Genomic DNA, 70,443 nt, shown 5'->3' with positions numbered 1-70,443 from the left:
GGTACATTCCTTCAGCCTTTTATTCCCATGACTAATTATTCATGTATATTTTAATGTTATCATATGGTATATATGATTTTGTAGCTTTTAAATTTTTTTACTTAACAACGTATCGTTAATATTCTTCACGTACTGAAGTCGGTCCAGGGAGATACAGTCCCAGATCTTGCTGTAAGGCTGGACCTCAAGCTGGGAGAATATGACTCTGGGCACGCCAGGGCTACCGTGTGCAGAGGCAGTGAGAGAGGAGGATGGTGCTATCATCATTCGCAACCCATTTAGTCCAACAGCTTTCAGCACCGCACAGCCAGTAAATACTTTGCACTGAGACTGATACAGGCCAGTTGTGCTGGGTTTCTGCTACGCCTGCTTGAAAGGCGGAACCTACAGAGGTTTCCAATCTACAGAGCTTGTCACAAACCCAGAGCAAACTTCTCTCTTTTTTTTTTTTTTGAGACAGAATCTGGCTGTGTTGCCCAGGCTGGAGTGCAATGGTGCAATCTCGGCTCCCTGAAACCTCTGCCTCCTGGATTCAAGTGATTCTCCTGCCTCAGCCTCCTGAGTAGCTGGGATTACAGGCGCCCGCCACCACGCCCGGCTAATTTTTGTATTTTTGGTAGAGACGGGGTTTCATCATTTTGGCCAGGCTGGTCTCGAACTCCTGACCTCAAGTTATCCACCTACCTCGGCCTCCAGAAGTGCAGACGTGAGCCACCGTGCCCTGCCCCAGAGCAAACTTCTCTTGAACCAGCTGGGGCATAAATATCTCAAGCATTGGGGAGGCACTTTTTTTTTGGATGGCCAAAGGTGCAGTTGTAGCTGCATTGTCATTTCTGTCTATCTTTGAGGGTTTAAAAATATTGCATTTTCCTCCCCTACTTGTTTTATTCTAATGTGCCCGGCACAGGGTCAGACGTGCGGGTTAAACGGAGCGGGTCAGGTCAGTAGGACCGGAGTAAAGAAACGTCGTGTCCATGTGCCATCCTCCCAGCATTGCAGGGGCGGGGAGATCCTTTCCCAGTCCCAGCCCCAGCCCACCACACCCTCAGCTCCAGTCCACCCCCAAACGCAGACTTGACCCCAGACCCAGACTCAATGTCACCCTGACGTGCCTCCTCAAGGTTACCCAGATCCACAAGGCCATTTGCAGGAGTCTGGCTTCCCGGTCGTCGCGGCTTCTGCAGGATGTGCTCGGGGGGATGGTAGGGGGTGTAAATCTGTCCAGCACCTGGACCTTGACCAGTGTCTTTCTGCTCAGGTCTTTGCCACTTCTCACCGTGGCCACTAGAGAGCGACAGTGCTCCATCTTCTAGAAAGAAACCGTCCAATCCCCACGCCTTCTGCCGAGGAGCCTGGAGAGCCACCTCCCTGAACTTCAGGACTTTCAGTTTCACTCCCTTATGGTGAGGGCGCGGAAAGGGAAGCCCGAGGGGACGGGGCCCTTACCCAGGATCACTCCCAGCCCAGGCCGTTTCATTGCCCTTTGCCTGTCCGTCCATCCTTTCCTGGGACGCCAAGGGGAGCTTGCCCCGTGGGAGGAAGCCTGCTCAGGAGCGCCAGCCAGCAGGGTCGTGTGAACCTCTTGGAGAAAGGCTGGTTTGTTGCAGAAGGCAAATGTCTCTTGGGACCTTTGCCCCCACCCTGGAGGGCTCCTCCAGCACGGGGCCCATCAGCTTCTGCGTTTGGGCAGCTCCTTTCTGCAGGGAGTGCTCAGGAGGAGCTTCTGCCGGCCAAGGGCTGTCCAGCATCTAAGGTCCAGCTCGGGTAGTACCTTGCGGGAGGCTCCCCCAAGCCGGGTCTGTATTCATAACACCTCCAGATGAAATAACTCCAGGGTGGAGAGATAGCAAGGTCAGCCGGGAGGGATGGCCCTGGAGTAGGTTCTAGACAGCCCTGGGACCACCTGTCAGAGGGACAGAGGCAGAAGGGAGTCTGCCATTGCTCAGAGTCATGTAGGGAACTCTTTTTGTGCTGATCAGGGGTGGGGTGGCACCAGAAAAAGGAGACGGAGTCAGCATGGGAAACTGCGGGCAGATGGGGAAGCCAGAGAGGGTTCCCTGGGAACATCCTGGTGTTTCTTTCCTGGGGTGGCCGTGGCAATCTCTCAGAGCCCCATCTCCATCCCTCTGAGGTGGGGTGGTTGTCCCTGGGGAACCCAAAGTGGGCTTGGGCCAGCGTTGAGGCTGGTGGGGCCAGCATGGCTGCAGGCAGCTCCCCGCTCAGCTCAGTTGGGGAAGGCTTGGCGCTTCCCACGCCCCTCCTGGAATGTGGGGCTGCTCCTGGGAGTTGAGCAAAAGTGTGGCTTTCCCCTTGGAGTCTGAGGTCGGTCAGCCTCCCAGGCCTGGGGCCAGCGCTCTTGACTGGGAACCAAGACAAGCAAGGGGCGGGGGCCTGGGCCAGCCCCGAGGCCTGGCACGACCCCACCAGCAGATCACCACTCCGGTTCATTCTTTGTGGAAGGGAGGTGTGCTAATGCCAGAAATTCCACACTGGGTGTGGGTGAGGGGTGTATACACTAAGACTCTCCTGTTTGGTAGACCCTGTGTTGGGAGCCGGGGATGCGCCGCGTCACCTGCAGATGCTGCTGACAGTGTCGCAGGGCAGGCTCACTGAGGTGGCACGGGAGGCCCAGGAGGTTGTAGGAGGATGGAGGCAGCCCCTGGCCCAGATGGGACAGGGGAGGGCATGGGCGAGGGGTAGCTGGTGTAGCAGGGTCTAGAATACTCCTAAAAAACATTTAGCACCTGCTATATGCCAGCCACTTTCTGACACAATTTGACACCGCTCTTCCTTCGAAGCTGCAGAAACTGAGGTTCAGAGAGGGTATGTAACTTGCCCAAGATCCCACAGCACAGGCAGGCCTGTCCCCTCAGCTGGAGGGAACTCACCCACCACACTAGACCCCATCACACTGGAAACCCCAGCTCAGAGCTAAGATGCCAGGATGCAGCCTCCTAAGGGCTGAGGGAGGGTGTGGTCTTACAGGGCCCACGTAGGGGCCACGAGGGGGAGGCTCAGAAGGGGGCATCCCCATCGTGCAGCTCCAGGGGGCACATTCACGTAAAGTTTGGTATGTGAGAGGCACCCTCAGGAGGCCCAGTGGGGAGGGCAGGTCCTCTGCTGGCTGGGGCAGAGCATGGATGTGAACTCAGTCAGGCTGGCCCAGCCCTCCTAAGCAGGCCCACATGCTCCTGAAAGGATGGCCAAGGTCTTCGCTGGCCAGTCGGAGAGGCAGGAGAGTCAGGCCGTCTGTCTGGGGAGAAGGGTTTAGACCTGGGAAGGCCCAAGCTGAGAGGGGAGGAGGCTGAGGAAAGGGGATCAGGCTGCCTGAGGCATTTCGTTTTGATGCATCTCCTCCCCAAAACACCCCACTGCTGGGCTTCTGGAAGCTTCTCCATAGGTGTATTTAACAGCCAAGGTTGGGGTTCTGTTCCCATAGCTCGATGCCTGGAATAATCGTGTTTTCCACATCCCTGTGTGGGAGCTTCCAAGAGCCGGGAGATCAGAGCCTGAAGGGAAAAGCAAATATTCCCTGTCCCTGGAATTGAACGGATAGGCATTGTGTGAGTCAGGACACAGCTGATGTTCTTCTAGAAAAAGCCCTTCGAGGTGCTGAATCTGGCTGTTTTTTTCTTGTCCTTTTCTTCTTACTCTCCTTCCTCCTTTCCCTCCCCCTCCTCCTGACAATGTACCCACAGACATGCTGTGATGTGGTGGAAAGAGCCAGGCCTGGTTCAAATCCTGGCCCCACAGCTCCTAAGCCGTGTGATTTGGGGCAGCCCCTTCCCTTCCCTGTAAAATGGGACCGTAATACAATGGGTGGCTGGTGGGAGTCTGTGAAATCACAGCTGCAAATGTTCTAGGCCCATTTGCACTTGGGAACCAGGGGGTCTAGGTCCAAGGACATAATTACAAACAGAAAGCGAAGAAACTTTTTGTCTTTGAGAGGCCATATAAAGTAGGAGAAAGTTACTGATTCCTTCTCAGTCTTGGCTTCTTGCCTGTAAAATGAAGGTAATGATGGAGCCACTTCAGAGAACTGTTGTGAGGATTTACTGATGTCATGGATGTCCTTTGCACACACTAAGTGCTTATTAAATGATCCGGTATTATTATCTTTCTGGAGGATTGCTTGTCCTGCAGGAACTCAGGGAATGAGAAAAAGGGATTTGCATGCACAATAGTGAACCCCCACCGCCCCAGGCTAGGTGCACCGCAGGCGGCAGGGGCTGGTGAGGGTTAGCGCACGGGCTGTGTGCACTGCAGCGTGGGAGGAGGAATTGGATGTGCCAGGGAACATGGCTCAGGTGTCGGTAAGAACACACAGGGCCAGGAGAAAGAAGGATGCCTAACTGCATCGTTAAATGACCCCGAGCCCTCGTGGCCTGAATTGGATCGTTCCCACAGCTTCAGAAGTGCACTGGTCTAAACACGTCTGTTTAGGGGTCTGCCTTCCCCTCCAGATTGGTTGGTTCTTGAGGGTAAGGGCCATGCCATACCTAGCTTTGTATCAGGTGTGGGCATGTGACAGGTTCACGGATTGAGCTTTTGATCCAAGGAGTCAAAGGAGAGACAGCACTGGGACTTTTCCTGAAACTTTTTTAAAGGGTCACTAAACTGGCATGATATGAGTCACTGGAGGTTGTTCTGGTTGCTGCAAAGGGAGAGCCTGCCTGAGAGTGCCATCAGCTCAGAGGAAGGCAGAACTGAGAGACAGAGGCAGAGGCCTGACAACATCATGTGAATACCCGGATCTAGCTGTTCCTGAAGCTAGACTGATCTGTTCTGGGCGTGAGTCAGTACATTCTGCCCACTCTTTTTTTTTTTTTTTCTTAAATTGGGTTTCAGTCTCTTACAATGCAGTGGGCCTAGATTAATATGACCTTTTTTTCTTTTCTTTCTTTTCTTTTTTGAGATAGAGTTTCGCTCTTGTTGCCCAGGCTGGAGTACAGTGGCACGATCTCAGCTTACTGCAACCTCCGCCTCCTGGGTTCAAGCCATTCTCCTGCCTCAGCCTCCTGAGTAGCTGGGATTACAGGTGCACACCACCACACCCGGCTAATTTTTTGTATTTTTAGTAGAGACGAGGTTTCACCATGTGGTCCAGGCTGGTCTCGAACTCCTGACCTCAGGTGATCCACCCGCTTTGGCCTCCAAAGTGCTGGGATTACAGGCTTGAGCCACCACGCCTGACCCTACCTTTTTTTCTTTATTCAAAAAAGTCTTGATTATCAGATAGCGTCTGTGAAAATGTTGCCTGGTCCAGTAGAAGGACATAGCGTTGTGGGAAGGAAATCTGGAAGGGGAGAAAGGATCCTGGGTTTTGGACAGACTCGGCCCCTCACTAAGACTTTGGTAAAGGGGTGTGAAATGTGTCTCTGAAAGATTTTGCCTTGACTCTGGAGCAGGCCCACCTGGGGGCCAATCCTACTTTGACTTTGGCCTCCTTGCCTGTAAAATGAGAACACTATTGTGAAGATCCATTGTGAGAATGTGTGAGAACCATGGTTTGTGCTGCTTGATAAATGCTGGTTTCTCTTATCCCACTGCTTCCTAAAACTCAGTGTCACCAAGCCAGGCTCTTCTAACCATCCAGAAGGAGCAGGCCTGGGCAGCTCCCTCTCCTTGTTCACCCCATTCCCCTACTCCCCGCTCCCACTCCTGCTACCACTGCCACATTCCACCCCAGAAATTTGGGCCCCAAAACCTAGCCTGGAGGAAGCCCAGCCAAACTGGTCAGCCTGGCCTGGCCTCTGCTAGAAACTTACAGGTCCTTATCTCCACCAGACTAAATTTGGATCTTAAACTCACAATCAGCCTGGGAATTCCTGACAAATTCCAGCAAGGGCCAGCTGTTCTCTTTGGCTTTTGCAGAGTAGGGAGATCATTTTTTCCAAGTAACAAGTTTAAATGAAAAGTCATACTTGCTCATTATAGAAAATTTGGGAAATTTGGGAAATTTTCTATAATGAGCAAGTATGAGAAAAAGGCACCAATAAGGCCATCACTCAGACACAGCCCTCATGGACATTTCACTCCTTTCTTTCTGGTCTTTCCAATGCATGGGTAGGTTTTTGGGCTGTTGGTGTTTTTGTTTTTTTTTTCATCTGTGAGATCATGATGTATGTGCAATTTTATATCTTGATTTTTTTTTTAACCACACTTTAACATAAACCCATTCCTGTGTTACAAACTAACAATTGTTGCTTGGTGCTGGGTGCCAGATGCTGTGCCTGGCACATCACTGGTATGATCTCAATAACATTTACACCCATCCTAAAATCAGGAACTATTATTGTTCTTGCTTTGAAGATGAGGAAGCTGAAGCACAAGGACGTTAAGCATCTTCCCCAATGTCTTGGTGAGGCCTTGGCAGTCTGGCTTCATGCTCATGCCATTAGCCCCATATGTGTCGGTATCATGGTTTCCCGTTCCCTACACAGAGGCCTGTTGTTTTTGCCCACGCTGCATTCTTCTTCTTTTTTTTTTTTTTTTTTAGACAGAGTCTCGCCCTGTCACCCAGGCTAGAGTACAATGGTGCGATCTCGGCTCACTGCAACCTCCACCTCTCAGGTTCAAGTGACTCTCCTGCCTCAGCCTCCTGAGTAGCTGGGATTACAGGTGCACGCCACCACGCCCAGCTAATTTTTTGTATCTTGAGTAGACGGGGTTTCATGATGTTGGCCAGGATGGTCTTGAACTCTTGACCTCATGATCTGCCCACCTTGGGCATGCATTCTTTAGGACTCATTTTCTCTGGAGATTGCGATTCCCCACTTTCAGCCCAGAGTTCAGACAGGGCAGCTATTGGGTGCAGGTGAGCACCCATCCTGGGTCTGACCAATCAGAGCCCCGTATCTCCCTGTCCTGTGACTAGTTCAGGAGCGGACACGTGATCTGAGCTGGTCCGTGCAGGGAATGCTCAAAGGCAGGATGCTGGTGGCCCTGCAAGAGGCATCTTGAGAACCTGCCTGGGAATGGGGCCAGATCACAGGGCTGAGTGAGAGGGGAGAGGCTAGTCCTGATGCAGCATTTCAGACCCTGGTTCTACCTGCACGTAGAGTGAGTTCTGCTACTGGACTTTTCAGTTGCCTAGTTCTTTATCCCCCTAAAACCTATCCGAGTTGGGTTTCTGTCACTTGTAACCAAGTCTTGGTGAATACACCCTGGTTTTTGGACATGAGGGTTGCTCACAGCTTTTTACCACTCTAGAAAATGCTGCAGTGAATATCTTTACACATAGATCTCATCCTTGATTAGAATGATTTTCTTGTGATTTTCACAGAAGTGAGTTATTTGGCAAAGGCATCAAACATTGTCGGGGTTCTATAGCCATTTTGCAACTTATTTCCTCAAGACTGGCAATGATTTGGATCCTCACCTTCACTCCCCATCAGTGTATGTAAGTGGGATTTTAAAAATTCAGTTCTGAAGACTTTTTTTTTTTTTTTTTTTAACAAGCCAAAGTTGTATTTTTTTTAAACAGGAAAATTATGTCAATATAAAACAGATAAAAACAGACAAAAATCAAAACACACAACACAGAAAAGCACAACACGCAAGACCAGTGCAAACCCTTCCCAACCCACTTCCCAGGTTTTAAAACCTTGATTACAGATCCCCAAGGATTAGACTGTATTGGAGAGGTCACAGTATTGAATCAGAAAAAGAAGACATGTTTTAAAAGGTCTGTACACAGGTAGTGGTGTGTGGGGTGGGGGATGTACACTTCATCACTCCAACATCAAAAAACATGATGCAAAAAGGATTTCAGCGATGACCACAGATTTCTAGGACCCTACCACGTATGCTAGCCCCCCTCCCCATCCACTTTTAAAAGTTGCTTTTAAAAAGGATAAAAAGTGCACAGACACTTTCGTAAGGCACAGACAGATTGTCACACAAGTCGTTTCATTAGGGACTCGGATAAGACAGCGAGACAGTTAAATACCGAGAAATGCCAGGAGGCCGCGTGTTCCTGAGCCGGTGCCCCCTGCCAGGACTGGGGCAGGCGCAGGGCCGAGCAATGGGAGGTTATTGCCTCTCTGCCTCAACTGGACGGACTCACCGGGGTTCTCCTGGGCCTTGGCGACTGATTTCCAGGGCCTGAAAGCAGCAATTAGTCAACCTCCTCACTGTGTCTCCCTGGCAGGACCTGAGGGTGATCACCAACCGGCGGGGCCTCTGGGGGTTCTACTTAACGCCGTTTTGGCAGCAGCTCACTGACTGCAATGTGCCCAGCATTTCCAATGAAGAGGAGGTTCTGTGAAGCGCACAGCAGGTTCTGGTCAAGAAGGCAGCCTTTGGGCACCCACCTCAACGGACCCAAGGCAGCGGATGGCCAAGAGAGCCCAGTGGATTCTGCCCCAAATATCTCATTTCCCTCTTAGTGTCACCTCTGCCGGCATCACAGCTGGGGCACAGTCCTCTCTGCTGTATCCTCACAGCACCTCACACATACTAGGTACTCAGCAAATGTTTCTGGAGTATCTTTGTGTGCGTTATGTGGTGCTGTTTTATCAAACCCCTGAACACTCATAATCTGATTTCTGGTTCACTCAGCAAACCTCTACTGAGTAACTACTACGTGCTGGCACAGGCCCAGCACCGGGGGTCAGAGAAAAGTTCACCCTGTGTCCTGAACACAGTCCATGCTGATTAGTGGCATCGAGGGACTGGAAACGTGGTGCTGCCGTGAGGGGAGCAGCTCCATCCCAGGGGACTCCCCGTTCTGAGAACCTGCTAGGACAAGGAGCCAGATTTGCTTTGCAAACAGCCCAGTTTTTCAGGAGGCTCTGAATGAACGGGCACAAGACCATGAACAACGGGGTGTTTTCAGGTCTCCCCTGTCCTCGCCCTGGAGCCCTGGCTGCTGTGGCCCAGAAGAGCACACCATGGGCAGTGAGCCTGGAACAGCCGAGGGCTGGGTCACGTGAGGGGGTGCTCAGGGGGCTGGGGCCCCGCTTGAGGGGGTGGTGATCACGGGGCCTAGGAAGGTGGTGGGACAAGGCCCCAGGTCCCTCCCTAACTGTGGACACCCCTGAATAACAAGAGAGGGCCCTTGGGTTGGAGTCCAGATCTCTCAGACCTCAGCTCTGCCAGGAGAATGCGGGCAGTGAGCAGATGAGCCTGGAAGGGAGGCCGCTTCTCCTCCCAGGGTGTGGGCAGCGGAGGGGCCTGGCTGGGGCTGGAACCCTCCACATAGGCACAGGTGCCCGGACTCTCTCCAGGTGAGTTTCAAGGGAGAAAACTCACAGTCTTGAGCTTCCTGGGACTTGGAGCCAGGCAGTGGGAGTGTGGGATGTGGCAGCAGACACTCCCGGGTTTGAATCCCAGCCCTGCCATCTCCTGTTGTGTGATCATGAGGTCACTTCACTCACAGGACCTCAGTTTCCTTACCTGCCAAGTGGGATAATACCAGCTTTCATAGATTGTAAGTAGCACAGTTTTTTTTTCACACGTGAACATCTCTGATTGGAAGGAACTGTACAGTTGTAGCATCTTAGTTAAGATTGGCAGCGTTTTTCCCTGTGGTATGTAAAACAGTGTTTTATGACCAGCAGTGTCTTTGATGTGACTTATTATGGCAATAAGACCTGCCGCACAGGATTCACGCAGGAAGGTGCCTCTCTAGCCCAGTGCCAAGGCACGCTGTAGGTGCAAAATAAAGGACAGTGGCTCCTTTTCCTCTTTCTCTTGTCCCCTTCTCAAGACAGAACATAGTGGGGACGTGTGCATCTCCTCTGTAGCACTGAGTAACGCTCAGAGCATCAGGAAACGTCTGGTTTTTAGAAGATAAACACCTCCTTACCTCCTCTTGGAAACAGGGAGGCTATTTATAGCAGCTGCAGAGCAGGTTGAACGGGCCACTGACTCGCTTCTTCCCAGGTCACAGGTGGCCAGGAGATGCCTGGTCCACCTCTGGGTCCAGGCCTCAGTCACTGGTTTCCCAGTGGAGGCTGGACGTGACCCCAGCTGGAACCCAAAGGGGCAGCCAGGAAGGGCAGGAGAGTGGAGCTGCTTTCCCCCAGGCCACTGAGACCCCACAGCTTGTGGCTGGGTCGCAGTGTAGACAGGAGACGGTTGTCTGCAGCACCACAGGCCTGGGGTGAGGAGTCCTCCCATGCAGGGCCTGTGCGTGGCCCCGCCCACACCCAGCACATGCAGGAAACCAAATTCAGCCAGGCACCCAGGGCTGCTGGATTCTCAAACTCTTATCTTGGCAAACACTGTGGTTCCAAAAGCTGCTCAAAAGATTCTGCTGCAAAATTAAAATGTGGGAATTTCCCCAGATTTTCTAGGGAAAAGTAAATAATCAGGGATTCTTGATGGGGCAAGAGAGTGGGGACCTTAAGTTGGAATCAGGTCAGACAACCGTGATTACTCCCAGCTAGAGGAGGAACAGGAGGCCCCAAACCGCCAGCATCGCACGGGCACCAGCTGGTCTATGGGGCTTGATCTGGTGAGGGCCTGGCCCAGCTTTGCTCTGGGCACCCAGACACCCAGCAAGTGTCTGTTATATGAATGCATCAACTCCCCTGCCTTCCTCTCCCTCCTTCCCTCCTTCAGCAGGACATGAACAGATTAGGAATTGTACTACAAATGATACTTGCTTTTTGTAAGGCGTCTCAGGCTTTTTAGAACGTTGTACTTGTCCTCCCAAGAACTCCTGGAGTTGTCAGGTTCTAGACTTCTAATTGGGAACTGAAAAATAGACAGGCCAAGGGACTTCCCTAATGGGACAGCACAGAAGAGGGCAGAGGTGGAACCCAGAACTGGGGGCAAGAAGGGAGGGACAGGCCTGGGCCAGCCCATCAGCCCAGATGTGATCTGGGAGTCTGCAGAGATGGGCACAGCTGAGGGGGTGGGGCAGGGTCAGGGTCCCAGGAAATACCAGCAGGTAGGTCTGGGAAGGGAGAGAATCCCAGTGCCAGCATTTTTAGTTATTGTCTCGATCATTAGTTAACATACTTATCAGTGAACACTTTAGTAACCAGCAGAGGAAGATACACTGAGAATCAGAACAAAGACCAAAAGTTATAACCAAAGTTATAAAGCCCTCGTTCCTCCTCCTGCCAGCAGGTCCCCTGGGAATGCCAGGCCCAGGGGCCACCACAGGAAGGTAGAGAGCTGTCTGCATCGTGGAGTGGGCTTTCCAGCTCCAGGTGGGTCACCTGCCTCTAGGATTCTTTCTCTCCCACAGAAAAACAGAACTTACTGCTGGTCTTCTCCTTGGAGATGGGGAAGGGCATTACAGAGACTTGCCTCCAGAGACGGAGACAAGCTATGATGTGTGTATTATTAGACAGTCTGGGGGTGAAGGGGTGAAAAGATGACACAACCCAGAGGGGTTGGCCTCGGTGCCCATCACACCCAGCTCTAAGACCCAGTAAGAAATGAAGAAGTGAATTGTTCTTCACCCACCTTCCCCTCAAGGAGTTCATGCTTTGGAGCTGTAAACAACGAGTTATTTTTGCCTCCCCTTAGAAAATCTGAGCATCTCTTTTCTACACCACCCCAGGGAGTTCTGTTAGGGTCAGCTTCATACATTCAAAACCAGCTCATGTCCCATCCCCAGAAAGTGAACAACTTCTAGTCATGCCAATGTCGGGGCTCCAGATTGCACGTCTCCTCCCGGAGCCGGGACCCCTGGTAAAATCGCTACACGTTCATTCTCTCTCTCTCTCTCTCTCACACACACATTCTCTCTGTTCTCCCTCCCTCCCCTCCCCTTCTCTCACACTCAACCCAACCCCAGCAAGAAGCATTGCACAGACAGAGGACGCTGTTTCCCAGTTGAAAGGTCACCAAGGGACAGGGTGATCTGCCAGGCAGTTCCTGAGCTTGCTCTTGGGACGGCCTTTTGGGGGCAAAGCACTTTGGAGCCAGAAGCAACCCCTGCCTGGGCTGAGGCCCTGTGGGCCTCGCTCCACGACTGTCACACCTTGCCCACCACTGGAGAGATGGCCGCTGCCCGTGGACTCCCCGGCAGCCATGTGGTTGCCCAGCCCAGGGGGGCTTCAGAAAGGTGACCTTGCACCGGCCAAGGCCCGTGGGCAGGCTAGGCTATGGCCTGTAGATCTTAATGACGTCCTTGATGGGCCGCCGGCAGATGGGGCAGCAGGCCCGGGCCTGCCGCTTGAGCCGCAGGCCGCAGCTGTGGCACAGGCACATGTGTCCACACGTGTAGATGACCGTGTCCACCTCGCCATCGAAGCACACCGTGCACTCGCCATTCTTGATGCCTGCCGGCTCCGGTGGGGAGAACACGGGGGACACCGGGGGGCTCAGCGGGGAGCTGGGGGCCGTCACTGCCGAAAGGGAGAAGAGGACATATGTCAACAATGTCTCTCTCAGGTGGGCTCTGTTGGGGCAACCCCGAGAATGCAGGGCTTCTTGGTGGGACCGGTGGGAGAATACTTTTGGGAGATACTAATTTGAGTTTACCTTGCAGGTTTTGCACCTTTCTCTACTCTTCTACTCCCAAACACCAAGATAAAATGCCGCCATCGTCACCCTTTGGAATGCCCTATCTAGACACTTCTCCTCCCTCCAGCTGAGCATACAGCTGAGGGAAGGAGAGGATGCGGGGGAAAGGCGGCCACCCTGCTCAGCCCCTGGAAGGCCACTGGCACAGCCGGAGGAGCCAGGCCAGCCGCCAGCCCCTGCCCCTGCCAGGGTTTGCATTTCCTTACCCAGGGATGACTCAGATGCCGAGGAGGACTGGTTGACACTGAAGGTCATATCTGAATCACTATCGTCCTGGGAGCCGCTGAGGGACCCTGATGGAGTCGTGGTCGCAGGGCTGGACTGCAGGGTACCTGAGGCCCAAAGAGATTCCATCAGGGGCAGTGGAAGGTTGGACCTGCCCTGCTAGTCCATGGTTCTTCACTGCTTTGCACCTTAGCTTTCCCGTCTAACGAGAGGAGCAGAGGTATCTCCCAGGGTTCTGCTGAGGAGTGAAGAGTGCATCCAAGTGTGGTGCCTCTGTTCTTTGTCTACCAGGCCTCTATTCTCTTCTCTTTCAGAAACAGCCCTGGGATGTTCTTTTGGGATACTAATGTGCCCTCCCTCATAGGATAAGGGCCAGGCCAACAGGCACTTCCACTCTCTGGTCTCAATAGTGGTGGTTCAGGAAAGGGCACATAACCAACCCCCGTAAGGCCCGAGACCCAATTCTGCAACTTTTACTGGAACTACTAGGAAAGAAGGAACTCATTCCATTCATTGGGAAGGAAGCCTGGAGCTGGAAGAGCCAACCCGTGGCAAAGGCCTGCCTGAGAGTGATGCCAACACAGAGGCAAGCAGAGCTTTGAGTTGGAAAGAGAGGTAGGATCCTGCTGATATCCTTCCAGTACCTAGATCCAGCTATTCCTGAACTCACCCAATATACTCCCAGACATTTCCTTTTTTGCTTAGGGCACTTTGAGTGGGGTTTTGCCCCTTGCGAGAAGATCCCTGACTACTAGTGCCCAACGTGGATGAGTTTTCTTCCCCAAGCTTGCTGTTGGTTCAGACAATAACAGCTTGTTTCTTAGGATGAAGAGATGCCCCTTCCCTTGCCCTACGTGAGGATGAATGGACAGATAATGGGCACTTCGTCTCGGGCTGAAATGATGACTATGTCTGATGGTTCCTCAAAAACACAAAACAACACAACTTCCCCCTCCCCAAAAAACACTCTGACCAAATAACCACACTGCCACCCGGCTCCTCCTCTGCCCTCATGAAGACAGCAACAGCTGCTGTTGTGACTGTTACCACTGATTAAACCAGTGTCAGGCCCCGCTCAAGGCATTACATGCACATGATTTCATCCTCATGACAACCCCATGAAGCAGGTATCACTCTCTTTCTACAGAAGGAAACAGGCTCAGGAGAATCTGTGATTTGTCCAGCATCTTCAAAGCTGACCAGCGATGTGACCCTGGGATAGTCATTTAATCTCTCTGTGCTCATTGTCTTATCTGTAGGTGGGGATAATGATACTGATTTCAATTGGGTCAAAGGGAGGATAAAATTCAATGAGGGAGCATATGAGCTGTTGACTGCTTCTTATTGCTTGGACTCTACTTTTTGAGCCATGAAGTTGGAGCCAGGCTCTCTGGGAAGCCTTCTCTGAACATCTCCTTCACTCCACCAAGCTGGGAGAGGAGCCCCCGGCTGTAGCAAATGTCACACCGTGCAACTCCCCTTTAGGGTGTCTGTGAGCTCCTAACCGGCATGGAGTGTGTCCTGTCCTCTGCTGGCCCTATCCTGGTGCCCAGGGCCCGGCCCACAGCTGGTGGCTGCTCCTGCCTATTTGTGGCATGAATGAAGGCAAAAATTATCTCAAAATAGGATGGTTCAGGCCTCCATTGCACTTTCTGTGGACGATACTATTCTTATTTCCTCTTTCATGCGCAGTCGAATTTATTTTTTCCCTACACTTACTGTGCATTACATGTTAAAAACACCCTAATGTAACAAATCGTAACAACGGAACTAAGAATCGCACCGAGGGGATTTACCGAGGGGATATAGCCTGCCAAGCTCGGAGATCAGCCGGTTACCTATCTAGGTCGGTGGTTTACAGAACGTGGTCCAGAGAGCCGCAACGTCAGCATCTCCGGGCACTTGTCGGAAATGCACGTTCTCGGGGCGCACCGTGGACCCACTGAATCCGGAACTCTGGGGTGGAGTCCGGCAATTTTGGACGGGGTGGATCGTGCCGGGCGCTTAAAGTTGGGAACCGCGGGCTGGCCTCGGGCGGTGCAGCGCCTAGCGAGCGGGGCGGGGCCGGGGAAGAGCGCAGCAGGGTGAGACGGCACGGGACGGGGGAGGGGCGGGGCCTCGCGCACGCGGGGCCGGGGACTCACCGAGGAGACGCAGCTGGCCCGCGACGCCGCCGCGCACGGCGAAGAAGGCCCAGAGCGCCTGCGTGGTGTCGACGCACAGCAGGCGGCCGCGCGGACGCCCGTTGACGCCCAGGAGCACGTCGCCGCCGGGCCGCAGCGTGAAGCTGAGCGCGTCGCCGCCGCTCGGCACGGGCCCGGCGCGCGCCACCACCCAGTACTCTTTGCGGTCGAGCAGCGCGTCTGGGTCGGCGGGCAGCTCGTTGGGCCGTAGCACGCCCGGGTCGCACGACGTGATGCCGAAGGCCAGCGCGCCGGGCGCCGCCAGCCCCGGACGGCCCACCTCCACGAAGAGGCTCTCGCCGGGCCGCAGCGGGCGCTCGGAGAAGACCAGCGTGCGGCCGCCGTCGGGCCGCGGCGCGCAGGCCACTTTGCGGTCGGCCGACAGGCTCACGTCGGGCCCGCGTGTTGCGTGGAAGCGCAGGTCGGCCTCTAGTAGCGCCGGCGACGACGCGGGCCGCGGGCGCTCACGGGGCCCGCACGGAATGGCGGCGGCCGCGGCGTCGGCTGGCGGTGGGCCCGGGGCGCGGCCCAGCGCCAGGTGGCCCAGCTTGGCCACCACCTGGTTGTTCTCGAGCTCGTTGTTGTCGAAGTTGGCCGCGTCGTGGCTGCTGGGCGGCAGGCAGGCGCTGAAGCGGGCCTGGCTGAGGCGCGCGGGCGTCAGCGTGTCAGCGAAGGCGCTCTCTGTGCGGACAAAGGGAGGGACATGGAGGGGGAGAGGCCGCGCGTCAGGCTGGTCGCGAGCCCCTCCTCGCCCGCTGCCCCCTGCAGGCCTCCACGACCGACCCGGGCCTCGAGCAGCCCCCACCCCACCCCGGCTTCGAACTCTCCTTTTGTCCATCTGTGTTATTTAGTGAGTCACAGGAGCACAGAATTGCATTAAGCACCATCCTCGGTTTCCTTGACATGCTCTTACCTTTGGGACCGGCAGATAAGGCCCTTTTTTCCCTGCCTCCTCCTTTCTCTTCTTCCATCCCTCCTTTTCTCTCCACCCTTTCCCCTTCTCTCCCTCTTTCCGAGGTTTCCATACTTCGATCATTAAAAGGGCATCTAAAAATCGTTTATTGTCCGTCTCCCCAACTAGAACATAAGCTCCAATAAAAAGAGCAAACCTGTACTCGTGGCCTTACGCAACAGGCACTTCTAACCTTTCGCGCGCTACCTCATTTAATTTACACAACCACTCTGTGAGGCATGTCCGGTTACTGCTTGCTATTGAGCTCACAGGGAAACTGAGGCACAGGGGTTGGGGAACATGACCAAGGGCACATGGCTACTAAGTGGCAAAGCCCCTACTTGAACCCATGAGTTGAACCCAGGCTGTCTGGCCCTAGAGTCTGGGCTCTTCAACACATGCTGCCTCTGAAAGAAGGGAGGACCTGGGTGTGTCCTCACTGCTGTGTCCACAGCACAGAGCACAGTGCCTGGCCCTGGATAGGTGTTTAAGCATTGACAGAAAAAAGTCTACGGGAGATTGAGTCAGTTGATAAAACTAAATGAAGGGAAAAGAATTTTTTTTTTTTTGAGATAGAGTTTCGCTCTTGTCACCCAGGCTGGAGTGCAATGGCGTGATCTTGGCTCACTGCAACCTCTGCCTCCTGGGTTCAAGTGATTCTCCTGCCTCAGCCTCCCGAGTAGCTGGGATTACAGGTGCCTGCCACCACTCCCGGCTTAATTTTTGTATTTTTAGTAGAGACGGAGTTTTGCCATGTTGGCCAGGCTGGTCCTGAACTCCTGACCTCAAGTGATCTGCCCACCTTGGCCTCCCAAAGTGCTGGGATTATAGGCGTGAGTCAGCACGCCCGGCTGAAGGGAAAGTTCTTTAAAAGTTACAGTTATGAAAATATTTTAAAGTACTTTTAAGTGATTTGAAAAAATGTTCTTCATATGACATAGGTAAAAAAGCAAAAATAGTGTTTATCATTTGGGTAATACAGGTATTCGTACTTTAGTAGATTACCTGTTTATTTTCTGCCTCCCTAGCTGGAATATGAATCTCTTGAGGGCAGGGTCTGTGTCAGTCTGGTCACCACCATGTTCTCAGGGCTTGGCAAATAGCCTTCACTATTAATAGTTTATTGGATGAATGAAGGAACGACTAAGGTCTAGAAGAGACTGCTATGCTAAATAACAACAACATCAGGAAAGAGTCATTAAAATATTGTGAAGGTGTTTTTTAGTGATACAAACATTTTTGTTTACCATAATAGGAAAATAAGTGTTTTAGACTTTTTAAACAGACCACTTTGAGCCAAGATTTTGTTAAATGTTACCATTCTATAGTGTCTTGAAAAATATTTCCTCTTTAGTTTTCCAAATATGAAATGAAATCATAAGAATGCACATGCTTTTTCGAACTATGCCCCAGGCCCCGGTGGGTCCAAATGCACCCCCTCAGACACCTTTCACTTAAACTGGATTTATAGCACTTGGGAAACCAGTAAATCTGGCAGTAGGACCTGAATTCTGGCCTGGCCACAACGGGCTAAAGAAGCTTGCCCTTGTATTGAGGTGGTTTGATCTCTCTTGATGCGCCTGAGGTGGCCCTCTTCAAGGTCTCAGCAAAAGGGGTCAGCTACTTGTTTGGACTCTGGGCATCTGAGTGTGTATGCTTTGCCTTAGCGAGGGTGCTTCCCATAGCTCGAGGGAAGAAGTGGGGTTTCAGTTTGTTTCTTTAAAAAAGTACATATGTGTGCATTTGTCTACATCTGTCTGTATCATTTTATTTATGTGCATAGGAAATCAAGTGATGGAGAGACAAAATATTAATAGTAATTATCTCAGGGTGAGATCATGAAGGACTTTTCTTTAGATTTTTCTGTATTATCTAGTTTTCCTTCAATAAACTTGTATGCTACTGATATGGTTTGGATTTGTGTCCGCCCAAATCTCATGTCAAATTGTAATCCCTAGTGTTGGAGGTGATTGGATCATAGGAGTGGACTTCCCCCTTGCTCTTCTCACGATAGCGAGTTCTCACGAGATCTGGTTGTTGAGAAGTGTAGCACCTCCCCCACCTCACACTCTTCCTCCCTCTCTGGCCGAGTAAGCTGTGCCTACTTCCCCTTCACCTTCTGCCATGATTGTAAGTTTCCTAAGGCTTCCCCAGCCGTGCTTCCTGTACAGCCTGCGGAACCAAGAGCTAATTAAACCTCTTTCTTTTACAAATTATCCAGTCTCAGGTGGTTCTTTATAGCAGTGTAAGAACAGACTAATACAGCTACAAATTTTTATGGGAAAAAATATTTTTAAAAATTGAGTTTTCAATTAATATTTAATAATATGGGAAAATACCTATGATATAACATTAAATGAACAAAACATTCAAAACTGAACACATGGTTTGATTCTACTTTTGTGGAAAATGTGCACATAGGATTCATAGGAAAAATATACATTAAAATGTGAGTGGTTATCTCTGGGTAGAAATTTGCTTCTTATAGTTTTCTAGTTTTCTCTAATGAACATAAATTGATTTTTATAATCAGAAAAAAGGCATATAAATAAAGGTAGAATAAAACAAGCACTTTTTTTAAAAAGGCATTTTAGACAAGTACGTGTTTCTGGAAGTGTCAGTGCAATGCACTTTTCCCAGGCTCCCTGCCCCACTCACAGTCGCCCGCCCCTAAAGGCGCTGGCCTTACTTGCCCTGCTCCTTCCCCCCCGCCAACTCTCCTCCTCTTGTCCCCCAGCGGCTCCACACAGGAGCCCATCAGTGCAGCATCCTTATTAAGAGCATGGCCTATGGAGACAGGCGGGCTTAGGTTCAAGTCCTGGCTTTGGCTTTTCCTGGCTATGTGACCTTAGGTATGCCATTTCACCTCCCAGAGCCTCAGCTCCCTCAGCATAACATAGAGTGATAGAGTGATAGTGGTAAACACCCCCATGTTATGGAAATTACTGTCATGAAGAGTAATACAGAGCATGGCACTAAGTGCTCAAAACATTAATTATGATCATAAAAACGTATAGAGCACTCACTGTGGGCCCAGCGCTGCTGTGTGCTGGGTGAACAGAGGTGAACACACAGGCGTGGCTCCTGTGCTTATGGAATTCCCTTTCAAGTGGGAGATAAAGGTTCTACGAAGCCATCTTACAGAAAACTGGGCCAAGTGCCACCAAGAGCCTCTGTCCTATGTGGGGAAGTGTCAATGGGGGAACTCTGAGGCTCCAAGAGGTCACACAGCTGGGGAGTGACAGAGCTGGGATTCTCTGAGGGTGTATAAAGGGGGACTAAGACCAGAAAAGGCCTCCCTGACTGATCAACAGGCTGTGACCTGGAGATAAGGCATCGGTGGCCGGGCAGGTTCTCCAGGCACAGAGAACAGCACATGTGAAGGCACTGAGGTGCTGGAAGCTTGGCGTGTCTACAAGGCTGGGTTATAATGAATGTGACATTGTGCTGGGTACCTGGCACACGGCAGCCCCTCAGAAAAGGTTGCATGGCCTCACTTATTCTTTGTGGAAGGAGCTTTGTTCCTCTTGGGCAAGGGCCCTGATTGAGACAGGCCCAAGACAGCACAGCGCCAGCCTAGGCCAGACACTTCAGAATCCATTGCTCAAAGGGGCATTTCTTCTAAGGAGAACCAGTCGGCTATAGGCAGAAATCCAGCAACATCAAGAGGCACCGAGGGAGCGTGTCGAGACTGCCCAGCTTCTACCGGTGGCTGAAACAAGTACACACATAACCACGTTCTCGAGCGCCTGCTAGACGCAGCTCCATACCCTGATGGTCCCCTTTGGTCCTCACCACTATCTTATGTGGCTCTGTAAAATGGGCACATTTCACAGTGGGAGAACACTGAGGCGCTGAGAGGTGGAGTGAGTTACTGAAGGTCACATAGCCTGGGGGTGACAGACAGGATTCCAGCCCAGGCTTTGACTCCAGAGCAAGGCCCCTGGCTAGCAATACTGCCTCCCAATGCTGCTGTTGTCGTTCAGCTCTGAGAGCAGCCCAGCACCGGGACTTGGCCTCCGGCCAAAGTTGGAGTTTCAGTCTCCACGGGCCTAATGTCCCCGCCTCCCTGCCATGAATAGCCACTGAGTACCAACACACTGCAGCAGTCCCCAGTCAGGTACGAGGAGGCTGGGACAGGCCCCTGACCTCCCACTCTCCCAAGCCACTTCCAGGGCCTAGCTCTTCCCTTTTTCCCCTCCCCTTTCTCTCTTAGGTCCAATATATCTGGGCTGGAAGTAAAGCAGAATGTATGTCTCAAATGAAACCATCTTGGTGTAGACACGAAAATGAAGGCAGGGACAACTGGGGACAGAGAAACACATCCATCAATCACCACTCTGTCTCTGTGGGACTGACTCGGGCCATGTACTAGAGGCAGAAATGACAGGACTCGCTGACAGAATGGATCCAAGGCAAGGAAAAGAGGAATCGAGAATGACACCGGGTTACTGGCCAACCAAGGGGGTGGTGTCACTGCCAATGGCCAACCAAGGGGGTGGTGTCACTTACTGCCAATGGCCAACCAAGGGGGTGGTGTCACTTACTGCCAATGGCCAACCAAGGGGGTGGTGCTACTTACTGCCAATGGGGCTGGCTGAGGAGCAGGAGGTGGGAGATTCAAGAGTTGTGTCCGAGCATGTTCAGTGTGGGATGCCCCTCAGATGTAGGAGGAGAGGCTGGACAGGTGGTGGGAGGCCTGGGGTTCAAGGGAGGTGTCAGGACTGGGAAGATGGGTTTGGGAGTCAACAGCCTAGATGTGAAGCCCAATGATAGGCTCAGATAACTTGGAGAAAGAGGGCAGACAGACACAGGCTTGTTTTATGACAATCTGTTGAATGCTACAGTTGTTCTTAGATGCCTTCCTATATGCATATTGTATTACACAATTTAAGAAAGTAAAAAGGAAAGAGTGGGCCCAGGATAGAACCCTGGGGCTTTCAACATAGGGAGGACAGGCAGGGCGAGGGGTGGCCAGGAAAGCAGGAGGAACGGCGGGAGCTCGGGAAGGCCCAGGAGCCACAAGCAGCAACATTCACGCAGCCAGGAGAGGTCACCTGGGCTGAAAGCGAGGGGCCCGGTAGTGGGCCCAGGATGTAGGCTCAGGGTCTGACAGGCTGAAGGTCAGTGATGGGCAGGGACTCACGCCTCAGGGCACAGCTTAAGAGGGAAAAGGAGAGGGTGGCATAACCAGCACTTAAGAAAGACCTGCCCTGAGGGAGGGAGGGCAAAGACAGGACTGTGGCTGGTGAGGGGGCTGATGGAGGGTGTTTTAGAAAGACGGACGCCACCGGGGCTCTTCTGTGTGCTCATGGGGATGATTCCGTGGAGGCGGAGGAAGTAGACAAATGACAGGAACCATGTCTATGAGCAGGCAGGAGGGGACAGGAGCAGAGCTCCTTATCCACGGCCACGGGGGGAAGGCCGAGGGGGTGGGCACCAAGGCAGAGGGCTTGGGGTTCTAGGAAAGAAGATGGCAAACATTGGCCTTGGTGTGCTGGGGCATGACCTGGGTCTGTGCGCCACTGACCTCGTGCTTTTCCAGATGCCCTTCTGCCAACCAGAGAAGGCTGGACTGCAGACACAGGCCTCGGTTGGACCCTGGCCAATTCTGGCTGTGACCTCAGTTTCCCCACTTGCAAAATGGGGACCCTCATCCCATCTTAGTGGCCTGTGGGGAAGATTAAAGAGGGCAGAACAGTGGGATCACGATGCACCCAGCTCCGTGCCTGCATAGAACAGGCCTTCAGAAGCCCTTGGTGGGACAGGCTGGCGGCCATGCAGCGGCGGTCTCGCTCCAGACTGAGAAAGGACAACCCTTCAGGACACCCTGCCATGCAAATGATTTACGCTGGGGTGAGGAGGTGGGTGCTGGCCTGGTCTGTTTGGAAAAAAGAACGTTAACCGCAAAGCTAATGACTCCGCGTGGCTCCCATTGGGGCTCTGCCTGAAGCCAGCAGCACAGCAGCATTCCTCCCGGCCCAAGGCGTGCTTACAGGCCCCTCACCGAGACAGCCCCTGGGTCCACACCTCCCTCCCCCACCGTGGCCACTGATCAGCTGGGAGACCTTGGGCAAGTCCCTGCCTTTCTCTGGGCCTCAGTTTCCTCTCCTGCAGCCTGGAATGGTGCGCTCAGACCTCCGAACCCTGCATTTAACTCCGTAAGTTCAGGTCTTTATCACACACTTTGTTTATAACAATATTGAACAAACTCTGACTTTAGGACCACCAACAGTTATGCAACCTTGGCCAAGTTCTCTATCCACATGGAGTTTGCAAATGAGTTGCCTGCCTCACAGGATTCTTGTAAGGAACAGAAGACATGACCCACGTCAAGCTCTCAGCATTGTGCCTGGCACAGAGTAAGTGCCTAGTAACTATCTTTAACAAGGGATCTCAGTGCTTCCAAGCTGGGCAAATGACACCTTTCCAAGGCCCATGCAGGACTGTTGTTTCTGGCTGCCTGGCATCCACTCCCCTTCTCCTGGTAACAGCACCCAGCTTTTCTTTGGAGGGAACTGCCCCACCCCCACCTCCCATTGCCTCGGGAGTCAGGAGGGGGGCCTTAACCTGGCCAATCACTTCATCCTATGCCCCTGGCCATGGAGATGGGTTCAAAGATAGGCGTGTGACCCAGGCCAGATCCATGAGGCTACATCTAGAGACGACAGGCAGACTTCTAGGAAAGCAGCTCTTCTGTTGGATTTGCTAAGCTCGTGGGATGCAAGACTGGAAATGCTGGTGGCCTTTCCTCCACCCCAAAGGGACAGTCCAGCTGAGGATGAGGCCACCAAAGAAGATGGCAAAATGAGAAATGAAGACAGACAAGTATTCCAGGTGCAGTTCTTTGGGTCCCTGCATTGAGCCAGGCTTAAAGGCAACCATTCCCAGGAATTTTCAGCCACATGAGACACTAATGCTTCCTCTTTTTTTTTTTTTTCCTTAAGTGAGACTGAACTGAGTTTCTGTCCCTTGCAACCAAAGATTTCTGACAATATGGTCTGCTATGCCATGACCCCCGACTGGCATTGCTTTTTCAATCTGATCATCTTCCCACCACTGGGCAAAGGAAGGACAGCAGGGCTGACACTGACCACCCTGGAGCTGCCTAGGAAGAAGGGCAGGGCTGCCTCAAAAAAGCACAGGGCCTGGCCTGAACTCGAGGACCTCCAGAAAGGGCTTCCATAGAAAAGAGACATAAGTTGAGTATCCCCGATCTGAAAATCTGAAATGTGAAATGCTACAAACTCTGAAGTTTTTGGGCACAAAACATGAAAAAACACTAATCTAGAATCATCAACAGTGATTTTCGGATATCAGATTAGTGATGCTGAAATGTTAACTATAATACAAATATTCCAAAATCCAAAAACGTCTAAAATCTGAAATGCTTCTGGTCATAAGCATTTCCGACAAGGGATATTCCACCTGTGATAAATGCTTCCTGGAGCCACAGGGAGAAGGGAGGGAAGGGAGCGCATGGCCTGGCAGAAGCTTCCTCTCCTGGCTCCAGGAACTGCTAAATTCAGCGAAAAGTAATTTTCCTGCACTCAGTCCCTTCTCTTAGGCCCTGAGGAGCATCTCGAGAAATCTAAGCCTCTCAGGATGGACCCACTCCAGGACCCGCAAGCCCCTCCTGATCTGTACCCCAGAGACCATTAAACAAGCATAGAGCAGCCCTGAGACAATGCACCCTACAGTACTGTCTGTGTGTGTGGCTTGGGGGATTGGTCGTAATCCAGGTGTCCATCAATGGGCAGGGGCCACGAGGGAGAAAGGAACCAGATAGGCATACAACAGTACAGATAGATCCTAAAGAAGGGTGAGTGGAAAAAGAAAAACAGAATAAGGTCCTTAGCACAATACCATCCACATAAGCATATAAAACAAATCTACCTATTTTTAAAAGATACATTTGGCCAGGCATGGTGGCTCATGCCTGTAATCCCAGCACTTTTGGAGGCCGAGGCGGGCGGATCACCTGAGGTCAGGAGTTCGAGACCAACCTGACCAACAGGTACCCAGGAGAAACCCCATCTTTACTAAAAATACAAAAATTAGCCGGGCGTAGTGGCCAGTGCCTGTCATCCCAGCTACTTGGGAGGCTGAGGCAGAAGAATAGCTTAAACCTGGGAGGCAGAGGTTGCAGTGAGCCAAGATTGCGCCACAGCTCTCCAGCCTGGGCAACAGAACGAGACTCCAAAAGATACATTCATGGGATTATGAATCAGAGTGGTGCCTATCTGGTCAGGAGAAGGCATGAAAAGGAGTGGGGATTGGGGATGAAGCGAAAAAGTCAAAGCAAGAGACAGGGTCTACATGGCCCAATGATTGTATCCCCTGGACGGAGGAGTCCGAAGAACTTGACACCCAAGGTTCCCAAGCAGGGAGGGAGGAAGGAAGGGGCAGTGTACACCTATGCAAAGGGGATCGTTAGCACAACCCTGGCAGCACCTGGGGGCCCTTAAGAAATCCTAACACCTGGGTGCCACCCCCAGAGGTTCTGATTTAATTGGTCTGGGTGCAGCCTGGGAAGTGGGATTGTCAAAGCTCCCCAGGTGAGCACAATGCGAACTAAATACTGCCGCAGCAGTCTTCCAGTCCAGGCTCTGCCACTGACCGTCCTGGTGGTTCTAGGCTAGTCACTTTCCTTCTCGGGACTCTGGATTCTTTACCTAGAAAGGGCACCCCACGGTCTGGCCCCATAGATGCAGCACTCGCTGCTGCAGCTGGACTCTGTGCAGGAGGATACTGGGCTGGGCTCAAAGTTCCACCAGGCAAAAGAAATATGTGAGGCCTATGAGCCCTTTTTTATTTCTGAGACTTTGGCTCGAGGGCAAATAAAACATACCCCAGCCCCACAAGATGGGGTGGATGCTTCTTAGACAAGGATTGCCAGATGAAATGCAGTATGCTCAGTTACATGTTTTTATTTAATTTAATTTTTTTTTTTTGAGATGGAGTTTTGCTCTGGCACCCAGGCTGGAGTGCAATGGTGCCATCTCGGCTCACTGCAACCTCTGCCTCCTGGGTTCAAGCGATTCTTCTGCCTCAGCCTCCCAAGTAGCTGGGATTACAGGTGCCTGCCACCATGCCCAGCTATATTTTTGTGTTTTTAGTAGAGACAGGGTTTCACCATGTTGGCCAGGCTGGTCTCGAACTCCTGACCTCAGGTGATCCGCCTGCCTCAGCCTCCCAAAGTGTTGGGATTACAGATGTGAGCCACCGCGTGTAGCCACATTTGAATTTCTGATAAATACACTTTTTTTTTTTTTTTTTTTTTTTTTTTTTTGCGTAAGTACGTCCCAAACATTGCATGGGATACGCTTGTACTAAAATTTTTTCCTAATTAGCCAGGCATGAGCCTGTGGTCCTGGCTACTCGGGAGGCTGAGGCAGGAGGATTCCTTAGGCCCAGGAGGTCGAGGCTGCAGTGAGCTGTGTTCATGCCACTGCACTCCAGCCTGAGCAACAAGAGTGAAACCCTGTGTCAAAAAAACTTTTTTTTCCTTGTTTATCTGAAATTCAAATGTAACTGGGTGTCCTATATTTTTATTTGCTTGATTTGACAACCCTACCCAGATGCCACTTTTGTTTGTTGGTTTTCAGGTTTTATCCAGTGGGACCTGATTGTGGTGAGGGAGGAATGAAGAGGTCTCAGGGGTTTTCAATTCTAGAATTTACAACTGAGCAGCTCTAAAGGAACCATGTCAGCCCCTTGTTCCTTGTGATGGAAAGGAGTTCAGAGTGCTCAGGATAGCACAGAAACTGGCTGTCTCTTTATGTATCCATTGGGTACCTTGGACACCATGTTCAGGAAGCCAAATTCTCCCAGGTATTGGGAGATTTTGGGTGGGATTTTTGATGTTCTCGTGGTGCCTCATCCTGTCCTGGAAACAGCAGGGTATTTGTCTCCTGTACTTAAACCATACAAAATCATGACTGCTTAGCTTATTTTTATTACAACATTTTTCCTGATTATAAATCACTGTTATTTTGGAAAAAAAAAAAGTAACTCATAATCCCTTTACCCAGATGTATCCAATGACAACTTGCTTTTCCTCTGGGAAGAAAATAAACATTCATTGAGCCTCAATCACGTGTCAGAAACTTCCCCTCTATTATCTCATATAACCTTCAGAAAGGACAATAACCTTATTGCTCTTTCTGACTGTAAAAGCAATACAAGCTCTTTCCATATATGTATTTTTTAAAGGTGACTCAGAGATATAAGGAAGTAAAATTCACCCATTATCTCATCACCCATGGATGAAATTCCTTCTAATACCATTTTCTTCTTTTATATATGTTTGTGTTTCCTGCAGATCATATGAGGCAGATAAAAAAAAAAGGACAGAATAATTTTGTGATCATTGTCCTGTGGCACCTGTGCCAGGTAGTTTCCATCAATGAGCACAGCTCAGGGATGACTTGTAGATAAGGGAAGCTGAGGCTCATGTCTGCCATGTCACAGTGACGTTCCAGCAGACTCTACCTCTCCCTTCCTAGAATGTTGTAAGGAGTTCAATAAGGGTTTGCTGAATAAGGAAATAGAGTGGGGGAGGGGGGAGAGTTCACCTCACAGATTTATGCAGTCTCATTAAGTCATCAAAGGCTGCTTCCAATTTGTATTTTTAAAAACCCGAATCCACTTGAGCTGATTATGGAGTGGCTGTGATTTCTTGGCTGTTACTCAAAGACATGGGCTGCAAATGAGCAGGTGAGTGAGGTGGGATTGCTTCCCTGCTGGATAGGAAAAAAGAGCTCCAAAAAAGATGATGGGAAATCTAGGAGGTTTCAGAAACCTGCATCTCCTGGAGGTGAAATACCAAAGCCTTTCATGGAAAAGAGCATGAGGGGACATAGTTAAAATGCCCAAGTAGGCTCCAGCTTGGAGGGTGGGTAGCTCTTCACAATCTGGTCTAAGCCTGGAATTTGGACATGTGCTCCGGCTCACTTGCAAATAGGCAGAGCTTCTTATTTCTTAGCTGTTATTTCTTGAGTGCCTTCTCTGTATCAGGAACTGTGCTGCATCCCTTTCAGACATCATCTCATGTAACCTTATCAACAATCCCATGAGGTGGGTGCTATCTTGTGCCCATTTTGCAGATGAAAAAAAATCTGAGGCACAGAAAGTTTCAGTTACCTGGCCAAGGCCACACAGCTGGCAAGTGGAGAGTCAGTTCTACAACAGAGGTCTATGTGATCCAACACCCTGCTCTTGACCACTCATATGTTCCACTGTCTTCCTACTTCTGTGGGTTGGGGCATAGCTTGGATGCATGAATCTTTCCTCCTTGCCCAATGGTGGGGTAATGAAGGGGATGAGGTAGAGGATCAAGAATCCCAGGCCAGGGTTTTCCCACAAGATGCAGGGCTGAAAAGCCAGAAACAGCCCAAACATGCAGATATACAAACTCTGGTAATCCAGTTCATGGGCTACTACTTAGCATACTTAGCAATAAAAAGGAACAAACTACTGATACAGGAACAATGTGGATGAATCTGAAAAACACGATGCTGAGATAAAGAAGCCAGATACCAATGGACAAATACTGTGCGATTCCATTCACATGAAGTTCAAAAACAGGCAAAACTAACCTATGGTGAAAAATCAGAACAGTGGCTACCTCTGGAGAAGAGAAGGCTTGACTCAGAAGGATCACCTCTGGGGTTACGGACAGGTGCATCAGTCTGTCAACACCTGCAAACCTTTAGATCCATGCATTTCAACAATGCACATAAGCTACACTAAGCTACACCAAGAGCTGTGTCCAGATTCCCTGACAAACCTGCTCTCCCTTTACTCCCCTAGAGGTCGAGGCTGGGCTGGTTCCGGTGCAACCTGTAGGTTCAAGAGCTAAGGTCTCAAACAGAAAGTAGATGAGTGGTTGCCGGGGCTGGAGCGAGGGGAGAACAGGGAGTGGCTGCTTAATGGGTAGGGTTTCCCTTTGGGGTGATGACATGTTTTAGAACTGGATAGAGGTGATGGCTGACAACTATATGCCACTCAGCTGTACACTTTAAAATGGTTGCTGTTCTATTATGTGAATTTTACCTCAATTTTAAAAAAAAAGGTCTTGAGATACAGGTAGCAAACTTCTACTCCCATGAATTCTCACCATCAGGATTTGGGCATTAGCCGCTGCCTCCTCCGTGAGAATCGGGCTCACACCTGTCAGCCTCCCCAGCACCTCCAGCCCCTTAATGTGGGCCAGGGTTCGCCACACCTAACTCCTCTCTGTACATGCCATGGAGGTACTCCATGGGTGTTTGTGATTAGAGCCTAAGTTTGACGCTGAATGAGTGAATGAACGACTAAATGAGCAAATGGAAGTGTGTGAATGAATGGGTAAAGGAGTGAGCAAATGAATACATGTGCGAATGAGTGAATGAATGAGCAAATAAACTAGGAAGTGAAGGAATGAGTGAGTGAATGAATGAATGAATGAATGAGCAAATAAACTAGGAAGTGAAGGAATGAGTGAGTGAATGAACCTGGGCCAGAGCATGGGTTCAAACCATGTGGGTTCCAATCCTGGCTTTGCAGCACAAATAATTTAACCTCTCTATGCCTCAGTTTTCGCATCTGTAAAACCGGAGGGTAGGTTGTTGTGAGAAATAAATTAGTTAAAAGGCGTAAAGCGCTTAGTGCCACGCCTGGCAAAAGGAGCTCTCCATAAGTGACTGTGGCTACTAATGAAACATACACCCACGCGCAAAGGCACCGCTGCCAGGTCCCCAGGGGGCGCCGCGCCCGCGACCTACCCAGAAGCTGCACCTCGTCGGTGATGCCGTAGACATCAATGAGCGCCCAGAGCGGGCCGCCCACGGCCACGCCGCAGTGGAAGAGCACCGGCTCGCCGTCGTTCACGCTGTAGAACACGCGGCCGTGGCGGTCGGCCCAGTAGGCCAGCACCGTGTCGCGCAGCGCCAGGTTCTCGGGCAGTGCCTTGGCCCAGTAGCCCGGCCGCGTGACCAGGTCCGGGCAGGCGTACTTGGGGATGTCCTGGGCGCTCATGAGCGACGGATCGTGCGCGGTGAAGCCGAAGCGCAGCGCGCCGCTCCAGCCAGGGCGCACGGCCACCAGGCGCAGCCGCACCTGCTCGTACAGCCGGATGGGCCGCTGCGTGAACGTGACGCCATTGCAGAAGCTGTTGCGCCGTGTGGCCCGGCGCGAGTGGCCGTCCAGCCGCACGTTCTTGCCTTTGGCCTGCGCGTGGAAGCGCGGCGCCTCGCCCAGGACCGGGCGTCGCTCGGGGCCGGGGCCGCAGCACGGCCGGGTGGCCAGGAGGCGCGCCGGTGGGCTCGGGTCTGCGGAAAGACACAGGCAGCACGGTTAGGCCTCCTCCGAACTCCTGCGGGCCCCGATTGGTCTTTACTTAACAATCATTTTCATTTGAAATTCCATTTTAACAGGACTGGTTACTGATAAGAAGGTTCCAGGCTAGACCAAAGGGAGACCGACCCTAACTGGCCCTAATCTCTTTGCCACAGCAGTCAGCATACCCGTGCCACAGATAAGCGAACCAAGGTTTAGTGTGTGTGGTGAAGCACTAGAGCTGTTTCCCTGTCAGAGGCGCCAACACCAAGAGCTTACCACGACAGCCAGCCAGGGGCCAAATAACTTCTCCATCCCCATCAAATCCCTCCACAGCTACAAGGACCTCGCGGGGCCACCTCTGGGCCACAGAGTCCCTCCAAAAGCAACAGAGCCCTGGATTCTTGGGGTTAGTAGTGGAGATATTTGGCTGCTTTTCTCTGTGCAAATCATCCAAATACCTCCCCTACTTTTATTCAAAAGCTAAGACAGGTCAGGCAATAGAAACGGCCAAGGCAGCCTGAATCCCAGCTCTGGCACTTCCTAGGTGGGAGGTATGGGGCAGACTTGTCACTTCTCTAGCTTGTCTTTTTGCCTGACATGACTCCACTCACACAGCTGCTGAAAGAGAATGTGGATGAAATCCCTGGAGTACTACCTGGCACAGCGTGTGTATGTAACAAGTCATTAATAATATGATATTATTACTGGTGATATATATTACTGAGGTTCCAAAGCACATCCAAGCCAGGATTCAGGGATTCCCCTCCCCTCAGCCACAGAAAATGAAGGCATTGCTTATGAGCAACGTTGGCTTTTCCGGAACGGACACCTTTGGGGTTCATTTCTAAAGACATTCTGCTCTGAAGGACCTGGGGAATCCCGGCGTGGTCTTTCAAAGGATCTGGTCACAAAGCCAGGTGGCTCAATATCAAGTGGGAGTCTTCCTCTCCCCCTGCCTTTCCTCCTCCCATCCTAGGGGCGGTTCCTGGGGGGCTCTGGGATCCTGGGAGGTGGCAGGGCGGGAGATTACTACATGAATCTCTGCTGCTCTTCGCACAGCAGCTGAGTACAATTTTCATGGCAAATTCTCAGAAACCACAGGCCGCCCAAGGCACACAATGAGAATGGCAACCCCAGGAATGAAAGACCACTCCTCCCACGTCCAGCCACGGGGTGCACTGTGCTCTGGGCACACCACAGAGTGGAAGTGGGGGGGTTCGATGAATCCTGAGCCTGATGGGAGCTAGGGCAGGGGAAAATGAAGAGGGAGAGGCAATGATGAGGCAAACAAGACATGGCTCCCCTTCCCAGGCCCTGGGAGAAGGAAGGCCCAGTCACGGGGGGAGGAAATCACGCCTGGAAGCTGGGAGGCTCCTCTCTAAACAGAAGCCGCTGGCCCACAGAAGACAAAATATAAGGAATAAAAAAGCCAAGGTTCCACATTAGAAAGGAACATAAGGGGCTTCAGTCATTCTTTCACTTAACACATATGAAGGGAGTGTCTAGTATGTGCCAGGCACCATGCCAGGCACTGGGAATACAGCAATCACCAAGACAGACAAGGCTGTTGCTCTGATGGAGCTGACGTTCCAGTGGGCAAAGTCAGACAATGAAAAACGTACTCTTCCTGGAGGGAAGCATTACAGAGTAAAATTCAGCCAACAAGGCGGGGCAGAGAGAGGTGTTTTCTTAGGACTTTGAGGAAGGGCCTCCCTGATGAGTGGCTTTGGAGCAGAGACCTGAAGGAGGCAAGCAAATAAGCTGGGACGGTGGTTGGGGGAAGACCATTCCAGGTAGGAGGTACAGCAAGTGCAAAGGCCCTGAGGTGTCACTGAGAAATGACAAGGAAGCCAGTTAGCCAGAATGGTGGGAGCACGGAGGGAAGCGGGTAGAAATGAGATCAGAGCTGGGGTGGGGGGTGGGGAGATCCTATTGTTTGATTTTTCTTTAACCATTTTACTCTGAATGCAATGAGACCTTATTGAAGGTTTAGAGCAGAGACATGGTAGGAGTGCTCAGGCCACTGTGTGCAGAGTGGACTGCTGGGAGGCGGTGGCAAGGATGCTGGGGCCAGCAAAGCTACTGGATTATTCCAGGGTAGAGATCATGATGGCTCCTATTGGGGGTAGGTACCAGTAAAGCTGGTGGGAAGGGGTCAGATTCTGGATATGTCTTGAAGGTAGTAGAGATTTGAAGGTTTTCATTCATTTTTATGTAGGAAAATAGAAAACATTCAGTCTACTTGCTTTGGACATTTCAACTATATTCAATAGATAAAACAAATTGAAAAAGTTCTTTTGGATCTTTTTTTTTTTTTTTTTTTTTTTTGAAATGGAGTCTTTCTCTGTTGCCCAGGCTGGAGTGCAATGGCATGATCTCAGCTCACTGCAACTTCCACCTCTTGGGTTTAAGCACTTCTTCTGCCTCAGCCTCCCGAGTAGCTGGGATTGCAGGTGTGCACCACCATGCTTGGCTAATGTTTTTTTTTTTTTTTTTTAGTAGAGACAGGGTTTCACCATGTTGGCCAGGCTGGTCTTGAACTCCTGACCTCAAGTGATCTGCCCACCTCGGCCTCCCAAAGTGCTGGGATTACAGGAATGAGCCACCATGCCCAGCTGGCCTTTTGGTTCTACAACAGACACTTGAATGGGAAGCAGAGTGGTGGTAAGGACAGGGTAGGGAGATACCAGTAGTAGATCCTGGAGGGCAGGGGCTTGTCCATGCCGTCTTTGGTTTCCCTGGGCTCAGCACACACCAGGCTTGATAAACACCAGTTGCTGCCTGTGTTACAGTTAGAGCTTGAGCAGACCTCAGGGATCATCTCCTCCAACAAGCCCATTTTACAGATGGGAAAATGGGCCAACAGAGGGAGAGGGGTCTGCCCAAGCTCAAGGTCAGTCAGGGTCAGGGCAGAAAACCCTTTCTTGGGCTCTTCTGGCCAGGCCTCCCCTGATGCAGGGAGGCAGAATATGGAGGTCATTTTCATGGAAGAAGGGTAAGGCCCACGAGGGGTGGCTGAGCACCACCTCCCTCAGCGTTGGGCCGTGGTGAAGGCCTCTGCCTTTCTACACCTCCCACCTACAGTTAGTCATGGGGGCACCTGCTGTTTCTGCCTGCCCAGTATCCATCCCTCTTTTTCTGGCTACTATGCTCCAGTTTTCCTTGGGAGATCTCGCTTTCCACCAGCTAGTGGATCGACCTCACTCCAACTCTAGATACTAGGGTGGCCAATCAGATGACTGCAGACTTTTTGGCTAGGGGCGCCCTCTTCTGCTCTAAGCCAGGTTGAGCTGGGTTTCTGATACTAGCAACCAACAATGTCCTGACTGATAGAATCACCGCACATTCAGACACTTACTCTAGGCTGGTCATGTGCCATGCATTTCATCATTTAATCCTCGTAGTGTCTCTGTGAGGTAAGGACTACTGTTAGCCATCCCCAGCATGCATGACGAAATGGAGTTTCAGAGAGTTCAGTCACTTGCCCAAAGTCACACAGCTGGTTTAGTTAAGGGCAGAGATGAAACCAGGGATTGAAGCCAGGTGTGTGTGATCCCAGCTCTGTTTTTTTTTTGGTGGTGGTGGTGGTGGTTGTTGTTTGTTTTTTACCATTTTACCATAGTCTCTCTGCCTTTTAAAAACCAACACAAGATGGATAGAAGGGCTGAGCCATAGACCCCTAAGGTAGGAGAGGGAGGCAAGAGGCTGCCTGTTGACCTCCTTCACCCCTGGGCAGACTTGCCAGGCACTGGACTGGCACAGGCAGCAGACAAAACGTTCATTCCACTGCTCATTCATTTCTTCATCCAGTTATTCTTTCTGCAGATCACACACATCCTGCCTTCGTGGAGATCTGAGTCTCTCCAGGTCAAGCAGACACACAGCTGAATGCCCAACGACAACAGGCGTGATAAAGACCATCTCAGGCGATGGCACCGGGGGGACTAGGGGCCTGGAGGAGGCCCTGGACTCAGTTAGGGGCTGGGAATAGTGGGATGCCCACTGAGCCAGGTCTTGAGGGAGGAGAGGGAGCAGAGGGGAACGGTAGGGGCAGAGGCAGGGGGAGGCTGGAATTTGGGGGGAGGGTAAAGTGATACGGTAGGTGTGGCAGGGGGTGTGCCAGGTTGGGCAGTCACTGCCTTGTAGAGGTGAGGGCGAGGGTGCTGCAGACACCGCAGGAACCAGGTGGGAAGGCCCTGAATGCCAGCCCAAGAGGCTCAGAACTCACTGCATGGGCAAGAGGGAGCCGCTACAGGGCTTTTGGCAAAGCAGGGCCATGGCCACACCTGCACTGCCTGTCAGGGAGGGGCCTCCAGGGCAGCAGGGAGGGTGGACGCAGAGTCAGGCTGTGGGCCATCTCTAGAACCACGAGGTTAAGAGGAATGGACAAATCCCAAGTGAGCAGGGGAAACAGCACCCGGGTGCAGACCATCGGCAGAGATAGCTCAGGGACAGCAGAAGCCTGTGCTGTCCACGCTCACGGTGGCCTTGTGCACGACACTCAGCTCCTGGTGCAGCTTCCCCCAGTGCCCAGCAGGCCAAGGCCCCCTCCAGCTGGCAAATCCTCCAGGAAACATTAAATATGACCACATATCAAAAGCCCTTCTGAGCACCAGCGTCCATGGCCACCCTTATTTGATGATTTTTATCTCCCCTCCCCATCACTGTTGTTTTCCGACCTCATCTCTCAGTCAGAGAGTTTCTTTACAGAAGGGCTTGGGAATCCCAAGAGATGTTCTTTAAGAGCGGCCTGCAATTTAAATGAATACTGGGGTGGAGAGAAGTACTGCCTTGTTTCTATAGGGGAAGCTTCCTGCAAAACCAACTATATGTTAGGATAAAATGCGGCCAAGTAACCAGCGAAGTTTACATATTTGTTTAATCTTGATTATATGATCTGACTTCCTTCAGGGAATAAGAGATAAACAGTCTTTATTTTTTTCCTCCCCAAGACCAGAGCGCTGACGTGAGATAAAGAAAACTAGAGTTAAAAAGTTTCTAAGAGGATGTGTTATTTACACAAATGGAAGATGCTTAAAATAAAAGAAAAACAATAAGCAATCTCAAATAGTACACCAGCATCTGCTTTTAGCTGGGTTCAGGGAAAGTGGTTCCTATAAGAAACAGAAAAATGTGGAGGGTGGACTCCAAGGGCCCTGCGGATCATCCTAGTTTGGAGATGTCAGTGGCAATCCTGAACTTTATCATTGAAATTGCTGCAACAAACACAACAGCCACATCATAGAAAGTTCAGAAAAGAGGAGAAAAATCTACCCGTCCCCCCCACCCGCTGCCTCTCCCAACTTTTGCCCCCTGTCTCTGCATTTTTCATTGTCCCAGTCCTGATCCCACATGAGAACTGTGGGCTGTGCCCTCACGATGTACCATGGCTGTGCTGGATTTTTTTTGACACATGATACCAGCTAATTCTTAAAACAAAGCTTCACCTACAGGATTGGTGTCTCCATTTTTCCAGGAGAAAACAAGGCTCTAGGCAGCAAAGACACTTCCCTGAAGCTGCAAGGGGACAGCGTTGAGATATGACCCCAGCCTGTCTGACCTCAAGCCCGTGCTTTTTCCCCCTGTCCTAACTTTCTTCCATAAGTACCACTGAAGTACTCAGTAATATAAGTAGTTTCCTAACTTTCTTACCATCAGAGTGCACAGACAATTTTGTGTCCTGCTTTTTGTTTTCTAATTCAACATTACATCGAAAGCATTTCCCCACATCGCTCCCAAGCCTTCTCTGCTTGTTTCATGGTTGCGGAATATTCCATCGAGGGCCAAATGTCCCCCACCCTTCGCCTCCTGGCAGTCACTACAGCCATTCCCCCAAAATGGCCAAGTCTGCGGGTGCAGAGATCCTTAGCTTCTGGCACCAGGACCAGACTCAAACAGATACCCTGTCACTGGTAAATAATAATAATAATAATAATAATAATAATAAACAAATAAAACCTCTTCTGCCAGGAAGAGGCCCCCAAACCACGCCAGCGACTAAATCCCCTGGGCCATCCTCCCATGAAAGACCGAGGCCCTGCTGGCCTTGGGTGGGTGCTGGCCCCAGCCAGTGAGCCGTGCCCCCCACTTCTGACCAAGAATTGAGGCCAGGGACTCTAAGAAGAAGTGGGGGAGGTGCGGTTTCTGTGAGGTGGGGACTCAGTGGAGACCTTTGCAGTTGCCCTTCTCGTTCATAGAAGGGAGAAGGGACAGCCCTGGCCCAAATCCCATGGCTTTTTTTTTTTTTTTTTTTGAGATGGAGTCTTCCTCTGTCCCCCAGGCTGGAGTGCAGTGGTGTGATCTTGGCTCACTGCAACATCCGCCTCCCGGGTTCGAGCGATTCTCCTGCCTCAGCCTCCTGAGTAGCTGGGACTACAGGCGCCCGCCACCACACCTGGCTAATTTTTGTATTTTTAGTAGAGACAGGGTTTCGCCATGTTGGCCAGGCTGGTCTCGAACTCCTGACCTCAAGTGATCTGCCCACCTCGGCCTCCCAAAGTGCTGGGATTGCAGGCGTGAGCCACTGCACCTGGTCAATCCCATGGCTTTTTAAGTTTTTTCTTGAGGCAGAGTCTTGCTCTGTCTCCCAGGCTGAGTACAGTGGCATGATCACAGCTCACTGCAGCCTCAAACTCCCGGGCTCAAGTGATTCTCCCACCTCAGCCTCCCAAGTAGCTAGGATGACAGGTGTGTGCCACCACACCCGGCTATTATTATTATTATTATTATTTGTAGAGTCAGGGTTGCTGGGGCTGGTCTCGAACTCCTGGGCTCAAGCAATCCACCCACCTCAGCTTCCCAAAGTACTGGGATTACAGGCATGAGCCACCATGCCCAGCCTAACCCCCATGGTTAATCACAGGCTGCTCCAGCCCCACCAAGACTAGAGGGCAGTGTCTTTCCAGCAGTTAGTCAAGGAAACAGTGCCCGGACTCGAAATGCATGGCAGAGATTTGGAGGGTGGGTGATGAGTGTCTGCGGGTGGTTAGGGAGGAGGGAACTCTGGCTGTCAGGGTCACCACTGCCCAGCCTTGGCAAGTCTTTCTGGAAGGCCGGTCAACATAAGAACTGCTTCCTGGGTGGCTCTGAGATTTACTTCATGGGCTCTGGATGAAAGCCTGTGCTTTGCTACTGATTTGTCTGAGAGCCTTGAGCAAGTCACTGTACCTCCCAGAACTGCAGTTTTGTCATGTCTAAATGGCACGTGACCTTAGACCCCTGTCTCAGGCTGCTGGCAGGGGCAATGAGAGCATAGAAAAATCCCGGCAGAAGTCCTGGCACATAGTAGATGTTAAACAAACAGCTATTCCCTTCCCTTCCCCATGGGAAATAACAAGTCCAACCACTGGGTAAGCCCCTCACCTCCATCTCTTTCATGCTTTTTATTTCTACATCACAGTTTGAGAGGTGGTTAAAAAGAGCACAGGCTTGGAGTCAGACCTGGGTTTAAATTCTGGTTTTGCTTATTTATTAGCTGTGTGATCTTGCGGTCCATGTGATCTTGAGGTCCGTACTTAACTTCTCTGTTCCCCCTGCCCCAGCCCCCAACAACCTAGAAAAGTAGGAAAAATCATCTCTACCCTGCAAGGTTGTTGTGAGGATGACACAAAGCAAACTCATCAGACACACAGTGTGTGGCATGTAGTAGGTGCTCATTAAACACTTGATCTCCTCCTTTAACCACCTTATTTAGTTCCTTTGACTAGGAAAGGTTTATTCCTGGGTCAGAGATACCTACCTGTGGCAGCTGGGAAAATACGTTCTGAAACATTTTTCTCCCGTGTAGGGCTCATAACCTTGGCCAGCAGAGGCCTCTTGAAAACCCTGGGGTTGCTTCCCCTTGGTGTCCAAGGACAGAAGCCTATTTTTAAACTATGCCAGCAGGCGTCCTAAATGCGCCTTGTGCCATCCCCTGAATGGTCCCCACTCATCTCTCCAGCCTAGCCCTTCCTTTGATCTAAAAAGAGCCCAAGGAAATGGCAGTTACCGTCAGGAGGATGGCAGGAAGCAACAGCTCCCGATACTCTGGCCCCGAGACGCCGGCTTCCAGCCTGCTGGAGTTCCGCAGATGGCATGCTGGCTGAGGTTTTCAGCAGATTCCTCTCCACCAGGAAAGGGAATTGCCAAATGGGAGAATCGTCTATTCTGCCTCTTCCTTTGAACATGAGGATTACACTGGAGTTTCACTGGGCCTCTGCTATGTAGTGGGTACATGTCTTGGTTTATTGGGTTTAATCTTCAGGAAAACTCTGCAGAGTGGGTTTTACCACCTTGATTTCCCAGATGAGGAAACTGAGGGTCTGAGAGGACCAGGCTCATGCCCTTTCTTCCACCCCACCCCTTCTTCAAGGCAGCTGCCATAACTTTTGGGTTGGCGGGGCGTGGGGAATGGTTCATGGACCTTGTTAGAAGCAATAGAATCTATAGAGGCTTCCCCGCCAGAAACATACCCAGACTCCATGCACAATCTGATATTCAACTTCAGGGTTTCCCCCCAGAAACATACCCAGACTCCATGCACAATCTGATATTCAACTTCAGGGTTTCCCCCCAGAAACATACCCAGACTCCATGCACAATCTGATATTCAACTTCAGGGTTTCCCCCCAGAAACATACCCAGACTCCATGCACAATCTGATATTCAACTTCAGGGTTTCCCCCCAGAAACATACCCAGACTCCATGCACAATCTGATATTCAACTTCAGGGTTTCCCCCTAGAAACATACCCAGACTCCATGCACAATCTGATATTCAACTTCAGGGGCTTCCTGGACCTGGACCTTTATAAAATGCGTCCTTGGACTGTAGACCTTGAGTGAGAAATCTCTGGTTCAAATGACATTTGCCCCAGTCCAAAATGTAAACCAGCACTGTTGGCAGTAGGAAGCAACATGGTGCTCATGTGTGTTGGGGTGAGGGGGGCAGGCTGTGCTCTAGAGAGAGGAAAAGGCAAGGCTGGTATTTAGCAAGGCTTCCCGCCATATCCAGAGGGGCCAAGATATCAGTCACCTTTGCCAACAAAGTTCCATTTTCCATTGGTGGGTTTAAAAGTGGGCTGGAAAAAAACATAACCAGGCTGGGCACGGTGGCTCACACCTGTAATCTCGGCACTTTGTAAGGCCGAGGTGGACAGATCACCTGAGGTCAGGAGTTCGAGACCAACATGGTGAAACCCTGCCTCTGCTAAAAATACAAACATTAGTCGGGTGTAGTGGCGGGCATCTGTAATCCCAGCTACTCGGGAGGCTGAGGCAGGAGAATCACTTGAACCCAGGAGGCGGAGGTTGCAGTGTGCTGAGATCGCACCACTGCACTCCAGCCTGGGCGACAGAGGGAGACTCCATCTCAAAAAAAATAAAGAGAAAAGAAAAAACATAACCAACCCTTCCTCACCTCTGCCAAATGGGGCAGTGACAGGCACTCAGGAGACAGACACCAGCTTACTGGACTTTGTTCCCTTTTTCAGAGGCCTGGTTGGCCAGCATCCCCAAGGGAAAAGGGCCAGCCCGCGCTGGAAACTGCCACTCTGCTCCCTTTGCTTTGCAAACAAAACCCCGTCAACAGCTGCAAGGACATCCCAGAGAGGCCAGAGGTCGCAATGCTGCTTGTGGGGAGAAAAGCTCACTCCATCCAGGCCTAAGTGGCAGACCTCTCAGCTTGAGTGGGCTCTGATGCGAGAGTTCCCAGGGGGTGAGGTCATCCCGACGCCCCCTCAAAGCATGCTCAGCCAGGGCTGGGATTCCCAAGCTGACTCCGACCCTCTGCCGGGCCCCCTGACTGTGGTCTCTTCTTGATAAAGGGACCCAGGAAACTCCAACTTCAGAGGCGCCGGCTCCCAGGGCTAGGGCCCCACTGCAGTGAGAGGTGGGGGGAATGTGCCCTCATTCCTTCTCGAGTACATCACTTCCTCCTTCATCTGACATTTACAGAGCATCTGCTCTGGGCCAGGGCCCGCGCTGGCTGCCGGGTACATGCACTGACAAGTCACACACTGTCCCCGCCCCCTCGAGCTGAGACCAGCTGCAAGGATGGACATAAGCAGACCCCATGACTGCACAGGGTGGTGGCCAGGGAGGGCTGGGGCAGTGGCGACAGCTTCTCAGGGGAGCTGCTTTGCAGACTGAGGAAGCAGGGCTGCGAGGATGACAAAGGATGGGGAAGTGTGTTTCAGGCAGAGGGAACAGCACCAGCAAAGGCCTGGAGATGAGAATCAACTGAGAGCACTGGGGAACTGTGAGGAGTACAGGCCAGAAGGGAGAGGGGAGGGTGGAGTGGGAGTCAGGGGCAGTATCACAAAGGGTCTTAAAGGCCATGCAGGGGAGGTTAAAGTCCTCCAGAAGGTTCTGGGGGCTGCTGAAGGGTTGGGATCAGGGAAGAAAAACTCCTGTGGATCCACCTCTCTGAAAAATGAGATTGAAACCCTGGGCCTTCCTTTCTTCCATGCCAGTCAAAGTGACCCAGCGTGGCAGGAGTAAGAAAACAGTCCAGGTTTTGAATGTCTCTTCCAACGGCTGACATGGTCCTGCCCCTCAGCGCCTGCTTCTCCTCCTGGCAGCCCCTGGCAGCTGCCCAGTGATAAGCTGGCTGAGGTTGCCAGGCCTACCGTTTCTCCTTCTCTTTGCCTTGAGGACAGCCACTCCCCCAGCCTGGGTGGTGCCCAGAAGCCTGGCTGCTCCCAACTTCAGCCCCAGGAGAGCACCTGCGGGGCCTGAAGGTCAGCATTTTTGGCGCAATAGACCCACTGGCCCAAGTTCCCCTGGAGCAACGCTGTTCTTGCTCCTGGACTGAAGAAATGTTCTTCACACGCCAACAGCTGGGCAAAATGTTTGCTGGTCCCAAGGTCTCTCACTTACATCCTGACCTGCAAGAAAAAAGCTAGACTACGTATAAGTAGCTTAATCCACCTTCTGGCACAGAGGGTGAGCAATACCCTGGCTTGGTCTCAGGAAGGAAGCTTTGGGGGGGGGCGGGCAGGGGTGGTGGTGAATGTCATCAATCAGCTTGTTTTGAGCTCCTCAAAGGCCACAGTTTGGCGGAACTTGGGATGAACAATAAGCAAAGCATCTACAAAAGGAAGAAAGTGACTGATTACAGCAGGGGGACGGAGCCCCAGGGCTAAGTGTCCCTGAGGCCTGAAAAAGAATTGGGGGTAGGGCCTGATGGGAGAGGCAGACCTCCCAGGGGACAATGGCCCCCCACCCATAGGACCTTGCAGGAACCTCCTGACGGTGATGGAGGAGGTGATGGCTACCAGACCCCCTCCCAGGGAGGAGGGCGGCTCTGAGAGATTGGGTGAGCTGCCCATGACCAGGAATTGTGGCATGGGTGTTTGAACTCATACCAGCCTGGCTCCCAAGGCTATGACAAAGATGCTATGGCTCCTGACGGCAAAGTGCAGAAGTCATCCCCGCAGGGAAGGAGGTCAACACAGTGCCTGACACAAGGTAGGTCAGCTAATGTCATCTTCCCAGCCACACTCGGCTCTGAGGCCCCCCAGGAAGTGACTCTGATGCGTGTCTCGTCCTTCTCTGGAGATGCAGCCTTCTCTTCTCTCTCTCCCTCACTCACCACGCAGGGCTTCCCCCAAACGCCTGAAAGCCTCATGAGAGCAGGTAAGTGTGGACTGAGGATGCCTGCAGGAAGCCCGCATGGACTTCTGCTCCCTTCCCCAAGAGGTAAAGGGCTACGTGCTTGGAAGGCATGCTCTGGAGCCTGTAGGGTCCAGCCCTACGGAGCTTAGGGGGTGTTCTCCCTGTGTGCGGAGACGAGAGATTGTAATAAATAAGACACAAGACAAAGAGATAAAGAGAAAACAGCTGGGCCCGGGGGACCACTACCACCAAGACGCGGAGACCGGTAAGTGGCCCCGAAAGGCTGGGTGCACTGATATTTATTGCATACAAGACAAGGGGGCAGGGTAAGGAGGGTGAATCTTCTAAGTGATTGACAAGGTGAAGCAAGTCACGTGATCACTGGACAGGGGGCCCTTCCCTCTTAGGTAGCTGAAGCAGACAGAGAAGGCAGCATAGGTCAGCGTTTTCTTCTATGCACTTATAAGAAAGATCAAAGACTTTAAGATTTTCCCTATTCCTTCTACCACTATCTACTACGAACTTCAAAGAGGAACCAGGAGTATGGGAGGAACATGAAAGTGGACGAGGAGTGTGCCCATTGAAGCACAGCACCACAGGGAGGGGTTTAGGCCTCCGGATGACTGCGGGCAGGCCTGGATAATATCCAGCCTTCCACAAGAAGCTGGTGGAGTAGAGTGTGCCCTGACTCCTCCAAGGAAAGGAGACTCCCTTTCGTGGTCGGCTAAGTAACAGGTGCCTTCCCAGACACTGGCGTTACCACTTGACCAAGGAGCCCTCAAGCAACCCTTATGCGGGCGTGACAGAAGACTCACCTCTTGCCTTCTGGGTCACTTCTCCCAATGTCCCTTCAGCACCTGACCCTATACCCACCGGTTATTCCTAGGTTATATTAGTAATGCAACAAAGAGTAATATTAAAAGCTAATGATTAATAATGTTTATAATAATGATTGATAATTGTCCATGATCATCTCTATATCTAATTTGTATTATGACTATTCTTATGCTAACCATTTTCTTTATTATACTGGAACAGTTTGTGCCTTCAGTCTCTTGCCTCAGCACCTGGGTAATCCTCCACCCACAGGAGCCCTGATTAGAATCTCCATCCCATGTGTCCTAAGTTCTGGCGATCTGACAGTCCTTGGTTCACTGGTCCTCTCTATAGCCCTATGAGCCCATTTCACAGATAGGGACATTAGGCCCAGAGAGGGTAAGGGGCTGGCACAAGTTCATGAGGCAGATAAACAGCACGGTGAGGATTCGACTCAGGTCTGAATCCAAAGCCCATGCATGCTGTTGGTTATCATGCAGAATTGCTTCCCTAGCCAACCAGTCATCTATCATGGGGACGTGAGGGGCTGACTCAAATAGTCTATAGCAGGACTATTTGGTCCTACTGCACAGATCAATTTTGGGAGCACAGATCCCTTGCCTCCAAGGAAAAAAGGTAATGGCCACTTAACAGAGTTCCCAGCTTGTGCTGGATTTGGACTTCACCTAGAATCTCCTATTTATTCATCATCGCAGCCCCATGAGGGAGGGAGGGACTGTCATTATCCCCATCCTAAAGATGAGGACATGGCGGTTGTTAGGAGTTTTAAATTTATTTTCAAAGAATTAATATGTCAGTGTGTTCAATTCTTTGCCTTCTACTTTTAAACTTAACTTCCGGGGAAGCGGCAGCAGGTGCCATGTCCAGCCGCGAAGGTGGCAAGAAGAAGCCACTGAAACAGCCCAAGAAGCAGGCCAAGGAGATGGACGAGGAAGATAAGGCTTTCAAGCAGAAACAAAAAGAGGAGCAGAAGAAACTCGAGGAGCTAAAAGCGAAGGCCGTGGAGAAGGGGCTCTTGGCCATAGGTGGAATTAAGAAATCTGGCAAAAAGTAAGCTGTTCCTTGTGCCTGAGGAGATGGTGACCCTTTATTTCATCTGTATTTAAACCTCTCTATTCCCTGCTATAACATCTTTTGCCACGTATAGCTGGAATTAAGTGTTGTCTTGGAGCTGTCGTACATTTAAGAATAAACTTTTGTAAAAATAAATAAATAAATAAAAAATAAACTTAACTTCCTAGTAAAGCAACCTTTTTCGATTATCTCCTCCACCCTAACTCATTCTGATCACCCGCTCCACTCTAATTCGTTCAGATTACCTGCTTCACCCTAACTCATTCTGATCACCTGCTCTACCCTAACTCATTATGATTACCTGCTACCTGATCTGCCCTGACTCCCGCCAAAGCACTCACCCCGTCATTCTCTTTAAATTAGCCAGTCAGAATTAGTTTAACCTGCACAGTCTAATCCTAGCCAATAGGGGAATGACACAGCAGCAGGGGCCACATGCGTCAGGGATAAGAACCCCTTCCCCTCGTCCAAGTGTGCACTCATCATTGCTCCATCTGTAAGGATGTACCCTTCTATGAAGTAACTTGCCTTGCTGAGAATTAAAAAGAAAATGTTATATTTGAGTGCTATTCCTTTTGCGGCACCGAAACTTTATATATAACAATTTGGGGGCTCGCCCGTGATTATATTCCCCTCAGGGGGCGGTCTCTGGTTCTTGTGAGGAGGTGCACCCCGCCCTATTGTGGCAGCCTCAAGGGTTAGAAACAAGACCCACCCAGTGTGAGGAATAACCTGAGCTCTCAGCAACGTGGAGGGAAAAAAAAAAAAAAAACAAACACTGGCCAGCAACCTAGCTTAAAGGATCCTCACATACTGCGGCAACAACTGTGCATAGACCAAGGAAGCAGCAGCCGTGGAAGCCAGTAAACTACTTCCTTGGTGATCAAATTCTGGAGGGCTAAATGTGTGTGTGCGTGAATGACCACCCTGCTTGCGGTGTTGTGTGTGGATGGTGCAAGTCCTACTGCTGGACGGAGTGAGTGGGTCCTCTCCGTGGTTCTGTAGCTACCTCATATGGTTTAGGGTGGATCCTGCCGTAGGATTTATACTAGCACACCAACACTAAGAGGGGCCTAATTCTCCCTTAGGGAGCAGCCAGAGAGGACAGCACAAGTGGGAAGTGTGCAAAGGACCTTCAGAGGGGGAAAGGAGGGAAACAGGTCAACCTCCCAGGACGAGGAAGGCAAGACACCCCCTGGTTTGAGGGGTTGAGCCTTCCAGGGCAGGAAAGGCAAGACACCCCCTGGTTTGAGGGGTTGAGACTTCCGGGACAGGCAAGGCGAGACATCCCTGGTTTGAGGGGTTGAGCCTTCTGCTGATTTCAAGGGTTGAACCTCACACAAACGCCCCCACTTTCTTCTTGGGGGAAGAAAGAGCAGCTCCACTCCCTCCGGTCCCTTCCCTAGGTGAAGAGGAAGGAGAGGGGAGAACAGCAGCCTAAGTGGCTGGCAGAGGCAAGGAAAGACCAGCAGAGAGAGAGGAGAGAAAAAGAGAGAGGGGAAAGAGAGAGAAGAGACAGAAAGACAAAGAGGGAGTCAAAGAGAGACAAAGTCAAAGAGAAAGGGAGAGATATACAAGTAGTTAAGAAAAAACCAGTGTACCCTATTCCTTTAAAAGCCAAGGTAAATTTAGAACCTATAATTGATAATTAAAGGTCTTCTCCGTGACCCTATAACACTCCAATACCACTTTGTTGTCAGTGTAAACAAGGGTGTAGCCCAAAAGCACTGAGGCCACTGACAACCCGTAGCCTTCCTATCAAAAATCCCTAACCCAGTACCCTACGGATGGCCCAAATACATTCAATCTGTAGTGGCAACGGCTTTGCTAACAGAAAAAAGTAGAAAAATAACTTTTAGAGGAAACCTCATTGTGAGCACACCTCACCAGTTCAGAACTATCCTAAGTAAAAAAAAAAAAAAAAAATAGTTTAACTCAAAAATCTTAAAGTATGGGGCTATTCTGTTAGATGATTTAACATTAACCACTGATAATTCCCTTAACCCAGCAGGTTTCCTAACAGGGGATCTAAGTCTTAATTAATTACCACGCAAAGGTCTCACCAGACCTAGGAGGAGCTCCCTTCAGGACTGGACGATAGATGGTTCCTCCCAGGTGATTGAGGGAAAAAGACACAATAGGTGTTCAGTAATTGATAAGGAAACTCTTGTAAAAGCAGAGTTAGGAAAATTGCCTAATAATTGGTCTGCTCAAAGTGCGAGCTGTTTCCACTCAGCCAAGCCTTAAAGTACTTACAGAACCAGGAAGGAACCATCTATACCAATTCTAAGTTAATTTGGAATGAACAAGGTTTTATTAACAGCAAAGGATAATTGAAATCCCAAACTTACAAGGTTTTCAATAAAAGTAAAATTTGCTAAAAGTTAACAGTGTAACATGTATTATCCTAACTTCTAATCTTATGGCCTTAGGCAGTCTAGTCCACAGACATGAAGGAAGTTCACTTTGGAAAAGAATGGTTATCATCTTTAGGGGAAAAAAAAAGTTGGGGGAGAATTTATGTAAAAAGAATGTTACATGGTAAATTATTGTCCTAAAATAACTGGTTGTTTAAAGAAAGAGATGTTTGCAGTAAGTCAGAAAGTTGAGGCATGTTGAAGAATTGTCTGAAAGTTGTGAAAGAAAAAAAAATGTGTTATAAAAGGGAATTTATGCAAGAAATATTGTATAATTTAAAAGTAATTAGGCCTCCTGAATGTAAAACTATTGAAAAAAGTTTATGTGCAAGGTGTATAAGGAAAGTAAAATATACTTTTAGTAAAAGGATTATAAAGAGGCATAAGAATGTGGACTTTTACCTACATTAAAAGGTTAAAATTTTTTTTGTTTTGAAGGTTTAAGCAAGTTTTAAAACGTTAAATTGTAAAGGAAATTCTGTGTGTAAACATATTGGCTAAAGTTAAAAGGGTATCATCCAGTTTTTCTGTGAACTGGACATTAAAATAACATGACGGGTTTTTCTTAAAGCACTAACCTGCTCTTTAACAAAAATTATAAAAGGTTAAAAAGAGTCTATAAAAATTTTACCTTATGGTCAGACATTAAAAATTAAATGTCTACAAAGTTTTATTAAAACTAAGTTTAACATTGACACACTAATATAAAGGTGAAATTTAGCTTATCTGGTATAAAAATCATACAGGAAGCATTGTCAAATATAAAATGGTGTTTGGATTTCTTCAGTCTAAAAACTAAAAAAAACAGGTGCTAAAGGAAGTTTCTCAGTAAGAAGGCACCAAGTACTATAAAGTCCACTGCTGACGTCCCCACATTTAAAACAAAGGTCAATTTCTTAGAAATTATATACTTGGTTTATCTCCCACTTACCTTTCCCTCAAAACTAAGTGTTTTAGCACATGTACCACTCCTAGAATTTCCAGTAAACCAGCACCAACCTGGCGATCACGTTCTCATCAAAGGATGGAAAGAAGGAAAACTCAGGCCAGCCTGGGAAGGACCCTACCTTGTGCTGCTAACCACCAAGACTGCTGTTTGTACAGTGAAAAAGGGATGGACTCATCACATCTGAGTCAAGAAAGCGCCACCCCCTCCAGAGTCGTGGGCCATAGTCCCAGGGGAAAACCCTACCAAACTAAAGCTAAACTCTTGATTCTATTACTCTTTCTTCTTCCTCGCCCTATTGATGACCATCTAGTTATTAACAAAACCAAGTCAATTTCACCTCAAACTATTGCATTTAATGCTTGCCTTGTTATACCCTGTGGGGACTTGCCAAGTCAAAGACAGCTCTCTACTTCAGAAAAGTACCTCTATCCCTCCTGACTTTCTTCAGACTGGGCATTAGTAAATTAGGACCATTTAATCTGGGAAGATTTCGATAAAGACCCCAGTGTCAACTAGGAGTCTTGCCCCCTGATGTAGAGCTTTTATGCCGTAGTTGGTCCAACGTTCTGTGGACCACTAAACAGCAAGGATGGACTGCCCCAACCGGTTTCTGTAATTTCCTAAAAACCAAACATTCATTTTGCTAGAGGATCATAGAAGTTAAAGAGTTAAAACAAACATTGGCAATTAGACAGAATACCAAGATGCAAATGCCTGGTTGGAATGGATCAAATATTCTGTCTGCACGTTAAACAAAAGCAATTGTTATGCTTGTGTACATGCCAGGCCAGAGGCCCAAATTGTCACCTTTCCACTAAGGTGGTCTTCCAGTCGACCAGGTGTGGGCTGCATGGTAGCTCTTTTCCAGGATTCTACAGCCTGAAGTAATAAGTGGTGCCAAGCTCTCTCTCTGCTATATCCCCAAGTCCAGCACCCTGCGGGTCAGCCCCCGAGGGCCATCCAGCTTCCATCTCCCAACACTAAGTTCACTTCGTGTCTCTCATGACAGGGAAGAAACTTAGCCTTCCTTGGAGACCTGAAGGGATGCAGTGAGCTTAAGAACTTTCAAGAGCTTACCAATAAGTCAGCCCTTGTTCATCCCAGAGCGGATGTATGGTGGTGTTGTGGTGGACCTTTACTGGACACTCCGCTGAATAACTGGAGTGGCACTTGTGTTTTAGTCCAGTTGGCTATCACTTTCACCCTGGCATTTCATCAACCAGTGGGAGGAAAAACAAGACATCATAAAGCAAGAGAAGCCCTTATGGGTCTTTTGACTCTCACGTCTATTTAGATGCAATTGGAGTCCCATGGGGAATACCAGATCAATTTAAAGCCCGAAATCAAATAGCTGCAGGATTTGAGTCAATATTTTGGTGGGTGACAGTTAATAAAAATGTAGATTGGATAAACTACATCTATTACAACCAACAGCGATTTATTAACTACACTGGAGATGCTGTTAAAGAAATAGCTGAACAAATGGGGCTACTAGCCAGATGGCTTAGGAAAATAGGATAGCCCTAGACATACTAGCAGAAAGAGGAAGAGTTTGCGTCATGATTAAAACTCAATGTTGCACCTTCATCCCAAACAACACCGCCCCTAATGGAAGTATAACAAAGGCATTGCAAGGTCTGACTGCTCTATCCAATGAGTTAGCCAGCAACTCGGGTAAATGACCCCTTTATAGGATGGCTAAAAGAGTAATTCAGTAAATGGAAAGGAATAATACCCTCAATTCTTATTTCCCTCGCAGCCATGATAGGTGCATTTATTCTTGTCAGGTGCTATGTCATACCATGTATCTGTAAGTTGATGCAAAGGCTCATAAAAACAGCACTTACTAAAACCTCACTTAACTATCCTCCACCTTATCCAGAGAAGCTACTGCTTTTGGAAAATCAAGCAGAACAACTAAGCCAAGACATGTTTAAAAAAGTTTGAAAAGAAAGCTGTAAGGAAATACAAGGGGAGGGGTTGTTAGATATGAGTTCTAAATTTCTTTTCAAATAATTAATATGTCAGTATGTTCAATGTTTTGCCTTCTACTTTTAAACTTCCTCGTAAAGCAACCTTTTTCGATTATCTACTCCACCCTGACTCATTCCGATCACAGGCTCCACCCTAACTCATTCTGATCACCTGCTCCACTCTAACTCGTTCAGATTATCTGCTCCATCATTCTGTTCACCTGCTCCACCCTAACTCATTCCGATTACCTGCTACCTGCTCTGCCCTGACTCCCGCCAAAGCACTCACCCCATCATTCTCTTTAAATTAGCCAATCGGAATTAGTTTAGCCTGTGCGGTCTAATCCTAGCCAATAGGGGAACAACACAGCAGCAGGGGTCACGTGCGTCAGGGATACGAACCCCTTCCCCTCCCTTGTCCAAGTGTGCGCTCACCATTGCTCCATCTGTAAGAGCACACCCTTCTATAGAAGTAACTTGCCTTGCTGAGCATTAAGAAAATGTATATTTGAGTGCTATTCCTTTTGCGGCACCAAAACTTTGTGTATAACACAGCTCAGGGAGGAACAGACTTGCCCAGGATCATACAGCTTAGAGACAGTGGAACTGAGATTCAAACTTGGGACTGCCTCCAAACCCACCCTCTTTCCACCACCTTTCTTGAGATTCCAGCGAAAGACCCCATTTGTAATCACCTGGTGACCTTGTGCCAGGCTCTGGTCCTCAGTATCCCCATCTGCCACGTGGGAGCTGGGATGGGGATTCTGAGCACCCTCTGGTCCTGAGAACAGAGCCCCTGAGTGACCTATCTGCAGGGCTGAAGTTCCTGCAGAGACATGGAAATTCCACTCTGCCATCTCCTGCCCTTGAATGGACCAAACTTTAAGAGAAGGGAAGCTTTTCTGAGACATGGAGATCTGCTTGTTTGGACTGGAAAGTTACCAGGCAGACCTGGCAATGGAGACACGGAGTACAGCGCAGACCCATCTCATAAATCCATCCTTGTAGCAAAAGGAAAGAAAATACGTGCCTGAGGGATGCAATTGTGATATAAACAATGTGTAATGTTGAGGATGTAAACAAAATACACTGTTTAATAGCTGTGGGCATTCTGCCAAGTGCCAATACTGCCCAAGACACCTTGAGCCCACCCATTTCCCCAAATGGCTTAGTCATTAAAGAACTTTCCCCCCTTGCCTAGAAGTGAGGCTAGCGGCCAGCTCTGGGTGGCCCTAAGTCCTGGTAATAGGAAGATGAAAGGAGAAGAAGGGATGAGTTTGCTGGGTCTGCAGTCCTGGGATGGCTGTCCCAAACTCTGCTCAGAAACACCTGCCGCTATCTGAAAGTTCTGAGGCTGGGTGGACACAGGGAGGTATGAGAACTGGGCTGAGGCAGGTGACGTCACTGTCCTGTGCCTTATATGTCCTGATCTATAAAGTGGGGCTAAACCCTCTGCCATGCAGAACTGAAAGGGGGACTAAGTGAAAGATGTGAAGGGTGCCAGGCAGGAGTGGTGGCTCACACCTGTAATCCCAGCACTTTGGGAGGCCGAGGTGGGCAGATTACCTGAGGTCAGGAGTTCAAGGCCAGCCTGACCAACATGGTGAAAACCCATCTCTACTAAAAATACAAAATTTAGCCGGGTGTGGCGGTGGGTGCCTATAGTCTCAGCTACTTGGGAGGCTGAGGCAGGAGAGTTGCTTGAACCCGGGAGGCAAAGGTTGCAGTGAGCCAAGATTGCACCACTGCACTCCAGCCTGGGCAACAGAGCAAGACTCTGTCTCAAAAAAAAAAAAGAAGTGAAGGGCTTTGCAGGAGTTCGGCAGATGGGCGCTGGAAGGCATTCCCTGGAAGACCCCAGGGTCAAAAGGCGTCTTCGTGGATAATTCATCTGAGATGCATTGGATACTCCAGGGCCTCTGCAAGAACCATGTCAAGTCCCAGTTTGACTAATTACCTGTGTACTCCAGTGACAGGCACGCTCTCCCCACTGTCCAGCTCCAGACAGTTCCCACAGTTAGTTCCTCCTTTGGTTGAACTGGAATCTGCTCTCCTTTGATGTCTACACACTGGTCATGTCTGCATTGGGTCCACCATGCACTTCCCCTTCAGGTCTGCAGGCAGCTCTCAGGCCACCACGGCCCCCCCAGACTATGCTGCTGGAGAGTCTTTGCTTCCCTGGGGATGGCATGGCCTTTGATTTGCTGCCCAGAAAGCCCTCAGGGCATCAGCTCTCCCCTGACCTGCCTGGGCAGGGAGTTGGAGATCTGCACACCAGACCTTGGGGACTATCTGCTGGGAATCCCCGTGGTGAACCCACAGGCTGCCTGGAGAGGGCCCCCACCCTGCCATGCCTAGAGGTGCGATGTGAGACAAAGAAAAGTAAAAGAACTAGGTGAGCAATTAAAAATGAACCTGCCAAGATTTCTAAATGCTTACAGAGTTCTGCCAAATACGACGAAGGCTTCCAGTGCAAATGGGAAATGTCCTCCATGGGAACCCTCCACCCTGACCCAACATTCCCTTCCACACTGACATTCCTTCCCTCTAGCTGGAATCATGTTGGACTGCTTGAGCTGTGTTCCCTGGGAAAGTTACCTTCCCTCTCTGTGCCTACGTTCTCCCAAGAGTTGGGGCACTAATAATAGGAGCCATCTCCCAGGGCTTGTCCTGATAGACATGGACGTACCTGCTGAGAACACTGTCTGGCACGGACGGGCTACGTGATACAAGTTAGTGGTTATTCTTTTGTGTCTGTCTCCCTTGAGAGCACCCAATCCTAAGATCAGTGTGGAGGAGGGGCTCATCTCCCAGTGAATACATAATCCTAGCAGGTGCTACGTGTGAACACTTAGTACCTGCTGGACACTTGGCATGCCTGAGAGGTAACATCATTCTCCCCTTTCTGTAGAAGAGGAAACCGAGGCTTAGAGAGGTTACGTCACTTGTCTGGCTAAAAAGGGGCGAGGCCCAGACTCAGACCCGAGAAGGAAGGACTCCAGCCTGTGCGGTTAATCTGCTGCTGCTGGGGGCACAGCATGGGGACAGGACACTTCTCACCTGCAGGACAGACGCGGGCCCTGGATGACAAACGGCTCTCACCCTCACCTGGGCCCTTGCTCACTGACTGGTGGGGGCTGCCTGGAAGTCCGGGATGGGGGAAGGGCCTGTGAGGACCCTGGGCCCAGGGAAGGTATTGGGAGCACTGTGATGCTTGCCATTGGGGGCTGGGGGTGTCAGCATGGGCCAGTTTTTACCAGGCAGATGAGTCAGGAGCCTGAGTCCTAGTTGGGCAGGAAGAAGGAGCACAGAACTCAAGCTCACCCCGTCTCCTCTCAGGCAAGATTCCCAGAGGCCACATCCAGCTTTTGAGTTCCAGAGTCTACAGGCCTGGGGTGAGGTGGGCGGGGGCAGGGGGCTTCTCTAGGCACAGCTTCATTTTGGCGGCTGTGGACAGAAGTAATTCATCTTCAGAGGGCAAAGGGAGTGCACCTGCAAGAAGGGTGGAGCTCAGGTGCTCAGGACGAGGACAAGGGGCAGCAGCAAGTCAGCAAGAGGAGCCGCAAGAGGCCCCAGGGTGCAGTGCCCTGTGGGATGGAGGGGAAGGGGTGTGGAGCCCAGCGTGCCTGGGATCCAATTCGCTCTGCCACTTCCTGGCCACCTGGGCCGGGCAGGTCTCACTACCCCTCTGAGCCTCAGTTTCCCCTTCTGTGACATGAGAAGACTGCCTCGCAAGGCTCTCGTGATGGTTTCAATGGGATGGAATAAAGGGCCTAGTGCAGGGCAGGTGTGCAGAAGCTCGGACCACCCCGCAACGCTGCCCAGGTGAGCGTGTGTTACCTGCCGGGCTGCGACCTGGCGCCCTCCCTCTTCCCTCTCTGCTCTAAGCTCTAACCACACACCTGGCCTCTGGGCTTCTATTTTAAGCCCTCAGAGAGCACCATAAGTACAGAAAACCCTTTGGTCCAAAAGAGAGGCAGAGCTGACTCTTCTCCATGGGGGAGATTAAACAGCCTGTTCTGAGCGGCCCTTGAGGTCCAGCCCAGGGAAAATGCTACGCCCCTGCTGGCAAACACAGCACATTATCCCGGTTGGGAGTGTGGCAGCTGAGAAAGCCAAGCCTCCTGACTGCAGCCTGGCCTACAAGGAGCCTCCTCTTACCCCCGGCCCCCGCCTCCAGACTTTCCCACTGCTGTGACCTCACATCCCACCCCCATTTGCACTGGGGTCCTCAGAACTCCACAGCTCCCCACACCTGTGCTGCTCCCCCTCCCTCAGGCCTTTGCACATGGTGCCCTGAACAGCCTTTCTCACTCCCTTCTCCTAGCTGATGTCTCTTCTTTCCGGGCTCAGCTAGACAGAGCGCACCTCCTCCAGGAAGCCTCCCCTGCATCTTCTGGGCTCTCACAACTCCCTGAGCTTCCCCGCCGACCACGTACTGTAACTGCTGTGTCTTTGTTGGTCTCTCCTGCTAGAACTTGAGTCCTTAAACCCAGGCTGTGTTCCCCTGCAGGAGAACTGTAAATGCAACCCACCAGGCATATCCTTCTTAGCAGAAATCAGGTGTTCAGGAAAGAGCCCAAGGAACCCTTGGGAATTGCTGACAGTAGACAGGAAAGGGGTGCCTCCCCATCTTCAGCCCCTTGGTTTGAGGCTTGTGGTCACCTGGGGCAGGGTTTTCAAGGCAAGGAGTGAAGGGCACCTGTCAGCCAGCCCCGTGCAGGGACTCTAGGAGCAGGCCCGAGGCCTCTCTTCCCAGAACCACGATGGCTACCATCCTGGGCATTTGTTGAACACTCACTTTCTCTATTCCATGTAATTCCCACCCCTACCAACCGTGAAGGAGCGACCCCTAGTCTCCCTGTGAGGAAACTGAGGCACAGAGAGGTCATGCCATTGGGAACTGGCCGAGCTGAAATTTGAACCCAGGCAGCTTGACTCTAAGATCTGAGTCTAATACCATAACACCAGCCTTGCACTGCTGTAGGCCAGGGGCCTTCCAACTCTCAATGGCTCCCGCTGTGACCCAGGGAAAGAAATGCATTTTACATGGCAACACACAAAACACACATCTCACACACACCCGCATGCGCAACTGAAACAAAAGTTTATGAAGCAAAAATACTCTTACTACATAAATGCACCAGATTTTAAAAATTCTATGTCATTAAAGATTTTTTTTTACAGCTGGTCACAACCCACGGTGGAGAGACCACATGGTCTGGTGGCCAGGCCTTGCGTGGAGTGTTGGGTGCTGACTTTCCCTCTCTGAGTCACAGGGTAGCAGTAACTTGTGCTCTTTAGTGATGTGACCAACTGGGTGTCCCATTCTGTTAGAGCATGTTGGCCCCTTCCACTAGGGCCAGCTCCTGAGGGTAGCAAGCGATTCTGATTCTACAGAATCACTGATAGAGGTGGTTCTTAATGACCTGGTGGAAGGGAGGAAGATGGGACAAGACAAGCAAGGTAAAGCCCAACTGAACGTGAAGTTGTGCCTGGGGAAGGGGGAGGAGAGGTAGAAAGAGAAAAGGCAATATCACTCCATGGGCCATCCACGCAGTATTGCCATGGCTGGAAGGAGGGTGACAAGGGTCGCTGTCCTCCCAAGAGCTGAGAAAGTCCAGATCCAGGGAAAACAGTGGCTGCCAGGCCCTGGGAGCAACACCACCCATGGCTCAGATGGGAAGTCAGGGAGCAGCAGATGTGTCCCGGCTAGGCTCAGCATCCACATGGCCCCTTATCTGGGCCAAAAAGAGAAAGGGGCTCTGCAAGGGAGGATGTCAGACTGTCTGGGGTAAGCGAGTGCTTCTTTGTCTGGATGCAGCACTTACAGACTGTCCATGTAGGTTAGGGGAGGCTGCTTCTCCCCTTACTCTGTGTCCTTGACCTCTCTGAGCCTCCACTTGCTGCCCTGTAAAGTGGGGATAAATATAGTCCCTCTAAAGGGTTGTTATGAGGATTTCAAATAGATACTGTGGGTAAAGCCCTTGACCAAGGGCTTGGTATAGAGCGGGATCAACACGCTTTCCTCACTCCAAAGCTCCGGGATGCCCGGTTATTGAGCTAATACGAAAAAGCTGTTGGTTCGGTCAAGCGTGGGCCAACTTAATGATGAAACCCAACCTGTTGTTTGAATTTAGTGTATTCTCCAACCAGAGCTGCGGGTGAGCCCAAGAGGCGAGAAGGAAGGGATTGGAATGTGCTGTTAGGAGAAGGGGATGAGTCCCTCCCTCCACCTCCCCTCACTCTCATCCTGGAACGCTGCCCTCCCCTATCCCCACCTGCTTACACTTTTTTTCTCCCTTCAAATACCCAGATGAAGGCTAACGGACTCGAGAGAGAAGGACTACATGGTATGAGGAGTCAGACAGGTCTCAGTCTTTTAAGCCCAGCTTTGCCACTGCCTAACTGTATGCAAAGTGTCTTAATCTATTTAAAATGGTGGAGAATGGCACCTTACTTTGCAGGGTTGAGTTGCAACTGGAAAGAGAATGTAGAGCACACAGTAGGAGCTTAGTAGATATGAGGTCCTGTGCTGCGCGTTCTGTTTAAAGGGCATTTCTCTGAATATGCTGATGCACTTTGCAAGAGCTGCCAAGAGGCTTCCGCAATCGATCATAAACAACCTTCCCTTTCTTTGGCATTTCCTTATTGTATAGTGTAGCATGCCACGTGCATGGTGGGGAACGCAATAAATGTTATCTAAATCATGGGCTGGGAGGCCACAGCATGTCAGAATAAGAATGCAGGACTTTCGAGCTAAGTTAACATAAATTTCAATCCCAGTTCTGCCAACTAGGTGAACTGTGTGAGCTGGGACAAGCCACTTTACCTCTCTGAGCCTTGGCTTCTCAACTGTAATATGGAGATGATAATGCCTACATTGCAGGGATGTTAGAAGAATTAAATTCATCCATTCATCCCATCCAACACGTACTTACTGAACATTTACTCTGTACTAGCCACTGCTCCAGGTGCTAAACGTATAGCAGTGAATAAAACAGACAAAATCTCCCTGGGGGAGACAGACAAGAAACTGCTAACTACACATACAGCGTGTCGCATAGTGACACATGCTAAGGAGAAACTTAAAGCTGGGTCAAAGGAGTGAGTGGGGTTGGGGCAACAGCAGGCTCCTCATTCAAGCAGAGACCCCAAGGAAGCCTGGTGGGAGCCATGGGGAGGAGGGCAGAAGAATGTGCCGGGGAGAGGGATCAGGAAGTGCAGAAGCCTTGAGGAGAAGCATGCTTGGCGTGTAAATGAAGCCACATATGCAGGAAGCCTGGCATGGAATCCAGGTGCTCAGCAAATGCCAGCTCTCTATTTCAAGTCCCGCAGAAAGAACCCCACGCATGTGTCCTTTTCCTGAGAACGAAAGCACAAGGATTCTACAGGGCAAGACTGTGCCAAGTGTTCCTTCAGCCTAAGATTCAGGCAACATTCGAGCTCCACCACCAGTTTTTGAGCCCTTGCCAGGCACCAGTCTCTGGGATGGGCAACCAGGGATACAAGATGATCAAGACAAGGGCTCTGTCCTCAGGGAACCGCAAAGAGTCACAGAGACAGGCAGTGACAATGCAGTCATTGCAACGATGAGCAGGAAAGGACTTCAGGTATCCAGATAGCAGAGCAAAGGATGAGACTGTGGGTGGTCAGGGAAAGCTTCCTGGAGGAGGTAACGACAACTGGATTTTGAAAGGCAGACTAGACAAGAAAGGACAATCCATGCATGGGGACCATCACATGCCAAGCACAGAGGTATAAAAAACAGCACAGGGTGTGCAAGAAACTCATACTGGTAGGTCGGAAAACAATTAACGGCCCTTCATATTCTTGGCATCTGCCACCCGATGTGACTCAGGAATTCCGGTTCTGACCCCTTCCTCAAACTCAGTGCAAGCTTCAAGCCCCAGAGGAGAGTCTGAATTCCCCATACTTAGACACTGCAGTGGGTAACCAACCTTAACTGCCAGCTCCCAGACTAGGGTGGCCCAGCCCACAGAGAGAGAGTTGAGAGGGATGGAGAATACATAAATCTCCAGCTATATTTAGCCTGCCTGGCGTGTGTCTGTCCCTTTATGCACCCCAAGGCTGACCCACAGGTGGCAGAATGGCTTTTTACTAGAATAGTATAAACATTTTTAAATTAAGAAACCAAGCAAAGGGGCCTGTGCTGAGGTGCCTCATCCCAGTGTCTTTGTGGCGAGAATATCTGCTGCCCTATTTGCCAACATCCCCAGATATCTCCTGACCCGCGGGTGGGTTCTCCCCCAACCTGGCAATAGCCCTGTCCACAGGAGGTAGAGGCCACCCTCCAGTAAGCAGACCTGGGTTCTAATCCCACCTCTGCCACTGACTAGCTGGTGACTCGGCTGATGATTACAGCTCTCTGGGAATTTGAACGTTTGAGTGCAGTTGCTCAGAGGCTTGTAAAGTAGGAGTTGGCTCCTCTTCCATAAGCTGACCCTGGGAATCCTGGGCTCAGCACTGTCCACTTCAGCCCGCTCCAGGGGAAATTATTCTTTAAGAGCATGTAATGCCTAGAAGGGAGAGCTATATGGGAGTGTTACAGCAGAGATGGGGTGATATGTCCCTCTTCCAGAACCTCACACTAAATGAACCTCACAGCTGACTTGCTTCCCCATTGAGCCGAGCCTTTGTACTTTAAACACACACACACTCCTCTCACCTTTTGCCCAAAGGATGCTACAAAGGCCCAGCCTTAAGACAAAATACTTCTAAATACTTGGGCGTGTGAGGGGAGGGAGGGCAGAGAGACACAGGTCCCACTCCAGATTCTCCCACTACTAGCTGTGTGACCTTGGGTGAGTCATTTCACCTCTTCTGACACTCAATTTTTTTATTTGTAAAACTGGGATACACATCTTTATCGCGAAGCTTCTTTGCATACCGAGCTGGGGTATGCAAAGTGCTGGGCACTGAGCCTCCACGGGCGCGCGCGGGCGCGGGACCGCTGATCTGTTCCCACAATTACCATGTATTTTCCAGTAAGGCCTCCTCCTACCCCGTTACCCTGCTCCGGATCCCCTCACTCCGGTCCCAGAAATTCTGGGGCGATTTTAACTAGGGGGCGATGCGATCTGCAGCAGCGACTCCGAGGGGGCGAAGGAGTCCCCAGTGGAGCGGACACCAGAGGGGGGCGCAACCGGGGTGCGCGTGGGAACGTGGCCAAAGCAAGGCAGCATGTGCCGCGGGGGTGCTGGGAGGCTGGAAACTGGGGTGCCCCTGAGAGCACCCCTCACTCTCGGCAGCTGCAGTCTTGGCACCACGGGTGGCTTCTGACCGTCGGAAGCCCTGGCGAGCCCGGCTCCAGTCACCCCCACCCAGGTCGCCTTGAGTTTGCTCATCAGCGCCCTCGGGCTGGAACAAAGGCGAGGGGGCGCGCGGCATCGCCCCAGCGGGCCTTTTTGCGCATCTGGCCAAAGCCGGGAGAATGAGGACTGGGGTCCCCAAGGTAACCAGGACGCGGTACCCGCCCTCCCGGGGCGCAAAGCCCAGCCGCGGGGCGCGCGCCGAGCTGAGGTCCGGGAGGTACCGGAGACTCCAGCCCGCTGCGAGCCGAGGGCTCCAAGGGGCGTGGGGTAGCTCTCCAGAGTCACCCAGCGGGTCCCCCGGAGGAGAGAAGCCCGGCGCCCTCCTCCCGGGCAGGGCTCCCCGGCGTACCTGGCAGGGTCCGGTGCACCGTGTTGCCCATCGCTGCGTCGGGCGCGGCGTTGGCGGCGGCGCGCTCTGGGCGCGCGGAGGCTAATTACGCGGCGGGCCAGGGACCAGGACCGGGGTCGACGCTCCGGGGCATCGCCGCTGCACGGGCGAGCCGGCGGGCGGCAGCTGGGGCGGGAGCCGGGAGGGAGGCGGCGGCGGCGCCTGCGGGAGGAGGAGGCGGAGCCACCGGCCCGGGCCCGCCGGCTCCGCCCCCGCCTCCCACCGCCTCCAACAGTGCAGGGGCGGAGCCGCGGCCGCCGCATCTTTTGAAAGTTTGCACCAGGCGGCGGGAGAAGCACAGCCAAGCCTCCCGCCCTCGCCGCTCCCGCGCCCGGGCCGGGAAGGCGCGCAGGGCAGCTGGGTGCCCTCGGGTGCCAGGATCGGCAGTCTGCTGGCCTGTCACCCATTTGTTCTAACACTTTGAGAAGGCCCACTGTGTGCCAGGCCCTCTTCCAGGCGCGGGGCCCCAGCCGGCCAAGTCCTAGCCCCGGGAGACCTCTTTGGAGAGTGATTCGGCCGCGGGGGAACTTACACAGAGGCAGACGGGCCCCTGGGACCATGTAAAGGGCTTGGAGACAGTACACCCAGGGTTCCCGGGTTTGGGTGGAGTCTTTTCTATCCCCTAGGCCAGGTGCCGAGGAACAGAAGAAACCCAGTGTCCAAAGATTGGGAAGAGGGAACCCATATTCATTAATTTATTCGCTCATTCACTAAAATATTTATTGAGCACAGTCTATGCACCAGGCACTGTGCTGGGCCGGGTAGATACAGACAAGGTCCCCACTGCCCTGGAGATGGCATGCTGAAGATAGAAATAACAAGCAATTACGATCACATTATATAATAATCCAAGCCAGGAAGAAAATAAAACAGATCCCAGTAGAGTGACGAGATGACATTGTTTGGGGGCATAGGGAGAATCTGGGGTGGGGGCACAGAAGCTCCATCTGATGGACTAGAAGGCATCGGCCATGAGAAGAGATAGGTAGAGTGTTCCTGGCAGAGGCAGTAACAGGCATTCCTCATTCAGGCACCTGGACCACACTCAGTGGGAAGTGCAGCTGTGCCCTTCCCGAGCTCCATTTCACAGGCTGGAACACTGAGGCCCAGGAAGTGCAATGACTTCCCCAAGAAGACCCGATTCCAAATGAGCTGTTTTTTTCAATTCTATTTTCCATGCTCTTGTATCCCTTGAGACCTTATGAAATATGTATTATTACTTCCATTTCACAGATAGGGAAATTGAGGCTCTGAGAGTGGAAGAGAGGTGCCCAAGATCTTCCAATGGTACAGGGCAAAGCTAGCCTGAAGCTATGCGAATAAAAGCGGGGTATTCAGGAGACAGCCTTCTGCATCTCCGGTGCCTTCTGCTTACAGTACATGACCCATCCCAGAGGGTTCTAGGGTCTTTAAGCCTAGCTCTAAGCTTCCACTTCCGGGAAACCTTGATTCCCCACTCCCCCCTGACGTCATATGTCTGAACATAAGATTGCCTTGCATTTGAGTTACTAATTTCTCGTATTACAGGTGCTCGCCCAGTGACTTAATTTTTAACCCCAAAGTTCTGTTTGAGAAAGGTCCGTTAGCGTGATCCCTTTTTTTTTTTTTTTTTTTTTTTTTTTTGAGACAGAGTCTCACTCTGTCACCCAGGCTGGAGTGGAATGGCACAATCTTGGCTCACTGCAACCTCTGCCTACCGAGTTCAAGCAATTCTCCTGCCTCAGCCTCTTGAGTAGCTGGGATTACAGGCACCCACTACCACGCCCGGCTAATTTTTGTATTTTTAGTAGAGATGGGATTTCATCATGTTGGCCAGGCTGGTCTCAAACTTCTGACCTCAAGCGGTTCCCCCACCTCAGCCTCCCAAAGTGCTGGGATTACAGGCCTAAGCCACCTCACCTGGCTGATCCTCCTTTAATCTATGTGACATTGGGTTGCATATGGAGGTCAGCAATATTATAAAGGGAATTGAGGGAATTTTCCTCAGATAAGGCAATGCAAACAAATATGATTTTGTGATGGCAAGGGTGAGAGGTTGTGAACAGGCCTTTTAAAGGCCACTTTCAGAGTACCTCAGTAAGTGGCCATGTTGTGCAGATCACAAATACTCACCTGCAGCAAATGAATCCCTACTGTCAAAATGTGATGCAGATTGGACCTGCGGTGGAGACACAGTGCCCAGCAGTTGCCTGACATGTGGATTGGAAAGGGCTGTGTGTTAGCTTCTGGATCTCCGAGAGTAGGGCCTGCTCTAGTAAAAAGCTGCCCCCAACACACACGATGGTGACACTAGTGTCAAAGCCACACAGAAAGGAATTAGAATCAAATTGTTTCCTGAAATTTGAAACTGACAAAAGCAATCTTTCCATATTAGTATTCTATATGAGAATAATTGCAAATATGTTTATATAACTAAAGTAATAAATGAAATATTTCAAGTAGATGTCTATTTCATCTTCACCCCGTTAAGTTTATATTATTCAATAATAAGGTGCATCTTCTCATAGGGAGAATGGGGATTGCCTGTAATCTTTACTTGGATTGCCTTATATTTGGGCACATACAGCAGTTGCTCACCCGTCTGAGATCCCTCTGCACTTTGTGCTGTCCCTCAATTACACCCTCAAGACAGGTGTTGCAGCTGTTACCTTTGTGTCCTCTCCACTGCCAGACAGGATGCTCCTGTAGGCAGGAAGCAGGCTGTAATCATCTATGAAACCCCAGAGCCCAGAACAGGGCTGGCAGACACAGGTGCTCAATACACATTTGCATAAATTGACTGCAGAGATGCATTGCCCTGAGCTGAGAGAAAAACAGAAAAGAAGGAGAGGGAAGAAAGAAGGAATGGAGAAAGGGAGAAAGGGAAGAAGAGAGGGAGAGAAGAAGGGAGAGGAGAGAAAGAGCTGTGAGAGAATGAGTTTTTGCCATTAGTAGCCCTAGACCCTGGTGTGATGAATAGTAATATGTGCAGGGAAAAATAAGCAAATGAGCAAAATAGGGATGCATTAACAGAAATATAGTCTTTAGGACAAAGGAGGGGCTTGCTGCTCCAGTGCATGTTGGTTAGACCATTCCAGAAGTCGCTTTGGCTCTGGGCACCACACTAGAGAAGGAGGACAAAGCTAGTCCACAAAGGTGGAAGGGTGGCTTTGGGAGAGAGGGACATCCCTGTCCCAGGAGGTGTGCAAATAGAAACCATACATTTCCTGCCAGGCAGTTGAGGAGGGGCTTCCTGAGTCACACGTCTTCTAAAGTATACCTTCCAGTACAATCATCCACTGAGCCCCTACAACCCACATGAAGCCATGGGGGTGACTTATGGTTTGAGGTTTATGAGTCTGATTGGTCCTGCCTCTACTGACCCTGAGAGGACTGCAGAGGTGCTCCCCTGTCTTTGCAGCTTGTGTACCAAGCTGATCTCCTGGGATGTGGGCCTCCCATTTTTGTTGCCTCTCCCAATCTCACCTCTTCCCACTAGCTCCCAAGCAGGGCTGGCCGGGACACTGTGGAAATGCTGTCTGCATGTGTTAGGGGCCTGGGATCCAGGCACTATGTCTAACAGCAACAAGGGAAGGGAAGGGACTGTTGGACTCGGCACCTGCCGCACAGGAGACTTTATAACCACAGGGATGGAATGTGAATCTCTTCCTTCTCCAAATATTATAGTCATACCACATGCAAGGAGATAGGCTCTAGCATCCCCGTTTTCCAAACGAGGACACCAAGCCTCAGACAGGTAAAGTCCCATGCCTAAGGCTCTGCAGCTGCTAAGAGGAGTTGGGATGTGAACCTACGTGTGCCCATATCCAAGCCTCATCTTCTAAGCAGTGTCCCTTAAAGTTAGAGAGGACAGCTCTGCCCAGGCGCCAAGGCGGCAGGACACCAGGGCTGCAGAGGAATGGGTGGGGTCTCAGAACCAGAACCCGCAGACACTAACGGCTGCCATAGAGCCTGTGGGGCAGAGCATGGGGTGGGGACATCTTCGGGCCCGGGCAGCAGCCTCCAGTCACAGCAGCTCCTGGATTTGACTTTCACACACATACACATCTCTACCAATCACATCCAGAATTGCACAGACTGTGCCACCCTCCTTTAGCACCAGTACCCATACATGGGTTGCAGGGGCCTCTGGGTGGGGCTGTCTCTCTTGATTATGCAGCGTCAGCAGAGCCTCCCGGGGCAGTTGGTAGTGGGAGTGCCCTGGCCGGGCTCCCTGGCATTGCTCCCTGGGGGCATGCCCTGGCAGGCCCTGCCCCATGCAATAACAGGCAATCAGGTGCATGTTGTAAAAAGGGTGCACACTGAGCTGCTGTGCCAGGCTAGGGGGTATGCCCACTGCAGATACCTGCGTGAAATGACCCCTTCCTTCAGGGTGTTTGCCCAGCCTCCTCCTCACAACTCAAGAGCCGAGTATCTGCAGTCACACTGCAAAGCTCGGTTTTAAAATGGCTGCAGGAAGGCTGTGCTTTTCTACAAACCCTGACTATGAAACCTTCAATTTCCGACAGGTCTTTACCTGAAAAAGCATCATTTTTCAGTTGCTGGTTACAAAGTGCCAGCCGCATAATGGGCCCCACGCTGCACCCTCTGAGTGATCCTTGTCCCAGCGTGGCGGCATGGTCATTAATACAAGTCAATTCCCATTTTTGCAGGAGAGGAAGCTGAAGCTCAGAGATGGAAAAGAGCTGCCCAGGTCACACAGCTAGAAGGGGGCAGAACTCAGAGGGTTCTTAGTCCTCTCTGCAGAGGAAACAAGCTCCGGTGATGAGGCCACTTGCTTGATGTAGCACAGCAGTGAGCAGAGGAGCCAGGAGCCGGCATCCCTCGGGATTCAAAACCAGCGCTCCAATAGCAAAGTCATTGAACCAAACTAAGTGTCCATCAACAGTTGATTTGACAAAGAAAATGCGGTACATATACACTGTGGAATACCATGCAGCCATAAAAAAGGATGAAATCATGTTTTTTGCAGCAACAGGGATGGGGCTGGAGGCCATTATCCTAAGTGAAATAACTCAGAAACAGAAAATCAAACACTGGCCAGACACAGTGGCTCATGCCTGTAATCCCAGCACTTTGAGAGGCTGAGACAGGCAAATCACTGGAGGTCAGGAGTTCAAAACCGGCCTGGCTAACATGGTGAAACCCCATCTCTACTAAAAATACAAAAATTAGCCAGGTGTGGTAGCATGCGCCTGTAATCCCAGCACTTTGGGAGGCCGAAGTGGGCAGATCATTTGAGGTCAGAAGTTCAAGACCAACCTGGCCAACATGGTGAATCCCCATCTCTACTAAAAATACAAAAATTGCCAGGCATGGTGGCGGTCGCCTGTAATCCCAGCTACTCAGGAGGCTGAGGCAGGAGAATCGCTTGAGCACAGGGGGCGGAGGTTGCCATAAGCAGAGATCGTGCCACTGCATTCCAGCCTGGGGACAGAATGAGACTCCACAAACAAACAAACACAAATCAGAAAATCAAACACTACATGTTCTCACTTTATAAGTGAGGGTTGAACAACAGGTACACATGGACATAAAGATGGAAGCGATAGACACTGGGGACTCCCAAAGCCAGGATGGTGAGAGGGGAGTAAGGGCTGAAAATTACCTATTGGGCACAACGTTCACAATTTGGGTGATGGTACACTAGGAGCCCAAACCTCCCCATTACACAATATAACCATGTAACAAGCCTGCGCATGTACCCCCTGAATCTTAAATTTAAAAAGAAAAAGTAAAAACAAACCAAAAAACCCTGTTGCTCCCACTGCACTGTCCCCAATAAGCAAGTCACTTTTTTTTTTTTTTTTTTTTTTGAGACAGAGTCTCGCTCTGTCACCCACGCTGGAGTGCAGTGGCACAATCTTGGCTCACTGCAAGCTCCGCCTCCTGGGTTCACGCCATTCTTCTGCCTCAGCCTCCCGAGTAGCTGGGACTACAGGTGCCCGCCACCACGCCCGGCTAATTTTTTTTTGCATTTTTAGTAGAGACTGGGTTTCACTGTGCTAGCCAGGATGGTCTTGATCGCCTAACCTCATGATCCGCCTGCCTCAGCCTCCCAAAGTGCTGGGATCACAGGCGTGAGCCACAGCACCTGGCCGAGCAAGTCACTTTTATGTGGTAGAGTCTGGCAGCATGTACCTGGCAGCCAAGGCAAAAAAAGAAAGAAGGCTCACCGCCTGGTTTTCATTGTCTTGTGCATGCAGACACAGGCTTGGTCCTGGGGCCGGCTCCAAAGGAAGCTCGTCGGCGGTACACAGGAAGGCTGAGTAGACAGAACTTCTTCTTGAGTTTGGCCAAAGACGCATCAACAGCATTTAGATGGATAGTCCCATACTAGACATCTAAAAAGGCCAAGGACTGACATTTTCCTGAAATCCAAGGGAGGCAGCACTACTGGGAGCTGGGGTCATGGGTGCTCCACACTCAACTTTCTCACAACACAGGGACAGAGCTTAGATGCTCTGAAATGCATGTCATGGGCATGGGACAGAAGCCTGCAGCAGGGGTTGAACTGAACTGAAATCAATCTATCATCCCAATAACTGGCATTCACTGTATGATTACAATAATTGCTATACATCATAGCTAACATTTATTAAGTGCCAGGTATGTTCTAAGCCTCACAATAGATGTATTAACCTCACAATTACCCTATGAGATAGTACGGTCAACATGCCCATTTTACAGATGGGGAAACTGAAGCTCAGAGAGTGTACATAGCTTGGCCACAGTCACACAGACAGAGAACAGTTTGGCTAAACATCTTAGACTCTGATTTCTTTCATCCTCATAACAACCCTATTAACAGGAAAGGAAGTTAAGGGTTAAGGAGCTGCTTCTCAGACTCTTGTATTTGTCTCCTCATTTAATCCTCACCTCCTCCTGCAAGGTAGGGGCTGTTATCATCTCCATTCTACAGTGCATGCTGGGAGGCTCAGAGAGGTGAAGCAACTTGTCTAAGGCCACACAGCCAAGAGCGACAGGATCAGGACTAGAACCCAGCCCACTCTGACCCCAGAGTCTGTGCTTTCCTCCTCTTGGCCCTTCAGATGGCTGAGAATTTGCAGAGGGCCTGGCTCATCCTACCTGCAGTAACTTGAGGGCAGGGCTGTGCTAATTCATCTGAGTCCAGTGCCCAGCCCTGGTCTGGCCCTGGGATAAACCACTGTCCCCTCCTGACTTCCTGGAGCAGCAGAGAACCCACCCAGGGGGATGTGGACTTTCGAAGAAAAACTGGAATAATGGATTGTGTGGCACTTAAGAACCCAGGCTGAAATCCTGGCTTGGCTACTTACTAACTGAGTGACCTTAAGGGTTATATGTCCTCTCTGTGCCTCAGCTTCTACACTTGTAAAATGGAGCTGCTGACAGTCTATGTCATAGGGCATTTGGAGAAATAGATGCACTGATCAAAAGGGGCTGGCACACAGTGAACAGTCAGTAGATGTGGGCTTGGGAAGGCCTTATCCTTCTCAGGATCTCCCCCACCGGACCACCCCTGCATGCCCATAAGCTGATTGCAGCCCTTCTCTGCTAAAAATCCCTTCCCATGCAGAGTTTAGATGGGGCCCAGCAGCCTGGGTTTGAGTCCTGGTTCTGCCACTCTCTGGCTGGGTGAGTCTGGGCAAGTCATTTCAGCCCTCTGCGGCCACTCCACCTCCTCTGCCAAATAGAGAGATCATCTGTGAGCAGGGCAGAGCCCAGGCCTCCTGGCTGGGCACAGCAGGTCTACTATATTTTGGCCCATGCCACCTTCTGAAGGCTGAGCACTTGCATCCTCCTGCCCTGCTGAACAATTTGCTGGCTGTGTGTCTTTGTGCATGTACTTAACCTCTCTGAACATCAGTTGCCTCATCTGTAAAGTGGGAATGACAGTAATATCTACCTCACAGGTGATAAAACTTGTAATGAGGCAATGCATGGAAAGTCCTCGGCACAGAGTAGGTGCTCAACAAATGTTTACTGAATGAATGAGTGGATGGATGAACCCAGTGGCGGGGACTGGATTCACTCACAGGTTATAGGGTATTCATTAAGGGGTCAGGTTCTGGAACCAGACCATCTGGGCTCATAATCTGGCTTCCTGACTATCTAGCTATGTGACCTTGAGCTTGTTATTCAACTTCTCTGTCTTACTTCTCTCATGTGTAAAATCAGCTAATAATAGTACTAGCCCTATAGGATTGTTTTGAGGATTAAATGAGATAATATGTATCAAGTACTTAGAATAGTTCTTGGCACATGGCAAGTGCTTAATAAAGGGAAGTCGCCACTATTATTAATTATGATTATTCCTGGGGTCAGTTGCTTGGGTGGAGGCACATTTCTCCTAGAGGAAAAGAACAGAGTGGGGACACAGGGTGGGCCCAGTAGGTGAAGTTGCCTCTCTTGGCCCTGATCACTGTGGTGTCTTCATGTCTTGGTGCTGGGAGGGATCAGGAGCAGCCAAGTGGTTGGGAACCCAAGCAGGGAACCAGAGGGGTTGGCCAGCCAGGGGCTTGATGATGCCACACTGAACTGTGCAAGTGAATCATGACTGATGGGCCTTGAACCTTTGGGTGCCTCTGTTGCTCTGTGGTCTTTCGGGACTTCTCAGCTGCCTTGAGCTGGGGCCATATGGGCTCAGAGCATCAGCGGAGTCACAGAAGCACCCAGGGTAACATGAGCTGCAGCAGGAACCTGAGTGGGGGGATCCCAAGTTGGGAAGGATTTAGGGCAGAACTGGGGTCCTGGACAGCAGGGACATGTGTGTCCTCCTGAGCCAAACCTTAATGTGCTGGGCTCTGTTTGTCCAGGAGGCCAGTCCTCATGTGCCACCCATGGGCTCAGTTGGGCTCCCTGGGGAGTAGACGCAGGCCTTCCTCTGGCTCTGGCACAGATGCCACAGAGGCCAGCTCTGGGCCCCTGGCTTGGGTATGCAACCAGCCCCCTTCTACCCAGCTGGGAGGATATTGACCATGTCATGTTCCTGCTCTGAGCCTCAGGCTCCTCATCTGTAGAGTGAAGACAGAAACACCTAGAGTGGGAATGAAATGAGATGAAGCCTGGGAAGGAGCTGGTGCAGAGTGAAGGCTCAGTCAAGAGTGAGGTTAGAATTCCCTCGTGTTTACAGTAGGATCCAGCGTAGCGTACACTTTTCCTCTAAAGCACATCTATAGTGTAAAGCGAGATTCGGCTGCATCTCTTGAGGTATTGCTAGGAGGCTGGTGGGGTTGGAAAAGGCAGAAGAGCAAAGGCAGATCTTGGCGAGACAAGTGGAGGATCAGGAGGGTGCAACCCAGCAGGCCTCAGAAAGCGCACAAGGGGCTGGGCATGGTGGTTCACGACTGTAATCCCAGCACCTTGGGAGGCTGAGGCAGGTGGACCACCTGAGGTCAGGAGTTCGAGAGCAGCCTGGCCAACATGGTGAAATCCCGTCTCTATTAAAAATACAAAAAATTAGCTGGGCATGGTGGTGGGCACCTGTAATCCCAGCTACTCGGGAGGCTGAGGCAAGAGAATTGCTTGAATCTGGGAGGAGGCAGAGGTTGCAGTGAGCCGAGATCACACCATTGCACTCCAGCCTGGGTGACAGAGTGAGATTTTGTCTCAAAAAAGAAAAGAAAGTGCAGCAGGGCACAGCTTGGACTCTGGGGCCAGGCTGGCTTGGGCTCAAAACCACTGCTCTATCTTTCCCAGCCATGTGGCCTCTGGCAAGCAGCCTCCTTCACTGAGCCTCAGTTTCTTTCTCTGAAGAATGAGGAGGGTGGCAGGTTTTGTCTCACAGGTTACTGGGAGAATAAATGAAGCCAAGTGTGTGTCCCTTCTGTTGCCCCATGGCCTGGTGTAGAGACCAGGCTCTTCATCTGGCTCTGGCACAGATGCCACAGAGGCCAGCTCTGGGCCCCTGGCTTGGGTATGCAACCAGCCCCCTTCTACCCAGCTGGGAGGATATTGACCATGTCATGTTCCTGCTGTGAGCCTCAGGCTCCTCATCTGTAGATTGAGGACAGAAACACCTAGAGTGGGAATGAAATGAGATGAAGCTTGGGAAGGAGCTGGTGCAGAGTGAAGGCTCAGTCTTCTGGGAACCACCATTACTATCCCAGGAGAGAGGGTGGGACTCTGTCTGCTCTCTGTGACAAGGGACCATGCTCCTTATTTATTTAGGGATCCAAGGAGCCACTCTAGCCCATACTGGAGGCTTCCCACCACAATCTGGCTCATGCTCCAAGTCTTTGTTCTTCATCACTTCTTTTTTCTTTTTCTTTTTCTTTTCTTTTCTTTTCTTTTTTTTTTTTTTTTTGAGACAGAGTCTCACCCAGTCACCCAGGCTGGAGTGCAGTGGCACAATCTCAGCTCACTGCAACCTCTGCCTCCTGGGTTCAAGCTGATTCTCCTGCCTCAGCCTCCTGAGTAGCTGGGACTACAGGTGCACGCCACCACACCTGGCTAATTTTTGTATTTTCAGTAGAGATGGGGTTTCGCCACATTGGCCAGGTTGGTCTTGAACTCCCGACTTCAGGTGATCCGCCCACCTCAGCCTCCCAAAGTGCTGAGATTACAGGTGTGAGCCACCGTGTCAGGCCTGTTCTTCATCACTTTGTCTGCTCTTCTCGAGGGGACATGTCTGTCCTGGGAGGCTAGAGGAGTTTGGGCATTGGCTGGGACTCAGAAAACCCAGGACCAGCTGAGGCTGCAGCATTTACCCATCTAGGGGGACCTCAGGCAGGCCTCAGTGTCCTCATCTGTGAAATGGCCATGAAAAGATCAGGGCTGCAAGGTTGTTGTGGGGATCAGATGGGATTCTCATGAGACTGTGACATTGAGGCTGTGGGCATCACAGTCCTGCGGTGGGATATATAGGGCCAGGTTGGGAATCCAGCATTTGGTCACACAGACCCTGGTTTAAATCCCAACTCTCCTTCTTACTTGCAGTGTGACCTGGGCAAGTGACCTTACCTTGCTCAGAGCAATGGGGTCTCAGTGACAGGCCGAACTCTTGGGACACAAGGACACTGTATAAAGGAGAGTCATTAATGCCATCAGAGGTGTAAAACGATAATCTCTGGCCCCCTGCCACTCCTGTTTGCTTTGCTACCACCGGCACGTTAACTGGATGACACCCCAGGAGGGCTCTCTGAAACTGCATCCCATGACTGCTGCTGGAGCGCCTGTTCTGTGCAGCACCTAGCTTCAGACCCTGGGGACCATGGGATGAGCAGCCACTCCCGCTCAGCCACCAGCAAGGACAGCCCATCACAGCCCAGCTGGCGTCAGGATGCTGCTCTGAGAGAATCAGTCAGTCAAGGTGAAGTGGGAAGAACTCCAGGCTTGGGCCAGCCAGGAGTGGGTGACAGGGACAGAGACTTCTTCCTTCCCCAAGCAAATTCATGCACACAGCCCATCTGTGGGAACCCAGCACCTGGGAGCACTTTCGAGTTCACAGAGCCATTCCCCTTTTGTGGCCTCTTTTCAGATTTATGGGACCCTCTTTGCCCGTTTCACTGATGAAGAAACTGCAGCTCGGAGAGGTGAAGGCTTTGCCCTTTGGCTACGCAGCTGGGACAGAGTGGACTCAGGCCCGTCCTCCACCTCACTCCTCGCCTGCAGAAGGAAGAGATTCCTTAGGCCAAGAGGAAGAAGCCCACGAGAGGAGGTGCGAGTGTCTCAAGGAGCCAACGGGATCCTCCATTTGCCTGTGGTGTCAGGGCAGGGTCCTGAAGCCTGAGGGTCCAGGGTTGAGTCCCAGCTTGGGCACTTACTGGGTGTGACCTTGGGCTGGTCACGTGACCTGTCTGTGCTGCAGGTTCTGTATCTGTAGAATGAGTCAAATAACAGAAACTAGCTGAGGGGGCCATGAGCATTAAATGAGTTAATAAGGCTTCAGCATTTACACAAGTGTCTGGCAATAGTAAATCCTCAAGAAACAGGTGCCCCATGACAACCACAGTTGCAGGTTCGAACTCCTGCTGTTAAACTCCTCATAGGCTTCTGCTCACATTCTTCAAGTCTGGAATCCACTTCTAGGAACCTGTCCTGAGGATATAATCCCAGATAGATAGGGACAAAGCTAATTGATGGCCAGAGACGCTCACTGTACACCACGTACACCTGAATAAAGTCACAAACACTTCCTACCACAGGGCAGTGGCTTAGTAAACAGGCAAGCCACTCAATATAATCACAGAGCTCCTGGCTGTGTTATTCCCAAAGGGTTTAGAGTCGCGGGGAGAAGGCTGTTTTAATGTTAAGTGAGAAAGGCTGAACACAGAGCTCTAAACTCAGGGTGATTTCAAGCTTGTAAAAAGAAAATAAGCAAACATAAAATGTGTATAGAAACAAGGTGAAAGGCAATATAGTAAAACATGGCCAGTGATGATCTCTGAGGAACAGGAATATGGGTGATTTTTTTCCACCTTTTTCTACCTATTGGCCAATTTCTAAATATTCTGTAATGAGTATGTATAAAACTTTTTTTCTTTTTTGAGATAGGCAGAGTCTCACTGTGTCACCTAAGCTGGGGTGCAGTGGTGCCATCATGGGTCACTGCAGCCTTGAGCTCCTGGGCTCAAGCAATCCTCCTATCTCAGCCTCCCAAGTAGCTGGGACCACAGGCATGCATCACCATGCCCAGCTAATTTTTTTTTTTTTTAAGAGACAAGGCCTCACTATGTTACCCTGGCTGCTCTCAAACTCCTGAGCTCAAGTGATCCTCCCA

At 50.8% G+C, this 70,443-nt stretch overlaps 2 protein-coding genes across 4 annotated transcripts; one reads left to right on the top strand and one right to left on the bottom strand.

Annotated features, from left to right (window-relative positions):
• Positions 1–10,962: 10,962 nt before the first annotated feature.
• Positions 10,963–57,917, bottom strand: NEURL1B (neuralized E3 ubiquitin protein ligase 1B). Of its 3 annotated transcripts, XM_003310959.6 has the most exons (5): positions 57,702–57,917; positions 28,617–29,162; positions 14,859–15,578; positions 12,696–12,821; positions 10,963–12,311 (listed from the first exon to the last, which is right to left on the bottom strand). In XM_003310959.6, exons 1-5 carry the CDS (start codon positions 57,730–57,732, stop codon positions 12,067–12,069), a joined length of 1,668 nt encoding a protein of 555 aa, XP_003311007.2. In that variant the 5' UTR covers positions 57,733–57,917; the 3' UTR covers positions 10,963–12,066. The 3 variants fall into 3 exon arrangements, with proteins under 3 accessions (XP_003311007.2, XP_063667739.1, XP_016809698.1); XM_063811669.1 differs by lacking the exon at positions 28,617–29,162; XM_016954209.4 differs by lacking the exon at positions 14,859–15,578 and having other exon boundaries at positions 57,702–57,915.
• On the top strand, positions 42,421–42,805 carry LOC112209248 (translation machinery-associated protein 7-like). The gene has a single exon (XM_054684777.2). The coding sequence runs from the start codon at positions 42,464–42,466 to the stop codon at positions 42,656–42,658; it is 195 nt and encodes a 64-aa protein (XP_054540752.2). The 5' UTR covers positions 42,421–42,463; the 3' UTR covers positions 42,659–42,805.
• Positions 57,918–70,443: the final 12,526 nt, after the last annotated feature.

Source organism: Pan troglodytes, chromosome 4, assembly GCF_028858775.2.
Source record: "Pan troglodytes isolate AG18354 chromosome 4, NHGRI_mPanTro3-v2.0_pri, whole genome shotgun sequence".
Lineage (NCBI taxonomy): Eukaryota > Metazoa > Chordata > Mammalia > Primates > Hominidae > Pan > Pan troglodytes.
This window is presented reverse-complemented; position numbering and strand designations above follow the sequence as displayed.

What these genes read in the sequence shown, in the direction of transcription:
- NEURL1B (XM_003310959.6), bottom strand. Translation starts at nt 57,732, where the DNA reads ATGGGCAACACGGTGCACCGGACCCTGCCAG. An exon ending in GGTGCACCGGACCCTGCCAG is followed by an intron (nt 29,163 to 57,701) that starts GTACGCCGGGGA and finishes GTCTTTCCGCAG; the next exon opens with ACCCGAGCCCACCGGCGCGC. An exon ending in GGGCCAGCTGCGTCTCCTCG is followed by an intron (nt 12,822 to 14,858) that starts GTGAGTCCCCGG and finishes TTTGGGCCTCAG; the next exon opens with GTACCCTGCAGTCCAGCCCT.
- LOC112209248 (XM_054684777.2), top strand. Translation starts at nt 42,464, where the DNA reads ATGTCCAGCCGCGAAGGTGGCAAGAAGAAGCCACTGAAACAGCCCAAG.